Source organism: Indicator indicator, chromosome 20, assembly GCF_027791375.1.
Source record: "Indicator indicator isolate 239-I01 chromosome 20, UM_Iind_1.1, whole genome shotgun sequence".
NCBI classification, from domain to species: domain Eukaryota; kingdom Metazoa; phylum Chordata; class Aves; order Piciformes; family Indicatoridae; genus Indicator; species Indicator indicator.
Window position 1 is genome coordinate 16062662 of NC_072029.1, and position 59989 is coordinate 16122650.

Here is a 59989-nt window from a genome sequence, read left to right on the forward strand (position 1 = left end):
GAATGGAAGCAATCAATCATTCACCCACTTTGTGGGGTCAGTTCTCCAGTCACAGATCATTTCTCTCTTTTCTTGGCTTTTTGCTTTGCTCCATGCCTCAGTTTAGCTAGCAAATTCCACACTAAACCAGATACAATCTGGTAGCCTCAGCCTTTCCTAAATTCTCTTCCACCTTCTTCCTCCCATGCTTGGGGACTAACACATGGCTTGGTCTCATTCTGGTGGAGGTGTAACTCTGGGTGTAGCCTCCACTAGATACCACTGGTAGCAGGTCCCTAATACTCCAAGCCACACTCAAGAAAGTCAATGGGATCCTGGCATGTATCAAGAAAGGTGTCCAGCAGGTCTAGGGAAGTTCTTCTGCCTCTCTACTCTGCCCTGCTGAGACCACACCTGGAATACTGTGTCCAGTTTTGGACTCTCCAGTTCAAGAGAGACAGAGACCTGCTGGAGAGAATCCAACAGAGAGCCATGAGGATGATTAGGGGACTTGAGCATCTCCCCTGTGAAGAGAGACTGAGAGCCCTGGGGCTGTTTAGTCTGGAGAAGACTGAGAGGAGATCTGATCAATGTCTACAAATATCTGAGGGGTGGGTGTCAAGGGGAGGGGGCCAGGCTCTTTTGGGTGGTTCACAGTGATAAGACAAGGAACAATGGGTTCAAACCAGAACATAGAAGATTTCACCTCAACATGAGGAGAAAAACTTCTTTACAGTGAGGGTGACAGAGCACTGGAACAGGCTGCCCAGGGGAGTTGTGGAGTCTTCTTCTCTGGAGACTTTCAGAACCCACCTGGATGCATTCCTGTGCAGACTACTCTAAGTGATCCTGCTCTGGCAGGGGGGTTGGACCTGATGATCTCTTGAGGTCCCTTCCAACTTCTGATATACTATAATACTGATACTGTGAATATTCCAAGCTCCTAATTCTTTGGCCACAGCCTCTTTCTACATCCCCCAAGCCATCTCTATTGCTAAAAGTATTCTTAAAATGGGATTTCCACTTCACAAGACAACGCAGCCTCAGCCATCATGAGCATCTCCAACCCACAAAGATATCAATGTGCAACTTTCATTCTGGATAAGCTCACCAGTACCAATGTGGAAATTTCAATTTTCTCTTAGGTGCTGGGCCCAGCTGACTGTGGAGTGTTCATCACAGCATTGCTGAGTTTCCCTGGAAATGGAAGCAATAGGATGAGTGAATGATGAAAAGGTCCTGATGGCAGACTTCAGTGCAGTAGCCACTGTCCTCAGTTCAGGTCCTTGTCCATATTTTAGATCTTTCTGTTGCATCTTTCACATGCAGCACAGGATATTTAATATTCATGCGACCTCATGTGGTCCTCAGAATGTCTACCCAGCAAACCATATATTCCACTCTATTAGCAGTAACTTTGATTTAACATTGCTGTTGCCTCTTCCTAAATCAGTTTTGATGTCTCCAATTCCATACCTTCATATGTCTGTTTCAGCAAGTGATGCTATGATTCACAGCGAGCAATCTGGTTCATCAAATAACCTATTCCCTCACCTCAGTAATTATTTTTAATGGGTGATTTATGCTTCCATGAGTAAAGCAGATTAAAAGCACAGCAAAGCATATTTCAGTGTGTGGTACATATCTACTACTTTTAGGATGTGGCTGGGAGTTAATATGTCTGTCTCAATTCCAGGATTGACTGACACATCATAAAATGTCACTTCATTAGGAGACAAACAGAAATAATCCAACCAGAACAATTTTTATTGATAAAGTGGAGCAGAGAAACATCTGGGTCGGTTATCATTTTGTATGTGGGGAACAGGCAATGAAATCTTTATCAGAAAATTCTCTCTGACAGGAACACACTTAATCTTGTCAGAGATACCACTGCCACAGTAATAGATGGCTTGATATTTTTAATAGCTACAGGAGATAGCCCTGCCCAGACATGCTGCTTCAGCAGTTCCACAAGGCTTTAACTACTTTATGTCAAATGCCTTCAAAGATTTCTTTTCTCCCTTTTTTTTTTTTTTTGGCCAGGAAAATCCAGCATCCAAGCTTTTCTTGTGTGCCTATTGCAAACTCTCAGCTCAAATGGTGCGATGTGCTCTGGATCACACAGATTTTGTGAGGACTCTTACAGCTTCAGAGGCTGCTTCAAAATGGTGGATGGGATTTCTTTAACTGGCAAAAAGCTAGCAGAAATGCTCGTTCCACTTCTCCTTAAGGCTACTTTGCAAGTACCTTAAGCCTTTGAAAACCAAATGGCCTTTGTATTGCTCCAGAAAGACTTGTCTCTTCTGGCTGTCACACCAGTGACTCATCAGGAAAATGTAAGCATGATCAGTAACCTACACACGGGGACCATCCCAGTCTGAAGACATTCCCAATTCCAGAAGGAGGAACTGCCTCTGCAAGGAAAGCCATGATTTTAGTGTTTTATAAACTTTCAATTATGTGACAGTAGTAAAGTGACCTTATCTTTCAGTCACTGAACTTGAAGGAATCTAAACCAACCTTCTCTGATGGGTATTTTTCCATGCCTGTTGACAAATACCTCAAACATTGACAGCTCTACATCTTTCTCAGTAAATCTATTCAGTGTTTCATCACCAAGTTTTTTTGCGAATTCAATCTGAAATCCTTTTTGTTCCAACCAAAATTAATCTCTTCTCATCTTACCCTCCATGGATTTGGAAAACATGCTATTCTTGGCAGCAGTCCTGTCTGTGTTTTGAAGAAGCACTAACTCCTCTTCAGTCTTTTCATATTCAAACTGAACAACCATGTTGTTCTCCATCTCCCTAGGTTACATTTTCTATTAATTTACAGGATTTGGCTCCAGATGAATGAATCTATATGTGAATGAGTACCTATAGCTCTATATGTGGAACCCAGGTGTCTAAAATCCCAATGGACAATTAACAGAGTTCAGAGAATTAATCCATTCAGTGCAAAGCAGACATCTTCACTGGTTATTTTGGCTACACCTTCATCAGCTATGAGAGCTTAGACATCTGCTTCACTTCACAGATGTCACTGTAGCCACAAATTCTTTGGTATATAAACCAGTTATCAAGTGATCCCAACATAATTTCCATTGTTTTCCACTGAACCAGTGCAGTTAAGCCCTTGGGGCAGCTCCAAAACTTCCATCCTGCATCACTTGGTTTATATCTCTCTCACCAACTACATTCTAAAAATTTTCTCCAAAATTCGTTATTCACCCCATATACCTCTATAAGAAGTTATTTATATCACAGACAAACAATTCAGAAGACTCCTTTCCTGGCCTGAAAACATTAACCTGGCAGGGATTTGTCAACCAGGGACATTTTAATGGCAGATGTCCCAGGCCTTGGAAATGTAAAGAGATTAAATCTGGGACTGTAGAACAGTTTCAATGTTTCACCAGCCAGAAAGCAATTACAGCAGTACCACTGCCCTTTCCACACAGCCTGATGCATTGTGGTACAAGCAGCAGGAGCACACAGCTACATAGCTACATCCTTATCAGCTGATGTGGGAATACGCTTCAGCATCTGCAGCTGATCAAGGGGGACTGTAACTTTCTTAGCCTGTCCCCTGTAAGTCTCTGCTCATATGTACGATCCACAGACGCAGCTGTGGTGAATGCTGTAGAATCACAGAACATCTTGGGTTGGAAGGGACCTGAAAGATCACTTTGAAGGCAAAACAGACTTGACAGTAACAAAAAAAAAGAGTCTTTGCCAGGTCCAGGATGCTCAGCCTAGGACAAGATCCATAGAGGGAAAAGTGTTCTTCCATCTCCCCACTCTCTCCTTGCTTGATACACACATCACCTTGCAGACTTGGTGGCCAGTATACTCCCTGGGAGCAGCTCCAGCTCCTGGCAGCAGCATCCAAAATGAGGAGAAGTAGAAGCCAGAACATGTTAACTGGCAGCTAGACTGGAAGTGACTTTGGCAATAGCTGCCAACTGAAGCTGCTTTCACTGCAGGTAAGGAAGAAAACTTTGTTTTTATCTGTGCTCTCCTACAAGCCAAACTGATTGATTGCTGTTCTTAAAGGGCAAACAGAAAGCAGGTCCTGCAAAAGTCACCTGAAGGATAGGAAAGAGCAAACCACACCTTGCCTCTCCATGTTGTTCAAAAGAAATATTTCAAACTGTGATTTTGATTTTCACACCTGAGGTGCAGCATTCCCCCTTCAAGCTGGAGTTCCTCTGAAGACAGCAAGCAGAATGAAGCCTCTGTAATCCAAAGGGAAATGGTTAGCAACCTGCTACACCACTTAAACACAAGCCTACAGAGCCAGATAAGATCCAACTAATGGTACTGAGGGAGATGGCGGAAGCACTCACCGAGCCAGTTTCCATCATTTTTCAGCAGTCCTGGATAACCAGGGAGTTCTCAGTTGACTGGAGATTAGCAAATGTGACACCCACCTACAAGAAGGGTTAGAAGGAGGCTCCAGGGAACTACAGGTCTTTAAGCCAGACTCATTGCTGGGGAAGGCTACAGAACATACAGTCTTGAGTTCCATCACACGGCATGCACAGGACAACCAGACAGTAAGGCTCAGTCAGCACTATGTAATGCTGGGCTGAGGCCTGTAGATGGGCAAGCTCTTCCAGATAATTCCCTTCTTAGCAACAGCCATCCCTGTTTGAAGGACTAAAATTTTGCCTGAGTTTATCTAAAGCACTTTGAGGAGGAAAAATAAGGCACTTTGCAAGGGCTCCAAAGCATTTTATGCTGCTATTTTTTAATTATTTGATTTTTCATGTGCTTAAATATATTTTTCACCCTGAATATATTTGTTTTTGAATGGAAGCATGGAGAGTATGTTTTTTCCCACCCACAAGAAATTGTTCACTGAGAAAGAAGGCTCATGGCAATGGTGGAGTTATGCAGTCAGTTCTTCCTGACCCTCCACAAAATCAGGTACTTGACCTAATGCTTTGCCTATGAAAGTCTTCCCAGCATCATTGCTTCCTGCACTGACAGACCTGGCTGGGACATCACACGTGGCAGCTGGAGCTGAAAGTGTCATTGATTTCATCTGCACAGAAAATTTCCATGCTCCACTTGGTTTTAGTGCTTCTTTTGTGCAGGAGTCTTTTAGACTTGATACCCATTATCTACACACAAAAAAACATAATCTGCCCTGAATCACAAATGCCAACAGCCCTGCTTTTTTGGACCAAGTTACCAGCTTACTGTATAAGGTATACAGATGTGAATCCATCACACACATCTGAGACATCTCACTCTTGCTCCAATTCAACAAACTGGATTTTGAGCTATGGGGCAGTCAGGCATTTCGTTCTGTCTCTGGTACACTGAATTTCATGGAGATGCTGATATTCAGAAATAAAACAGCAAAAATTTTGACCAGAAAGGAAAATGGTTGCACATTTTGCTAGGGACACTTGTGCAAGCATCCAAAAGCCTGCAGGCACTGTAATCTAAGCCACACAGTAAAGGCAGGGAAATGGGAAGATGTAGGGGTGTAATGGCTTTTGTGTTTCTATGTACACTCTTGGCTCATGCTGTATCTCTATTCTTCCACCTGTAAACTGGGAACAGAAGCATTGCTGTCTCCTGTGATGTTGTAGGGTTTATTTCATTAATAATTTCAAGATTATCTGAACACAGAAAAGTACTCGTTCAAGGTTCAGGAAGCACCAAAACCTTTTTACCAAATCCAAATGTGAGAGGAGAAAGAAAACAGAAACAGAAAATTTAATGTAAGAAGCCATAAATCCAGCAGGAAATAGCTGGGGTCAAACTGTTGAAGTCAGTGAGTGTCATCCTACAGAGAGCAGAGCTTTGGGTCAGGCTGTTATAGGAGTATGAGAGCACATCAGCATGATGTGCTTCTCACTGGAAAACACTTACATATGGCTCTACCAGCTTCAGGTATTTAAAAGGAGAATATTTTAAAACAGATATTGAGTTATTTGCCTTCCTACTGTAGCAGGAACTCATAAAAAGAGAAGCTAAAATGTTCCCCTACCAGGGTGTCCAAACATTTTCTAGATATCAGATAGTCAAACAAGCTCAGCAAAACCTGGGTTCTCGTGCAGAAAAAACATCCCAAATCTTTAAATGTCATTTTAAAATGAGTTTGGGAAAACAACAGTTGTGACAGGCTGGTGATATTAAAATCCCTGTTGAATGATGAGAAGAAGCAAGGCTGAAATGGCATCTATCTTAGACCCAGAGCTCCCTCTAGCTAATCAAGTAGTGTTCACTAGCACAAAACTATTTCGTGCACCACAGAGCAACGCTGCACATCCATGGGTTGTATTTGACAGAATATATTGCATTATTGTTTATATGCAGCATGAAAGTCTACTTTTTGTCACCCCACAGGTTAGAGAACAGCAATAGTTATGAACAAATAAGCCATTTAGTTCAGCTTCCTGAGGTGTCACTTCCAAGGTTATTTGCTTAATGTTAAATCCAATCTCGTTTAGAGGATTTTTTTGTCACTTCTTGGAACTCTCTCAGCATCTTCCCAAAACAAACTCACAGCTCTTGGTATTGTTATGTTACTCTGGCTGATACAGCTGATGGTTTCCCTCCAGGTTCACCAGGTGGAGATGGCTAAGCCTAATCATTCAACTACCTCTCCAATGCAGCCATTTTAGGGGAACAGGGTAGGACCTCTTCAAATGCACCTGGTAGCACTGGTCTGGACCTCTATCAGAGATGGAGAGAACTGTGATAAAGACTGAAGAGGGCCTTGCATCAGGAGCAAACAGCCTCTTCCTTATTCTGCATTATGGAGCAGAGGCAACACCATGACAAGGGTTCTTGGGGGTCTGGAACACCTATACAGGACCAGGTACTTCAGTCTCTGCCAATTTTCACCAAATACTAACACCATCTATCAGAAGTCATCTTTGTTGTTCTTGATTTATGAGCCATAAAGAATTGATTAAAAAAAAAAAAAAAAAAGGAAAAAGAAAACTAAAAAAAAGTAAATGGAAATAGAGTTTAAAGTAAAACAATGCCTTGAGATAGATCTGTGTCTGCCTCCTCCCAGCCTCTCACCAGACTCAATTCAGTATTTCTTTTTGTTAGGGCAGCATTGAACCAAGTAATTAGAATCACCATAAATTTAGCTTTCAGCTTAATATACCTTTTCCTGAGAAATAAGGCCTGCCTAAAGAAAGCCAGGAAGAGAATAGTTAAGTCTATTCATCATCTCAGGCTGTATCAGGACACTTCTTTTTCGTTAAAGCCCATTCTTTCTATGTGCACAGTGCTCAGACTCAAGCTTGCACATTTCCTTGCCTCCAGACAAAATCCTGGTTAAATACCTACTTGTGGTCACAAAGAGCTTTATGTACTGAACAGCAGTTGGACTTCAGAGATTAACTGCAAAGAAGTTTCCTTCATCTGCACTTAATGTGCATCCTTATCAGGTTTGAGAAAATTGCTGAGAAATCACAAGCACTGTACAAAAAGTTTCTAGAAGTATAAAGGTCTAGGATTTCCCTCCTGGTACAAAAAAAGGTGAAAATTTGTGTTCCTATATACTCTCTAATCGTCTAATAAACTGCAACTAACTGACTTACTATGAAAGGCCAAAAGGCAAGGATTCAAATAGAAATGTCTTCTACCAGTATGTTCTGTGCAGAAAGTCATGTATGGATGCAATAAGAAAGTTAATTGGTTTCACGTTGCTTGGCGTGCACACGGAAGAAAATTCAAAGACCCCAATTGCTATCCCTAATTAGAATTTCTGAGGAACAACATTGTAGAGATGGACTGCCAGCTTCCTCAGCTCTCCTACTCATGCCAGCCAAATTTATGCACCCCCTTTCCAATTAGTACCACAATTCCCTTTTCATAACTAACAAAGTAGTGCTGGCTGTTAGTTCAATTCAGTTACAGCAATGCTAACACCAGCCCCTGACTGACTGGGTAAATGACTATGTGGCAGTGATGTCCAAACACTGCTACATGGTGCTTTCTGTTGTGAAATTAAACCTGTTATGGTCTCCCCAAGGAGGACAGGGTACTTCTGGCTACAGAAGAAAATAAATAGATAAAAGCAGAAATGTTTTGCAAATAATATGGCTGTTGTGAAACATTCAAATACCTCTGCTTTACTCTTAGGGTTGCTTGGCAGTTTGGGCTGGGCTTGGTTACCAAACAATCCTTTTACTGCATTAAATCCAAACAGGTGGCTGTCAAGTCATGCCCAGATGAAGCTGGGCAGAAGGGACATCTGAAGGATGGTGTAGGACGATGTGAAATCTCACCCCTTCCAAGCTGTACTTCACATATGCCTCCCTGCTTGTCTTCAGTCAGATCAAAAGCTAAAGTTTCTTCATTATTCCATGATAAGAAGCTTCAACTGTTAAATTTCCATCCAGCATCATTGCCAACTGTATCCTGGGCTGCATCAAGAGAAGTCATGGCTGCCAGGTCAAGAGAGGTGATTCTGCCATTCTACTCCACTCTGGTGAGACCTCACCTGCAGAGCTATGTCCAGCTCTGGAGTCTTTAGCACAAGGCATGAGCCTATTGGAGCAGGTCCAGAGAAGGGCCACAAAAATGACCAGAGGGCTGGAACACCTCTCCTGTACAGAAAGGTTGAGAGTGTTCAGACAGAAGATTCCTCAGCCTGGGCACCTGGATGTTACTGAGGTGTTAGGTGAGCGTGGTTTATGAGTTAACAAGTAGCACAGGATGAACATAGGGACACAACAACAGAGTGAGAGGCTGTTATACACAGTGGACAGCATGTTCTGTCTGTGGCACAGACTGACAGATTCCAAGGCAGGTGTGAATATGAGCTGTTGATCCTACAGAGGTAGCAGAGAACTGAGACTACTCTCTCCCAAATACTGAATATTGAATCCTTAAACCTGACCATGACAAAAATAAAAGATGAGGAACAAGTAGACTTCAGAGACTCAGTCTGACTCACTGCTGAACATTTTGATCTCTATATTCGATTTCCAATGGGACGGCAAGTACTAGATGGTGCTAGGTGGAATTATTACTGAGAGCAAGTAGATGAGGCTAAGACTGATCAGAGACATTTTGACTATATAAAGAGCACATTAAAATGGCAAAATCTGTCCATCACATTTCCTTATAGACATTGCCTCTTCCCTGCTGATTCCCACTCGCTTCTGAAATGGAGGAAGTAACCCAGGTCCAGGCTCTTGGGCTGCCTCCACAATTCCATCAAGTGCCCTGGTTAGATTTCAGCAAAGAACACTGAATGGCAGATATTTTTATTTTACCATCTTCAAAATCTTTGAACAAGCATCCCTATTAATATGTGGCCATTTCAGTGTGCTGAAAAGTGTAACTAAGGTATGCTTTCAAAAGACAGCTACAGAACACAAGGAGTTGTAATTCAGCTCAGAAAAAGCTGTAGTAGAATTAAGCAGTACGATGCATTAAATAGAAACGACCTTGCAAAAGAGAAGTTGGCAATATACCAGAAGTACTTTACCTACAGAAAACTCAAGAGTAATGAAGGAATTTGCTGCCCAATAGCTGTGACTTTGCACCTTGCAGGCTAACCACAGTGGTCCAATTTAGCTTTGCTTATACAAATGTTAGCTGAAGAGTAAAAGCTTTGCATCAGTTAAAACTTAGTGTAATGGACTGGCCAGAAGCTTGGATATTTTTTTCAATTATCAAGTGTAATCTTAACACTACAAGAACTATTTAAAATTGACTCAAAAGCAGAAACTGAAAGGAAGCTGTTGAAGATGGTGGATGGCAGTTGGGAATTTTTTCATACAAATTTTTTTCATCAAAATTGAGAAAATCAGGTGTTTTCAAATTCCTATTCAAGCCAAGCACAACAACAAATAGGCAAAAGGAAATCAGCTTTTTAAAAGTATTTGCACTTCTAGGAACTTCCCTAGAAAAAATTATAGAGCAATAAAAACACTTTCCCTACTGATCTCATGGGATAAATCAGTGCATCTTCTCCCCAGATCAGGGTCCTGCTTAGTACTATCAGAATTACTGTGGTAATCAGGAGAACAAAAATGTAATCCCACAGCAAACCCAGCAATCTCCAAAAGAAGATGGATACAGAGCAAACAGCATTGGGTGCCCATAGGCTTTAGAGGAAATGTCAGCAACTCTCCTCCCTGTCCCTCTGTGCCTCACAACTCTTTGTGTTCAAAAGTCAACACGACCCAGAGCAATGCAGCCACTTGAGTGAATTAACACTATCTTTGAGTCCCTGAGGAAGTTCTAACAGTTATGCCTGAAGCATTATAACAGTTTGACTGATAGAATTGCTCTGTTCTCCCAAGCGAGAGGATAAACTGGTGACACTATCCCCAGTACCAGTGAGTGACAGGAGATCCTGTTTGCTGCCACTGTTGTTGTGCTCATATTTTGAGCCTGGAAAAAAACAAGAATTGCTTGATCCTGGCTGCTACCTTCTCTCCAGTATATCCTTTCTATATGTGACTCCTTCCTAAGCACCCCAGAGCTCCACCTTGCTGCCAGAAACATCTATTGTCAAGATCCTTCTCAGCCAAAGGAGGTAAAACACAATTGATATATGCTTCCTGGTATCTCACAAACGTTCTTCTAAGGCTGCCAACAAATAACCAAATAAATTAACATTTTTCCAGAACATTCACCCATGAAATGCTGGTCTGCTACAGCCACTGACATCCCATAGCCATGGTTCATAAAACACTAGCACAGCACACAGGAAATCCATGTGACAGATTTCCAGGCATTCAGATGAAGAAAACAATGTTGTCCTGAAAAGCATCAATATAGACTACAGGGACCAACATTGGAGCTGCTTATGTCAGTCATTCAGAAAGAATGACCACAGACTGAGCTGCCCCACACTTCTTCTGGTGTATTCACAGGGAAAATTTTCCTGCAAAGAACCTAAAAGCCTCGCAATATGCTCCCCACTCCTGATCAATGCAGCTGAAATACCTCTCTTACTGTAACACCTTACACCCTCAGAAAATCCAGTTTTATTAAGACACAGTAAGGGCAGTCCAGCAAATCACTCATCTATAAACAACTTCGTCAGAAGCTTATCACCAGAGTAATGTCCGAGTGCAAGGGCAGCCCACAGCAAGAATAGTAACAGCCCTGTGTGTAAGCAAGGGAAATGCTCCATTCTGGGCTTGGAGAGGAGGCACTGGTATTTCAGCACAGCCACAGATCCTTTGTATACTCCACAGCATGTCTTTTACTGTCCTCTGCCTTGGTTCCTTCATCTGTGAAGAAGCCATAAAAATATTTAGCCATCTTGTGCAACTCTTGACTCGCAAAAAGGAAGCCCACATGTAAGTGAGGAGTGTTATTGCTGTGGCATAGAACATATTGTTCTCTGTTAGAAGCACGGTCTTCTTACCATCCAACTGACAGTATGGTTTGAAGAGCTGCTGTAACAGCACAAACAAGTGTAGGTAACAGCATTTGCATTTTGCTTCTTCGAAGCTATTCTTAAGGAATTAACTTCCCCATTTCAGTCATGTTGTGAGGAGGCACTTGGGATGTGCCTCAAACGCTCTGATGTCAACCACGATTGCTGATGTTCACTATAGAATGTAAGTGGATTAGACAGGTAATGACCTTACAAGAAGCAAACATGGCTTAAAAAACAGCACACTTGGCAGCAATTTTCAGTGCAGGACAAGTGGCTGGATATTGTGCAGCTTGAATGACAGATGGCCACTGTAAAATGACAAACATCACATGGCAGCTGAGAGCAGGGAATGGAAACACTGCATTCAGTTTTATACCAACAATGATAACATGACTGAGCTGTAGCTGTCCAGATGTTCTCAAAAGCAAGTGCTAAGCTAACCACAGGTGATGGATGCTGCAGATTGGTGAAAAGCGAGTTTGGAACTGCTGGTCAGTGAATACGGCCATGAATTTATCTAAAATTCACATGAAGGGAATACTTGGGACTCCCAAGACTTTCTTTACTTCTGCTCAAGCTGCCCCAACAGCTAAGATTGCACAGGAACCAGAGCACAGCTTTTTACCAAGACCTTCAGCACCGCATCGACTGCTTTGTGGAAGAACATGACAAGGACCAGTGAGCTTGGTAATGTCATTCAAAGCTCTGTCAATACTATTCACATTCTTCATCAATACCATAAGCAATCAGATATCCAAAAAGAGCAAACAGCTATTGAAAAGGCCACATGCAGCAAAGTCATGGCACGGCTGTCTCAGGTCTAATAACTCCCATTAAGATTAAAATAAAAACAAAAGATCAGGCTCAAGGTAACAGTGCCAGTTTGACCCTCTGGCACTTTCCATTTTAATATCCATTTAGCAAACCAATACAGACAAAACAGGCTCCACTGGAGAGCTGGCTGTCCTTCTTCCCTCCACGCTCAGGCTTTTAGTCCCCAGTTTTTCTCAGTATGCATGTCTTCAAACTCTAACACATTGCTCTTTTCCTCCTGTCTGATTTTTCTCAGAAGCTCTGGTTTTTGTTTTGGAAAAGGTTAAAGCAATCCCAAACGGTACAAAATGAGTTCATAAAGCTATTTAGGAGTTTGGGGGTTGCCTTCAGAGTAAACAGATACAGACCCAGGAATGGGAATTACAATCATTAATGAACTAACAACTCCCTTTAGGATAATAAGACAGAATCCTGGAATCTGAATTCCCTGTTATTGAACTACGAAGCCATAATAAATGCCTTAGTTGACATCCCTAGCACTTGATAAATCACAATATAGTTAGTCATTGCAGCATTGCTCATTAGAAAGAAGAGATGTTGATAGCTCAGGGAAGGTAAGAAGAAAAATAACTTTAAAAGCAGATTCGTGAAACACAAACCAGGAAGGACCCACAAACAGCTACAGAGCAGGAGTAAGATGATTTCAGAGACATGAAAAGATCTTCAGGCATAAGCAGTACTGTCACAAACAGCAGCAACATGAAATGAACCTTCTCAGCTCTGACACTGCATATCAACCCAGAGCCTTTTAAAACATGTAATATTCAGACTCACACAAATTACACCAGGCAGTTAGAATACACCGTCACAAAGTACAATTGAATGATGCAGAAAGGATGCACAGAAAGAATAAACACTCACAGTTTATGTGATCGAGACCCTTACACTCAATTTAGTGCTACTATCAGCTGGTAATTGCTAAATGGATGTTCTGAATTGACTGAAATCCAGGTCAACATGAAAACATTACTAGAAATTTCATTAAGAAATGCAGGACCCTTCCCTGCATCTGGGAATAATTACATTTTCTCAGCCTTTCAGAGGTTTTAGTCCTAACCTGATGCTTGCAGACTCAGAAAAAGTCCAGTGTTTCTGAAGAAGAGTTAGCAAATGTTTGTCCTTGTCAGAGACTAAGTACACCACCAGAAATTTTGAGCACAAGCTTGTGACACAGATTTGAGTTTCTGTGAAGAAAACTCTTCTCACCTAAGTTCAGCTGCATATCTTGATCAGACAGATCCAGAGTCACTCATCTGACCTATTTTAGACCTGTGTGAATTGCACTCACCTGCACTTACTTCTCTCCTTGGATTACAAAGGGAGACAAAACTGATGAGCTCAGATTTAGGTATCTTTGAGAATCATAAAGTGGAACAGATTAATTCTGTCCTAAAAAATAACACCTCATCTCAGGATTACAACCTCATTTTCTCAGCATGCAGCAGTGAGTTACTTGACCATCCACTAAAGAATCACGAATATCAAATGTGAGGACTATTTTTTTTCACATGAAAGCTGAAGGCATGGTTGTGAGGTAACAAGTTTTTCATAATACATCTCCTTCCAGGTGGGTTTGCTTGCATCTATCTTCATTCTGCTGCCCTTCACAGAGCTGCCCAGAATGCTCAAAAACCATGACAGCATGGTTGATAAGACACACACAAAAAAGATCTAGAGCAAGAGATGCTAGTGATGACCAGGCACATGTGGCTGCTGTGTGTTTGTCCTCCTAGTCACCACTCACCATTCCCATGATAATACCAGAGATTACCTACATAGAAGAAAATTTTTATCTGCTGCTAACTATTGCTGTGAAATTCCAGCAGCATGCAGAATGCATTTCTGACAGTAGGTAAAATTGGTCAAAATATTGAGTTTTGCCCACAAAACCAAAAAGCACTTCAGCCAAACACTTTTGAGAAGATTTCTCAAATGCAATTAAAACTCATACTATTAAAAAATAACAAGTATTAAGAAACAAGGCAAGAAACAAGGCAGCACTTGCCTCCAGTTCCAAAGAAAGGTAAACCTCAACCAGGGCCAATCTGGAGTGAAAGTGCAGTTTAGCAGTGGTGCCCGGTTTAGAATAGTAAGTATTAGTGCCATTTGGAAAAGAACAGGTTTAGTTTGAGGGTTAAAATACTTTATTTTTCACACACAAAAGACTCTTTTCATTAAAAAGTGCTTAATCAAAAATGCTTTTTTTGGACTAAACTGATTTGTCTAAGAAAATACCAAGCAACCTATCATGAATCCCTTTAAGGTTTCTTCACTAAACCAGTTCCACCAGGCAGCCAAAGCTAAAGGGGGTCAGCTCAAGGACCAGTGATCTCATTCATCCCAGTTCTGCTGATCCAGAAATCATCCTCATAGCTGCTGTTGCTTGAACAGGTTATTGGAAATTTCAGCAAAGCTCAGAACAGGATGAAGGAGGAACATTGATTATGCTACTTTATTTTAAACTTGCCTCATTTATAGAAAGGTGAGGCTTACTTTGATGTTCACACTGCACAGTGTGCCCTTGCCTGTTCTGGTCAATCCTGAAAAAGGAACCCTGCGAGCACTAACCCACAGGACATGTTCAGAAGCTACCTGAATGATCAGTGGGCTGCTGAACTGCTTGGTGATTTCTGGTGATGGCTGGAACAGAGAAAAAGTAGCTGCAAAGAGGCAGATCTACTTCCACGGAATTTATAATTCAGGTGTAAAAGTTTAATGTACCTATTTTAACAATTAAAACATGCTCTCTGGAGCGTAACTGTCTTTTTCCTTCTGATGACACAAAGGCTCATGAATCAGCAAGTGCTATGGGCAGGACCCCAACATGCACTGTAGCACAAGTTGCTTGTTTCTCTGCACGCACCCAGGAGGAAGAAATCACTTTAATAATAGACACCATTAAAGAAAGATTTTAAGAAAATTAGGAACCTCACACACACAACTCCCTGGGCTTCTGGGAGAAATTTGCTCACAGCTGGAAGCTTAATGTGTTTAAGGGTGGCTGATCCTGCTCTAATACAATTTTTATAAGATTTCTGCAGTCCTGCTCTAAAAGCCTGTGGCACAAATTATGATTGGAACAAGCAGACCTTCCCTCGGGACAGAACAGTCCGCTTTGCTGCAATTTACTTCGTGCAATTTTTTGCCTATTTATATCTGTGCAGTCTAACTAATGATAGCACTGATCTGTTGTCTGATTACATTGAGCCCTAGAAGAGAAAAGGGGAATTAATTTCAGTGTTACCTTCAGTTATTAAGATTTTGGATTATTCATGACCCAGTGTCTCTAACTCTCAGGATAGATTTAAATTACTGTTCTGTGAAAGATTTCCTTTCTTTGGGTTTCATGATGAATGTACAGTCTAGAGTATGGAAAAGAAAGCAATGCTTGGCTTTGAAAAAAAAAAAGACAACACTAAATTAGTCATCTGCTGATATTTATTTTTCAGAGCCTATTCTGATGCTATGCAAACTACAATGGCAACTGTATCTAGCAGTGCATTTCATTCTGCTTTACGATTTGATTAACTTTGACCCATCTGGGAACACATAGGTTCAGAAGACTCCATCTTGCCAAACACTGGCAACTGATTCCTTGTTCTGAAAAACTGCTGTGCAAAGAAATTATTTCTAGTACAGTTGTCCAAAAAGTTGTCCCCTTTCACTGAAAAGGGCCATTTTGTCACACTTAATCTTTTTTGTTAATCGTTTTATCGAAATAGCCAGGCAAGCTTCTTAGGTCCAAGACTGAAGAAAACTGGGGTAAAGGGGAAAATGCCATACAGACATGATAGGAGAAAGAATGATTTCCAATCTCAAAACAGCTTCTGCTTGAAGAGAAAGACATAGGAGCTTTAATGTTCATGCAATGCACGCAGCAGGCTAGTTCCAGCTGCCAGACCTTATTTGTGGCGATACTCCAGAACAAATTGTTCGATTTATAGTTCTGTAAAGCCATCCAGTGAAACGTAAAAGTCAAGCTGGGTTCTTTTTCCTTCTTACATATTCCCATCAGGAGGAAAGATTCTCAAAAGACAAATCAGATGCTAGATAGATCTCTGTAATGAGAGTCTTATTGAGGTTACATGATGGTAACTTATGCAAAATTGTGAAAAGACAAAGGAAAAAACTTGTTAAGCATAAAAAACTGCAAACCCCACCACTCCATATGACAGGATTTTAAGCGTACAATCTGACCTGTACTCTTGCATACCTACAAGTTATACATTTAAACATTACTCTGACATGAAGAACTTTAAAAATATGATTGTTTTTTCCCCCAACACAAACTGGAGTCTTTATTTGTCATTGTTATCTGACAGCCCAATACTAGAGGCATTCTAAAACATAAATCAGATTCATGTGAAAAACAGCAAGACAAAGATATGGAGCATTAAGAAAATAAAATAGCCTGTTATTTGAAATATTTGGCATCACTCTGCCACTGAAAATACACCAGTTCAATTTATGCTGGTAAATAAAACAGTGCCAAGGAACATCCCCAGGCACTGGACTACCATCAACTATACTGTTAAAATTTAAGTGTGATCCGTAGCACCGTTTTTCGCCATGGCAAATTGTCACTGAGCCAACTGTGACAACATCCAGAGACCAGCTCATAAAGCAGTCCACGTGTGGCTACTTTATTGGCAAAGACAGGAGAGTTTAGTAAGAATTGGCTGTTTCATGCAAGTGGAGCTCCAAAAGTTTAGTTCATGAGCATTGCTATAACCACTCACAAATGACATGTGAAGCAGGATATGGCACTTCAAAGTTAATCAAACATTTTATACTATCCTTAAAGAGAGTTATCCTTAAAGGGAGTTACCCGAGCTCAGAGAAAATTAAACAGCATTTAGTTTACTTGTAATTTGGCAGAAAGAATCCTGTTTCCCATATGGGGATTCAACTAACAGTTCAGCACTATTTTGCTACTTCCAAGATGATCCTTACTTACATTCTCATCCACTTTAAATGGCATCAACAGTTGTTTATCTTCATCACAACTAAACAACTGCAGTTCTTTAGAGAAGCATTGATTGCACAGGTTCTTAGTAAATCATTTTCAAATATACAGAAATAAAATGTTTAAATCCTACTACTTGTGTAATATGTAGCAATATATCATGTGGAGGCTGCCATCCCTATTCCATGGAGATAGAGAATCCAAAGCATCTAGCTGACTCTGGTGTGAAGGAAGAGCACAAAGGAGAAGCAAGTTTAATGGTGTAAGGCTGTCTGCTGAAGCTTGTCTGTTTTCACTTCCATAATACTCCAATTTAAGGGTTGTCTGCTCAAGATGTGAGCTACTGTGACTAGTCACTGCATGATAAAGTCAGGGCGAGAGAGGGAAACAAACATAATACAACAAAAAATTCCACTGGACAGTATGCTTTAATAACATTTCCCATGAGAAGTCACTAGTTCCTTAAAGCCAGTGAATTGTAAACTGCATTTCCATGAACTGCATGTTACAGGAGAACAGTTTGTAATCCCCCTATTAATCCTTGGCATCGGGGCACACACAGTCTAATTATTGACTGCAGCAGAATAATTAAAAAACTTTATTCTGCACGGCCATAATTATATCCTAGCTGTAATCCTTTAATTGCCAATATCATCTAATGCATTATAGACATACCATACGACTAGATGAACAAATGGACCACAACACTCTGCAAGCAAGCCTGAAAAAATGATAGCATGCCCAGAGATGCAGGCTATTAAACAGGAACCACCATTAATAAGCATCAGAATACACAGCCTAGGAAACACCAGAGTTCCTACTCTCAATTTGCATATTTATTGCACCAATAGTTGGCTTTCTAGAGTAACCTACTGGATGCACAAGTTAAAACCACTGAAAGAAATCTGTCATAAATTGCCACTAAGTCAATCAGCTGTCGAGCAAAGGGCAGAAATAGATTCTTTGGCAAGGACTTAAAAAGCAGCAGATGCTAACATGCCCTGCCATGCTAGCAAACTCTGAAGAGAGCAATGCAACACTCCATTCACCTTCACCACCCAAAACGCATCCTGTTTCTGGATCCAAAGTATTCATGAAGCATTTTGATGCTCCAGAGGAAGGACAAAAACTAGGACACAGTCGTGCCTTGTATTTCCTAGGGGCCGATACCCTAAGCCACTAGTCCAGCTCAGGGCACCTTTATGCCCTGGCTGCCAGTTCTGTACTTCTGTATGAGCCACGTAGGTGTCTGTTACCTCAGCAACATACCTTCTATTTTGTTTTGACTACATCCGTATTGGAAATGACCCCCAACGCATCCTTCCCCTGCACCAAACTACAGATTACCAGTAGCACTAGAACTACAAGCAATATAGGTTTGCACTTAAAATATCTTTCATATACAGCATCTACCTGTCAAAGGCAATGAACAATTTTCCCTTTGTAGAAGGGTTCTAGAAACTGTTGGAAAATGTCATCAGATGAAATGCTGCCTCCCAATCAAACTAAGTGCTCTTTTCTTACTGGTGCACAACAGACATAACAGGGCAGCACTTCTTGAAGTGCAGATGCACGTGATTGCATAGGCACCACAACCACAACATGCACACGATGGCAAACTCAGGATGCATGGTGGCCATCATCTTTATAAATACCCTCTGCTTTTTCCTTGTTTCCCAGGCAAAGAGTTAAACACCTCCCTTTACTGGTGCTCAGTCAATTCCTTGCTCTAATTGCAGAGGAAGATTACTGAAAGTGGGGAAATAATCCTTCACGATTTTCCATATAATAACTTATAACACAAGATGCAACGTTTGTTGGAAAATCATCAGTTTCAGAACAGCTGATGTAACCAGGAAGATGTGACAGGCTCCTGAGGCCAAAAAGCAAAGCTGCACCAAACTTCAAACTAGACATAGGTAAGAAGCAATGACTAATAATAGAACCTAGTTATGTTCATCAGCTGAACTCAAAAGAACTTAAAGGGAAAAGGCATAAGAGAAGCAGGAGAGATAGCAGGTAGTCTGTTTAATTATTTACAGGTACTTATGAACCCCATGCCTCTCCCCATGTAATGTATTAGTAAAAATATTGCAATGTATTAGTAAAAGAAATGAAAGTCTCAATTAATTGCCTAAGGAATTATGAAGTGCTCCCTCTTCTTCCCAATTATAGGGAAAGTTGAAAAATAATCCAAATGCCCTGATTTAGCTTGACCTCTACTTCAACAATAGCTGAAGGCTGCAGACATTCTGAGCCCAGCTCCAGAGACTTTCATCTGCCTGGCAGGAGATGCTGCAAGACACGAATGCCACTGAAACTGCACTGCATATAGAGCGGACAAAATTTCCTTCTTGAACAATGTGACAAGATGTGGTGCACAGGAGAAAGCCACCACCTCATAGCTCTCTGCTGAACACTGAGATCACAGCATGGCAGCTGCTTAGACACTCAGTGTTTCCTGAAGCACATCAAAACTGCTGTGCTGGCAAACCCTTACCTCGCATGTGAATAAGCTACAGTTCATAGGACTTCCTCACAAATCAGTCACAAAAACAGGTAGAAAGTATTAACTAACACACAACAGCTTGGCAATGCTAGCATAAAGCTGTGAACACAGAAGCAGGACCATAGACATTGTTCATTTAAATAACATTAGGGTAAAAAAATTCTGAAATGGTTTGGAAGCTAAAGCAGCTGTTAACACTTCTCAGGGGTGGAGTGCAGTAAACAGCATCAGCCCTTCTCAGTGAGTCTGCTCCCTCAACCACACCCTTTGATGTGTACCATTGGTAGTGCCCAGACATTAAAATCACAGCTAGACTTCTTGTCCTCTAAGCCTTTCAGAATTAGATGCAATATCTGTGCTAGACATCATAGATTTTTACACTTAACTGAATGGTGAAAACACTGCCCAAGGATGCATATCCTAGGGTGAGATGACTTGCCCTCAGGATATAATGTTGCCCACATCAGACATCTGCACCTGAGGAGTTGACATTTATGTCAGAGCAGACATATGCTAAGGTATTGTCAAAGAGGCGGTCCCTAGGAAAAGATCCAGAAAAAGGATACAGAAATGAAGTGACTTGCCCAAACTGACGCAGCATGCTCAGGACTGACACGGTAGGAGGCAGCAAGAAATGGAATCTAGAACATTACAGGATCAATAAGGCCAAAGAGAAGTCTTTTCCACTGCCTTTTCTGCAAGGTAAATGCATGTGATAGAAGAAAGAGGCAGAACAGTATGTGTGCACATCTTGCATCTGTGGCTGCTTTTGTCCTTGCTGTTTCACATCTGAGGATTTCTTCTATCACATGCATTTACCTTGCAGAAAAGAAACCCAAGAAATGGAAAGATGGCCACTCCCCTTCACTACTTTGTGTTTTTCTTTACCTTTTGCAAAAATGCTGTTGCTAAAGACCAGTGTATGAAAATGAGGTCACTGGCTATTCCTTTACCATATTTTTACCCGAGCTTTCATTCACTGGAACTATCTGCTAGCCAGCACCCAGCACTTGGATATTATGCAATGCAGTTTAAATTAAACAGGAGGGTGTGTATCACTGCTCAGGATCCCTGGTGGTTTTAAATAAGCTTTTCACTTGTTCCATCTCCAACACTTGTTTGGCACAATAGTTATTTTTCCAGTTGAGAGAGAACCCAGTGATCATAAAGAATTAATTAGTTATAGAAAAATCAGTACTCCAGTTCACATCAAGACATCACTAATTGTAGGTAATTGAAAGTACCACTTTGAACATATGCACAATGCTCTTCAGGTTCATAAAAGCCCTAAGTGCTTTTAAATGCCACTGAAAAATGGAAGAGGCTCAGATGATCAGTAGCAGGAAACACTTTCTGCTTTTAGAGCATTGACTCAAATGAAGCCAAAGTTAATCAAGGCTAAAACACATCAGTTGCCAATTAGTTGATGGGGACAGGTAATCCCCTTCTCTAATAGGTAAATGGTATCATAAGTCCTCAGTCAGCAACCCCAGTAATAACTATGGAGATCAGACTGAACTTCTTGTGCAGTTTAGCTTACCTATGCTGTCTACATGCAGTCCCACTACTGAGGCAATGCTGTTGACCTAGAACTTTTCAGTGCTTTTCAATTAATTTCAACACATTTTACACACCCCAGAAAAAGCCCAGGCAGAACAAACCAGGGGAGCTGACTCCACAAGACTCATTAAGCAACTAGCAGCAAAGCTCAAGACTACCTTAGGTCCAGGTTCATTGGTCTATGCAGTAAATTTGCAGTTTCATCAAACACCATGACCTAATAGGAGTAGGGGCAAGTTTACTGCAAGGTTAGCATGCCAAATCATCTCACAGAAGTGCCCTGCAATTACTAGAGCCTGCTCCAGGGACAAAGCAGGACCATAACCCCTTCAACAACAGCTATTAAACCACCACTTACCTGCACCAGGCTCCAAAAACATTCTCTGATGCATTAGGTTTAGAGAGAACACTCCTTAAGACATCATAGAAGTATACTAGTAGCTACTGATGTGTCTGGGGGTAGACTGGATACCTGCTGCTGGCCCTTCTGGCTTGAACTCATGGATTCAATTCCTTCCCCTGTCCCAGAGGATTCAAACCCAATGCACATGCTCCTTCTCAGGTCAGCAAATTAAGAAATGAATTTTCAACTTTCTGTTCAAAGAACCTTGTGGCTACTCATTAACTACTTGCAAGGTGTCCATAAAAATGCAACTGGGAAGGCAAGCTTCCTTGTCAACAAGCAACAGGACTCAGCAAGACAGAAGGGGATAACAACACATTTGCTTTTGTCCTCTGACACATCTCATCTTGAACTTTTTTTTTTTGCTCAATGACTGTTTTAAACTCACGTGATCTGTGGTGTGGTAGGTAGGTCAGCCTTACAAAAAGCTGAAGTACAGGGACACAGCTTCAGGACATTTGAACATCCTGTATTAGTGCTCTTGCTGTCGATGTGGGGTTTTTATAAAGAGTGAACACAAGTCCATTTCCCCATTTGTTTTCAACACAAGTCTTACTCTTTGAGAGATTTTTTTTCCCAAAAAAAAAAGTGAGTGTCCATGTCTTGTTAGAAGTGTTTAGCAAAAATACCACCTCTTGCTAACCCTAAGATATCTCAGTGCTTGACTAAAGCTGATTGCAGACCACATGTAACTATGCCACATCCCCAGGATTCCCTACTTTGCAGCACCAAGTGAGATTGCCAGTGCTTCAGCCCACACTTGCTCAGTGTACTAAATGTTCAGGGTTCTGCCATACAGTCAAAAACCTAAGCAGCCAGCAGTGCAGTGACAACCTTGAAACATAAAGGGAGACAAGCTGAAATAACACAGAAACAAGCTCAAAGAGTACATTTCACATTAGTTTACCCATTTCTTTCTTAGTGAGAGGACTAAGAGTACAATTCAGTTCTGAGAGTTGAGTTTTAAATTCAAAAGCATTCAGAATGCCAGGCTTGAGTCCTAGAGTCCCGTCCTGTTTAATTTCTAGTTTTTGTTGAACAAGTAATTGCTTGGTCTCAGTACCTCTATGCAAGCTAAAACCAAATTGATATGCCTCACAAAATACTTAATGGGTTACACTGTTACAAAGATCAGATAAAGATCAGCACAGACAGGACAAGTAGGATTTCCTACTCTATGTAAACAAACACTGTGTCCATAACACAAGAATACGTACACATAACAGGGTAGTTGAGCCCTGGAACAGGTTGTCCAGATGTTCAGGAACTTCCATTCAAAGAAACTTGAAACTTGACCAAGCCTGAGCAACCACACTTGACTTGGACTTGAGCTCTACACTGAGGAATTCTGGACCAGAAACCTCCAGAGGTCCCTTCAACTGCAGTGTTACTGTGATTCCATGTACCTTGACATATAAATGGGAAGCTAACCTTGTGACAAAGTGGGAGAAGCACATAAATCAGGACTACCACAAACATTCATAAAGATGTTAACAGCTTTTATTTCACTGGTGCAAGGCCCATGTGTCATCCACCACTCACCAACATCAAAACAAAACATCATCTTTTATAAAACAGTTTCAGAAAACTCCAAACAAAGTAACAGTGGCTATAATAAACTTCATACAATACTGTAAATCACTTAGTTTGTGTCATCCAAACAAGGACAAATCAGCTTCTAGAATACATGGCTTTTTTTTTCCCCAAAAAAAATACCAGCACAACTCCAATACATGCCTCACACCTGGAAATGTGTAACATCACTCCATGACATTGATAGCTGTTCGTGCTTAGAACTAGTCATCAACTCACCCTATCAATATCTTAAAATACAAAATGATGTGAAAAAAATCTACATTTACAAAGTACAGTCCCAATCCTGCAATCGAATCCCTTCGGGCAGGTACCTGCATCCATCCCAGCTCCCCTGAAGGCAATGTGGTATTTAGTGCTCCATTGCTAAAGATTTGATTGCAGAATCAGGGCACAAGTGGGAAAGGTTTAAATCTTTCCTCAAGCAGTAAATCGCTGCCTTATTCTTCTACATTCAGTTTCAGTAGTATTTGCACAACCTCCTAAACCGAGACTTACCTATTTTCAATTACCTCACATTTAGGAAGAAAGAAGGATAGGCTTTAAAGTAGTCAGCAGAGAAATGGCTTTTACTGAAATGACTTGGGGCTGTAAGTTGTGCCTCAGTGCACACTGGTGATCCAAATGCTTCCAAGAGACAACCACATCTTGCTTCAGTATTTACATATCTGCTGCCTTCCTCTGCTTTACATGAGTTTCTTCACCAGCAAGATATCAGAGATCTTGTTTCCATTAGACAAGCATTATGACATGACTCCAAAAACTGGATTATGACGACAAATACTAGGGCCATACTCTTCATAGTCTTTCTTGGTGTGACATACTTGGAAAAACTCTGGCTACGAAAATATAAAACAAATCCCCTCAAAAACATAAGAATATAGCAAGCAGAAAAAAAAATACAACTAATGCCTTAATGTTTGTAGATTGCAGCTTTATGAAGTGGTATTACATTTCTGCAATAGAATAAGACTAGAAATACTAGGATACAAATACAGTTAATCAAGGAAAGTTTGCCTGGACAGAACATTGCTTTTAACCACAGCAACAAGAAATCCCACTCTGGAAACAGGAATTGCTTCTCTCTTGGATTTAACATCATTGATTTGGATCTGATATTCCTGAAGTTCTAACTGCAGGAATAAAGGTACTACATTGCAACTATCATATAAAAGCTACTTCAGAATCATGGCAAATCATGATATCCTTACTCAAGTAAAATTCCCACTTGCCCTGTACAAATTTAACTGAGATAAAAGTTGGGTAAGGATTCTAGAATGTGACATAGTTTAGGATGCCACAATGAAAAGGTTTGAAACTTTGTACTCAGGATCAAATATAGGCAGAAACAATATGGGGGGGGGGGAAGGAAGATCAGAACAATTTTGATCAAGACTTACTGTTGAAGCCAGCATGGAACCACCAAACCAAACTGCATAACGCTGCATGTGATGTGTTATCACTTGAACTTCAACTGGTTTGGGCTAAGGAAAAACAAAAAAAAGCTTATATTTAGTTGATTTACATTTTCTGGCAAGATCCCTAAAAAATGAAAATGCTCAGACCCAGCTATCTTCACATCTCCATTCACATCACTGTCTCACACTTACTACTCAGTCTGCCATGTTCCCTAGGAGATCAGGTCATAAACTCTTCATTATTAGTATGCTGAAGGACACAACAGTTAAATCCCCTTACCTACTGCTAAAATCACATAGCTCTAGAAGGGAAACTGCCCTCAGTGACTGCTCACAGCAGCTCTAAGATTCCTGTCATACATTGCAAGGCTACCAATATGGTTAGTAACACATATATATATAGTATGCATTTCGCCACACTGCATTTCCATCAGTGAGGTGAGAACTCTGAAATTTTCACTACTCATGTAACTAATGCTCTTGAAATTCTCACTTACTTTTATCCGACCACCACTGAGCTCCTCACTAAGTCGCAATCTCGCATCCACTACTCTTTTCAAATCCCTTTGCAGTCGTCGTCCAAAGTCCCTGAACATTGTGGATCCTCCCGACAGGACCACATTCTGTGCAGAAAATAAAAACATATTCTTTAAATCCATCTTCAGCAAGGTCCCCAAAATCCAACATTGCAGAGGCGACTGTTTGGATCTTAACATTGTTAGAAAGCAGACAAGCTACACAGAACACCATAAAAGCATTGCTTAGTTTCCATAGGAGGTCTTTGGTCCCTTACTTTTCTTTTTCAAGTTACTAACAAGGAAAACCTTGTTTGTAACTTGTAAAGTGAGAAGAAAGCTGTCTGTTTGTTCATGAAAAAAAGAATCTCCACACATAAAAGCCATTACAGGAGGAAAAACTCACTTCTTCACAGCTTCAAATTACCTACAGTATAAAAGAGTACATAACAAAGCAGGTGGACTTACAAGAAAAGCACACATCCCCACAACATTACTGAAAGATCTCCCAGAAAAAGAGGACAGAGAGGAAGAAAGGAGCCATACTTAAAGCAGGAGCCAGAAATCACAGATGGTCTTAAAATTAAAGCAGGAGAGAGATTGCCCGTTTGCCTCATACACAAGAGCATTTCTTCCCCTGCCTCAAAGTGACCATGTTGTCTACATGCAAAAACAAAATTGCTAAAGGGGAGGGGAAAAAAAAAAAAAAGAAAGAAGACAACAACCAAAGTGATGAAACAGCAATTAAAAAGATGCCATCAGAAAATATTACCTGGAGGTAATGAAGCAAAGACAGTGAAAGCAGTAATTCCATTCAAAGCAAATTAAAACTTCAAGTATACTCCATACAGTGGACAACACTACCACTAAAAATAGGTTTCAGAATACACCTGAGAATAATTATTTAAATACATCCAAAGCCAACTTTGGGAGCATCTCTTCTTATTCCAGTGTTAGAAGTTAAGACATTACACCTTCCTCGGGTTATGATTATTCGAGTACCTCTACCCTGAAAGAAGCTTAACACTAATACTGGTCAAAGATAACAGAAGCAGTAAGGTGTCCTTGTTGAAAAGATGAGTCATCTCATTACCACATATGTGGACAAGCCAGGTCAAGCAAAATTTTGTCTATAAGTAACCAAGTGACATCAATAACCATTATCAGAGAGCTAACTATACATGTAACGTGGTGTAAGTGCACTCTCAGCTGGACACTTCAGACTTTCCAGCACCAAACAGAAAAAAGCATCCTCTGCTTTCCAACAACACACCCCAATTTCCCTTCCTTCCAAATTAAGAATTGTTTAACATGACACAGCCACACCAGAGACATGTAATGAAAGCAATATATGCCTGTTAATAAAAATTATTGAGTAAAAATTAGAAGGTTCACAAGCTGCAGCCAAGCACTTTCTGAAAAAGTGAATCAATTAAGCTGCAAGTCTGTTAATTTAAACAGGGCAGTATTTGCCAGCATTGTATGAAAAGCATAAGAAATTCTACACATATCAAAGTACAAATGTATTACAAAGAAGTTAAATATATTGTGAGAAACACTGGGTTTTAATGATGAATGAACAAATTTTGTTTCTTTAAAATCATGATTTTCAACATTCATTTAACTATTTGAGTAACAGCAAAAGATCTCAGCAACATTTACATTCATGCTGTTGCACGGAGAACTGCACTCTGACACAAAAGTAACCACAAAACACTGCAGAAGTACTGAGCTACTGTGAAACCAGCCAGCCCAGGTAACGCTGTAAGTTTAATTACAGCTGTGATAGGAATAAAACAGGCTGCTCCTCAGTACCCCTGCACTACACTGATAGTGTTAATCACTCCAGACAGCTGGAACACTTTTCCTTTCCCACACTTTATTATCAGTGCCAATATGATACAGATCTAATGGCCTGAGTCTCTCCAGCCTTACCTCACTCACAAAGCCTCCCTGCTCTGCACTTTGTAATTAATAGCTAAGGTTGTCATTTTGCTGAGGCACAGATAAGAATCCTTTCCAGTCTTTTGCTAAGGACACCTATCATTTCAGAGAGGAAGGGCAGGAATAGGGTGGGTACAGTGAATAAGCTGGGCACCGTCACCAGCAGTATTCCTCCCTGCCGCACACCTGCCCAGCCAGGCACTGCACAGCAGCCTGACGCCACAGAGCAGTCTGCCAGCGCCACCTACACACCACACAGTGCATCGGAAGCTCTTCTCGGAGTATTCACCAGCAATTCAAGCTGGAACTCACCTTGGGGGAATGCTTACCACCCCGTTAGCCTCCTGCACCTCAAATCTCCCAGGCTTTCAGGATGGCTCATTACAAGCTGGGCAGTCAACAGTTTAACCTTTCAAGAGAATTCCGAGTCCAAATCTTACCGGCATCAGCAAGGTCAAGTTCACTATCACCCACAACAGCTGCACACCCAGCTAAAAAGTCATCTTCTCTAAGGAGAAAAGCCAGTATCATCAAAAGGCCATCTCCACACACCTGCACTTCCACTGAAAACCTGGATGATTTATCTACAATAAAGCACCCTGCTTGTCAGTACACTACAGTGCCCACCTGATACAAGGTTTTCAGCACGAGAGGCTAGCTTAAAAGTTTGAGGTCAATGATGTCACATCTTGATCTGTCAGGATTTGAGTCATCAGTATGCAAACACGCCTCGCTAGCATCTTTTAAAGATATCTGACAAAATCTGGTTTCAGGTATCGCTTTTCTTAAATTCTTTCATCCGTGTATTTGTGCAAACACATCACAGAAAAGTTGAAAGAAATCACTTGGAAAGCCAGTGACCCTGCACTTACAGCCTTTCTACTGGGAGAGGGCAGAGACCTCAGAGCTGTCAAAATACTGTTCTCATCTCCTGTTATCACCTAAACTCTGGAAGTATCTGGGGAGAGACTCTGGACGGGGAAAAGTTAAGCAGAGTGTGGAATAAGAGTGACACTTTCTGAACCAACAAAAGATACCATTTCTTCAAATATCAAGCAGTGTTTTAAACTTATGAAAGCCTTTTGACCACCTTTAAAGTTATTATAACTATATTCACTAGGGAACTGCTAAATTCAGCTACTTTTTTTTTTCCATACTAAATGCTAAAATTCATGCCCTGACTGACAAATGTTGGGTCAAATTTCAGAGCATTTTCAGGTTGAAAAGAAGTATTTAAATAGCAACTACTCTTGAAAGCATCCAACACTAGCATCTGTTGTGGCTGTTCCACAGAGATGATGTTTCCCACTGATACAAGCAGAGTATGCATTACTTACATGTTTAGTAGAACCTGAAAGCTGGGAGAAGGGACCCTGTTTTTCTGCACATCATAAATCCTATTATGCTACTGCTGTCTCTAATTTCTCTGCATTTCCATGCTATTAGTTACACTATATATTTACATAAATGTGAGATCAGTGTAAGGACAGGTTGTGGAACAATATTTAAGAATTAAAAGGAAGCTAAGGAATTAGCCAAATAAACAAAATTACACGAACTATACAACATTCTTCCCAAAGAATGCTAGGGTTGATACAAGTCAAGACTATGAAAAAATATAAACGTATTTGAAACTATTGCTTAACAAAGCGTGGGCCAGAGGAGAGTGAGAGGGATGAAACCATCACATAACCCTTAAATTGTGCAAAACAAAGACCTTCATGCACAAGAATTCACATTACAAGTGTCAGATGCAAATAATATCCTTCTGCCTCATCAGTTCTCAGGGATAACACTTATTTGTGCATCAAGTCGCTGTCACAGAAAACCTTCCTTTCAAAAAGGAAGGGCAGAAACAGCACTTTGTTTAACCTGAACTTTTTATCTATTCAAAATTCACATTTCTCATAGTGGGGAAAGTGAAAGCTACATACATGCTACATGATGATGTTGTTGATGTTTAGCCTTTGAATAAATTAAGTTAGTCTTGCCAGAAAGACCATACCTTGTATAATGGACGCCGGACATCAATGGGACAGTTCTGTATAACTTCATCAACTACATCCGAAATGGATTCCATAAAATCAGGATTAGCAAACTAAAATGAAATAGAAGAAATATTAGAATTTGGTTTGAAGAATGGTAGAAGTGAGACTGTGGAGAGATTTTGTAATAGGACTTTTCAAGGGAGCAGGTAGGAAACAGAGGCAGTATTACTCCTACTCACTGGTTATTCTACATTATAACTAACCAACTTCTGTACAAGAGAAATGAGAATTCCTTTTTCTGCTGAGAAATTCAGATTCTCTTCCTTGGTCATAAATTCACTGTTTATAGACTATAGACCTACTATTGAGCTATGGACCTACTATTTTGTATGACATGAGTTTGATGACTTCTGCTAAACAAAACATACTGTTACTTTGCAACACGGTCCTGTCTTTTCCTTTAAGTGAAATCACAAATACCTATGTGCAAATCAGAATGTTCCCCTGTAAAAAGACTTCAAGCCTACTAAAATACTTATGTTAAATTCGCACCAAAAAGTATTTTTTTTCCAAGTGCACAAAATCTCTAACATTCAAAAAGTGCTAATATTCAAAAAGGTTAAATCTCTAATTGAGTCTGGAATGGAAGTTCCCATCAGTAGAAACACCAATACAGCACTGAAGTAAATTTCTGCATTTATAAATACTAGAGAGTCAGAGATGCTAGTTCTAGAAACCTTTAGACCAGTAGTAATTTTCCACTTAAATTTTAACATGAGCTGCAAAAAAGAAGAAAGAACAGGTTTTGCCCTAGGTTTTGCCGTTTCAGAGATTGAATTTTGAGAAATTAAATTAAATACATTATTATAGATACATTATCGTATAACTTTAAAACTTTCCCAAAGGTGTAGAAACTATTTGGGATTTACATCCTAAACAAGATGAAGCATTTAACCAAGTGAATTAAACAGTCAAAACACAACAGCAAAAGAAATTGGCCTGGAGATGAGGAGCCATAAGCTAATTTCCATAGTAAGAGTTAATCATGCAAGAAGCTAAAACATGAAGCCGCATAAAGAGAAGAAGGAAGCAGCACTGCTTCATGTGGACAGTTCTCATCTAAATGAGCTATGGCCTGAAAAATTCTCCCAACTCTCCATAAAGGTATTTATAAAACAGCAAGGCAAAAGGAGCAAATAAAAACGAGAGCTATGGCATCCAAAGCAGAGTATAACATGCTCCCAGAAGAGGGACAAGAGAATTGACAGGTGAAATTGCAGTCTGCTAGCAAATACTGTCTGGTTGGAAAATAGCAAATAAAATACCTCCTTTAAAAAGTGGAGAAATAAACTGGATAACTGCAAACCCCAAAGCCTAACCTTCAAGAGCATTAAAAGACTTCAGAAGAAATTTTGTAAACTGAAACCAGAAAAAGATTACAAGACAGCTTTATCAAAGGCAGCTTTTACCTAGCTAACTTGTACCCTCTGAAGTGAGGAGTTACTGAAGTCCAGCGAGAAATTCTCTTTGGATGCAGTGCATATCATTTAGTTTGTTTTTCTTGTCTAGAAAGTCAGTTCAGGGCTTTTTAATTTTTTTTTCCTCAATACAGAGCCAAGAAACTATCAAGAAATGAAGAAAATGGAAATTAGTCCTTTATCCTGTTCCTAACAGTCTTTGAAGGGACTATGGAAAGAGGAACTATTAAACCAGTGCCTGACATGTGATTCAATGCCTCTGTAAGATCACATGGGTAAACAGCAGGGAGGACACTATTTAGCCTAGATGTTTAACGTTGGCACAAGATCAGGTAACTACAAATTGGCCATAAAGAGATTACAGATGGAATTTAGACAAAAGTGAAAGAATTAAGGTGGGGTTTTTTTAATATAATTCCCACAGAGAAAGGGCAGACAAAAGAAAATTTCAGAGTGAATGTGGATCTTGGTTACATTTTAAAATATTATAGGATTTGGGTGCCTGCAATGAACTCAGTGGAGCTTTCAGGAATGGAGAGGACCTTCTCTGCTATGCTGTGATATATTAAAAACTGAGTCTTTCTTCTTGATATCACAATATCCTGAAGCTCACTTGAACCAAACTATCAAAAACAGACAGACTAGGTATTGCAATGCTTCACAGAATTGTACATGTTACTCATGACCACACCAACGGAGCTTTCAACAGATTTCCCTCAAGGACAAATTTAGCTTCCACGCTTTATAAATTAACTTGGTATCAAAGTCATTGTCCAAGAGTTAAAATACCATCAATGCAATGCAACCATGCAGCTACCAAAAGGATGGCAAACAATCAAACACTCAATATAAAATTGTATCGCTTTAAACCAATGCTGAAAAAAAAGGAAAACCTTTTTTTCTCCATTTCAGATTGTCTTTAAAGAAACATAATAAGACAGCTTACAGGTTACACAGGACATTAGAGAATAAGTATCTGCTGTGCTGACATTGCTCTGTGCTGAAGATACTCGAGATTGGACATTGCTTGCAGTCTGGAGACTTGCTGCAATGGTACCTCCACATGATGGCGCACCAGCACCAAAAATGACAGTGTCTCCCCTCCCCCCACTTTTCACTCACACAGAAAAAGTTAGTCTAAATTATGTATTACTAGTCCCTATTCTTACCTCAGGATGAAAGAAAATTTCAGGTCCAAGGAACCTTTCATAACCCACATCTATAACAAACTTGGTTTTGTTAATTGCATTGATGCCAGTGTACTGCTTGATCCACTTCCGAGGATCTCCATCATACTTGGCAAATTCTTTCACTATGTCAGGGCAAATGTAACAGTATTTCTCCTGGTAAGAAATACCATGCATTAAAAACTGCAAAAAATATTTATTCAATCATTGAACTAAAATATAACACAATCAGGAAACAAAAATATGTGAACTTTCTTCCAGATGGGGCTGCTTAAGAGATATTCTCACAAAAACGACTACTGAAGACTTGCAGGACAATGTGCATGGTCCACTTGTTTCAATAAGATTGCATGCTGTCTCATCTGGATTAGCTTCTCTCAAAATCAAAACATCACAAAACCATTAGGTCTCTGGTAATAAAGAAGTTCAATGGCAAGTTTTCACTACCAGATCAGACACAATCACCCTACTGACACTACACTACATGCATTTATTTTTCATTAAATTAAAAAACAAATTTTAAACAAATCTAAAGCTTGAAATGTTGATTTAATCTGCAGAACACTCCAAACAGTCTAGCATGAAGATTTTCTTCCTTTCTCCTTCCCCCGCACTTGGTATGATAAACCACCAGAAGCTTGAGTAATTACAATTTATTGTCTGTATTTGCATTTTTAAGACAGCCACTGGCAACTTGCTAAAGCCAAAAAATTAGCTTGAAGAGTTTTATTTATTTATTAAGAGATAAAGAAGGTGTACCTTTATGGCTTTTGCTGTCTCCAGAGATTGTTCAGGAGGAATTCCCACCTCCCTTTCCCTTAGGAGCTGTTGAATAAAGTAAGTAATATCTCTACCTGCAATAGGAATATGTTTGATGCAACTTCCAATTACATAGCCTTCTGCCTGTGTAGGAATAGAGTTAAAAAGAATAAATTGGGGGGGAGGAAATCTACTGAGCATTAATTAACAGCAAAACTAATATTCCTTCTTATTATACTTTGTTTTGATTTTAAAAGTAAAATCTTAAAAGTGCTATTAAAATGTGCAACTCACTCCAGTGTGAACATTATGTTTATTTAAAATACCTTGATTACCACATATAAACAGATATCAATTACCTAATAGATACACAAGTGAAAGGCAAAAAGACTTGCACACATTAGAAGACAGTCTGATCACATAGCTCCTTTTAGGCATGATCTGAAAAGCAAACTTAATACAGAATCATAAAATGGTTTTGGTTGGAAGGTAACCAAGCCAATCATATCTTGTCTGAGAATGAAGAAAGTAGTAGGAGAAAGCACACAATTGACTAAAATTCTGAAGAAAAAAAAAAAACAACATTAAGTAGCATCAATAATAAGCACAATAAAAACAAAGAAGTCTATTAGCTGAATTATTTTCAAGATGCATGTACTGAAAAACTGGTTAATGCCAAAATGTAAAATGAATTTAAAGGGAAACCAATTTTCATTCCTAAAATAATTGATCAATTCAATTGATCAATCCAGTTCAAGCATACTGGGTGCTTCAGGAATACTGGAAGTGACATAAACAGATGTCAGTATGCACATATGATTCTGTATTTTTAACATCCTAACATAGTTAAGATGTACGAGATCGACTATGTATACGAACACCCATTTATACAAACTTATAGTTGTTCACACACAAGCAGAGTTCACTAACTCTGTACAATAAAGTACAACAAATGGAGTACACTAAAATCATACAGAAAGCACACATTATCAAGCTATATTAGAAAAATCAAAATGCAGGACATCAAAAAAATTAGGACATTTCTTGTCAGATGTTAGTGGCATGCAGGACACCAAAAACTTTGGCAAGCACTAATACTAGACAGAACTGAGACATCACAGTAATGGAAGACAAGGCTTTACACAGGAACAGCCTTTAATAGATAGCCTAACAAATCCTCACTGTGACCTTCCTATAGTCTGCAAGCTAAATTGATTGTATAAGTTCACATAATAAAAGACATACTCTTCAAAACAATCATAAGAGAAGAAAAAAAATCCCAATCAAGCAACACTACAACAAATTTTAAAATTAAGCTTCTTTTGACGTTTCTTATTTAAAGTCGTAATTAAACAAACCCTGTATTTATCCAAACCACAGATAATTTCAAGTTGCACCCTGCTACATACCACAGGAATTACATGGGTCACTCCATCACCACTATCAATGACAATTCCAGTCAAGGTACGTTCCCCAACCTGCCGTGACGTCCAAGAGGCAGCTAAGGCTAATACCGCCTACATGAGAAAGAGATTATATTTAGAAGCAGGCAGAGTGTGCTCATTTACAATCTCAGAAAAATCTGTTTCAAACATATCAGATGCGTGCACACAGAAAACTGTACATACTATAGCTATACTGTACTTTAGAAATATGTTCACCTGAACAGCAATGTAAAGTCCTGGTATGTTAAAGGACTCAAACATGATTTCTGCAAGATACTCTCTGTTCTCTGGTGTGTTCAATGGAGGCTCTGTCTGAAAAAAAAAGAATAAAGTATTTTTGAAAAAGCAGCTCAGTAGAGTCCTAACAGTTCATGCACTGATTGTTTGGTACAGCAATCATTTAAAATTCTTACTGCACTCAAAACAGAAAATTTCAAATACAATTTAAACAAAGTGATTGAAGCTTTTCAAAACTAAAATCCTTTCTACAGTAGCCTGCATTGCAAAATGAAGAGAATTTAGTTAGAATGCAGCTTTCCAAATTACTTTCCTCCTCCTGCTCCTCCCACCTCAGCTGCTGAAAAAATAAAAGATACATAGAAACAAAAAACCTCCAATGGTGCTACTCCCGATTAAAACATTATTTAGTTCTCTTATAAAATATTATAAAAACATTTTTCTCCTTAACTCACCATTAAAAAATAGTGATCTTCAGGTTCAGCTCGCAGGTATTTAAAAATGACCTGCTCCATGAATCTCTCCATGAGGTCCCAGTCTTCAACAATACCATGTCGTATAGGCCACTGAAACAAGAAAATTTGTCAATGCTCTAGAGTAAAAAATTATGAACAAACCCAGAAATAGGAACAAGCCTAAGTCCTCAACCTCTTACATCTTCTGCAAGAATGAAAATGCTTCATCACATGGTTATCTTACTAAACCCACTATCCTAATTTTAATTTAGAAGCACTATTTCCAGTTATTTCCCACTCCCAAATACTTCAAATTGTGATCCTGCCTTTTAGGATTAGAAGGCAGAAACCAGACTCTATTCCTAAAAGTACTACTGCTCTGTTGCAGCACTGTGTTTTAATCTCTCTTTGTATAAATTGTATCATTTATAAAGCTGAGAATCATACTTGGCTTCAACATGGCTTTCAATCTAGAAAAAGAAATAAAGACCCTACAGGCTACTCATTTTTCAAGGAAAATTCTGGCAGGGATGTGTTTACATTTTGTTCAATGTTAAGAGCACAGCTGACATTTAAGTAACACAGTAGGATGTATAAAAATGCTTTTTTCCACATAATTCATAAGCTGGTAACATTCTGCAAGTACAAGAAGTCCTCTACTAGGGTATGGAAAATATGATTCACAAAAACGCAGTGTCAAAGACAGCCCTCCACAAAACAATTGTGACATTCCCTGTAGCAAAAGTATCTAAGACATTCCCCAGTTCATAATGTTAAGAGGATACACTTTTAGCAAGAATTTAAATATTCAGTGCTTATGACAATTTTACTAGCTAATAATTTGAAAAACTGAGCAGCTGGACTGTATCAATGGATATTTAGGTAAGGGTTTAAGCACAAATCACACAGGACAACACTAGCAAAACAGACACTTAAGGTAAAGCCATGAACAAAACCATGAAGTTTCTTAAAGGTAACAAAAATACCTCACAAAGAGTCAATGTGGTTTTTTAATTACTACTAAAAAGTCCCAGAACAGTATATAATAAAAATGTGAAACTTTAGAAAGTTTCCCATATATTTCATGCTTACCTTTGTAGCATAGGTAGGTTTATCTATGGCTTCATCTCCTATGAAAAAATCCAGATCATCAACACCTTTCATCACCCTCCTCTGAGCCTGGTCACCTACTTTGGCTGATTCTCGGATGGCAATACCTTAATATAAAGACCAGAGATATCAAAACAAAATTCAAACAGCTAAATACCAAGTAATTAATATTTATTTGTTTAAGGATTCTACAGCAGTCACTAAACCTGTGCAAGTGCAGCATTCCGTTGGAGATCCTCTTTAAAGCCAGTAAGCAACGTGATTTTCTGAGTTTCAACTCCAGAATTCAGAGAAAGAGCACAGGCAAAAGAAATCAACTATGTATTTCAGAAGAAAGTATTGGAGTCATTATCCCAGTTGGTGAGAAGGAGGAAGGACAGAAATCAATTTGCAGTGCTACAGAGAAATCTTAGAACTTAAGCTTCCCATTAGCAGACTGCAACTACCACTAAAATTACTAAATGATGGCTGCTACAGGCAAGAAGATGAGACAGCAAGAAAAAACAAATTTAGGGCAAGCTATAAATAAAAATGGAATAAAAGTACTCTTAAAATGTAACCTTACTTATATACAGTTTTCTTTTAATAGGTCATAATCAGGATCTGAATAACACAGTAGAAAACACAGAGCAGACAGCCATCACCCATAAATGCACCAATATTACCAGCACCAAAAATTACTGACAAGCAAACAATTATTTTGGAAACAATCTAAGCCCCAACAAGTTTATGGTTTTATGAACCAGGATTTATAAGAAATTCACAGGAAACTCGTTCTATCCCACTTCAACAGAACACAAACCTTTACCAATGCCATTACAGGCATAAATATGCAGTCAGTGCTACTATTTTTTTAGTTAGATAGATATAGCATTTGAGAGAGTCTTAAGACAACAATTACAACAGGAACACCAGAAAGGTGTAACATTTTAAACAAGTTTTTGCACACACAAACGAAAGAGTAAATCTGCTCAATAAAAGCCTGTTGAATAGGCAAAAGCATTTTAATTGGTAAACACACACCCAAAAAGAACATTTTCTATTAGGAACAACTTTTTGAATATTAAACTGTCTACAGTCCCAGACAATGTAAATAAGGCAGACACCATCTGCACCTTAGTTAGTACTTAATTTGATTGGAAGCCCTCCCCAGATTATCCAGGTAGTAACCATGGTGTCAGGTAGACAGGAGGTAAATTGCACTCTGCCTACTCAAGAGTCCTGGCGTAAAAATAATGGAGATAAAAAGCAAATTGAACTGGAGCTCTCTTCATCTTTGTCATGGCAACCAAAAGCTGATTTAATGAGCAACAGTCCTAGCTAACTGCAAACAAGGAGTTCTGTTTAGCTACACTCTAGACAAAGATGATAATGCAATGAATACCACTTCCCAGATGGACAAGAGACTATGAAGTCTGAGCCGAAAGTTTGGAAGCACATCATTTACTCAGGGAAACACTCAGTGATAGCAGTGCATATTAGAAGTTGGAGGGACAAAAAATTACTCACATGATGGGATAATGAACTGAGGTTCTGTATTTCCTGCATAGCCAAGTTTTGTATACCTAGAAAAAAGACAAAAAACACTTTCAATTTTAAAGTGGAAACCAAACAATCACATACCACATCTACATTTTTGGGTTATGCTTTCAGGTGCCAACCTGCTGAGAAGAAAACTCAGAAGCAGTAAATATTTTAGGTGTTAATTATTTTCTAGACACATTCAGCTTACAAATTTTGTTTGTGGGGTATTTTGGTTTGGTATGTTTGTTTGGGTTTGGTGGTGGTTTGGGGGGGTTTGTTGTTGTTTGTTTTGTTTTGTTTTTCAAAGTATCAAATCTGAAAACTCAGCTCTTACTTTCTGTTCTTGGTCTTTGCAAATATTAGCCTGTTCTCAATATTTGCAAACAATATTATCCCATCACTAAAGAAGTGGGTTGCTTCCTCATTAACAGCTTAAACACTAAGTCCCCCCTTTATGGACTACTTGGCATAAAAAAAAAAACAACATTAAAAGTCAGTTTGCTTAGATAAAGGCATTAAATCAAAACTGAATTAGCAGTGACCTTGGAATTTAAATGTTATATTTTCAGTATCTCTTCAAAGCCATAGCTTCAATAGGTTTCAAATAATAGTTAAAAAAACCTCTTTTCCCCAAGGCTAAAAGACAAAGACTATGGTTGGGGTGCCAGAGTTTATTGTATTTTTAATCATCATTAGATGGGCATATGTTTTCAGTCCAATCCAAAATGCTTACGGCAAACTTCCTGTGGCTCTCAAAAAATATAATCAAGACATTAGACTCATTTGTAAAGAATGGAATTACTAGAAAGAATTCTTTTTATGATGATTATTTTATAGCTTCTTCACATTTTCGAATAAGACCTACCTAGGGAACATTGTTGAAGTGTAACAAGCTGTAACACTGCGATTTAAGACACATTACAGGGTATTTCCTCTTTGTTTCTTTCTCTGAAATGAGTTTTGGTCAAATGCACAGTGAGGACCAAGGGAAATGTTCTTGGATTCAAAACACCAAATTGTAAGACTTAGAAATGGCAACCCAGCAGAAACCCCAGGAAAACAGCCCTCCAAGCCTCAGTAACAAAACTCAGAGTGAATACAATACTAAGCATGTAGATCTGTATATGTATTTTCTATACAATATTTGTGTGTGTGTGCATATATAAAAATTAGGGTTCCTGCAGTATAACCAAAGCTCATTTCTTAAACTAAACTCCAGATGAGAGGTGAGTTTTTCCTGCCCTGCATGCATGCTAAACTTACACCCACTCACTGTACTAAAGCCCTTCCAAAAGTCACCTTGGGCTATCAACTTTACCTTCCTTTTCAGATGCCCCTACCAGAATAGCTTATAGAGTTACCAAAAGCCAGGCTCAATACTCTACCATTTTTTTTTCACTAGCTTAATTAACCCCACTCAAAACTATGCAATAAGCTTATTTCTCAGCATAAGTGAAAAAGATTTCTCTTCAAAGATCACACCTCACAGAAAATTTTGTTTGCATGCTATTAATCCATGAAGGAGGAATACCATAACTACAAGAATAAATTCACTACTCAACATTGACGTAAAGAAGTGGGGAAAAAATACTCTTAACAAAATATAAGTCTATTGAGGATCAAAAAAGAGACAGACTTGAGTAAGTGGCTGCATCTCAGGTATTTTGACAAAACCAAATGGAAGACATCAAACTACTCTCAAAGCCATTGAGAAAGAGAAGGAACAGAGATGATGCAGTTGTGCTGGCCTTTCTTACCCAGTGGTCTATTCACTCACATGACAGACTTGGTCCCAGATTTTTCTTCTGCCCAGCAGGACCTGAACACATTCCACCTTCCAGAGCCATACTCAAGAGTACATTAAAGTGTTTGGGTGACCCACTTCCAGAACCTCCGACAGAGATTGCTCCCTTTTATACAAGGTATTTAAATATTTATTGACCTGAAAGGCTCTGAACTTAAAACAGTTAGAGAGGTTACCTGGTCTTCAGTCCCTTCTTCAATGAATATTTAAGCATCTAAAACATGCTTTGCTTTCTCCTGGGTTACAGCCTAGCAGACTAATGGTAATGCAACGCCTTGTGATCTGTAAATTACAGAGATGGCTGTAGGGAATGTGTAGATCACCAGTATTCCAACTTAATTTCATTAAAAATAGCAGATTTGTTGCCAGTGAGACAGGAATGTACTGGAAACTTTCCAAAATATAAAATACTGGAGGCTGCATTAAAGATTAGTAGAAGACTCATCCAATAGACTAAAGCTATTGTTGTGTGCAAGGTGATTTGGAGGGACTACTCGTTTTTTAAAAAGCATTGGAAATTATATATTGTTGAAACAAGTGGTCTCCTACACACTCTTTTTCACAGGTGATTAGTTAGTGCATTAATCAGTTTCACTATCTTGTGCATGAGGAATGGTCCTCCTAACCTTGATCCCCTCTGATGTCATACAGAAAAACTTGTATAGAAAAATGACTGGAAGATGCAAACGGACCAAGCTGGGGAGCAGATGCTGTCTCTTCAGCCACTTTAAAAAGCAGAGATGTATTTTGGAAAACTCTTACCAAAGCATCAGAGCAACATAATTTAGGCATGTAAAATCACAAACTCAGGCAGTTGCTTTGCCCATCTGAAAAAACAAGCCATCAGTTTTTAGTCTGGACAAAAGACCAAAGCTCATTTGTGAAGACTGTAGCATTTCCCCGCTCTCTATCAGTTTTTGGTCCAGATCGTTAAAATGACGTGTTACATCCAAGAGAAAAAATAAAAATAAAAATATTTTTAAAGCTCTAAAAAGATATGAAGTGACTGAAAAGAGTAAAATACTTTGTTAAAGTCTTGTACAAAAGAAAAAAAAAAAACTCTGTCAAGAGAACACTGACAGCTGAGACACTCAATAACTAGCAGTCATTACTGCCAGAACACCTGTGATGCTCTGCTGCCATAAACAGACTCTACCATCATTATTACAAATATGCCTGAGAAACTCTCCACACAAGGTCTTCATAAAGACATGGAAAGGCATTTTTTAAATGAAGGAGGATGTGATGAACAAATGGGAATAAAGAAAGACGGGATGAAGGAGGAAGTATCAAACAGAAAAACAAAAAAACTATAATGCCTGCACAACTCACCCAAAAGCACCAACAGCCACTATAGGAATAAAACAAATATTGGACCCATTACTTTTATGAGTCTAGCACTTTACAGGACTGAAGCCTGTGATTATAAACAACAATTAATTAATCCAGGATCTTTAGACCCAGAAGAGCAATTACAGTAATGTCTCCTAGGAAGTCTCACATGTACAAAGCAGAGGTAATACTTGGCTAAAGCAACTCATTTTGCATCAGAAATACAGTAAGAGGAAGGGAATTTAACATGTTCTGAGGTTCCAGTTCAGCAACAATAGCTCTGAAAGAATAAACACCACCCTAAGCTTCAAGCTTTAAGGTAAGTCCATCTCACTTCTCCCAAAAATCAAGTACACCTCTAAGCTCATCAGTAAGACTTCGAACTAACTTTTCTTTACTAAAAGAAATTTTAGAGAAAAATGTCTTTCTTATTGAAATTTTATTTTACTAAAAGAAAAATTATTTCAATAAAATGCACCCAAAATAGAAGTACTCAGCACCTGCAAATATACACACTAAAAGAGAAGTATTTTAAGACACCTTTGTTTCACACACCCACCCACTAGCATTCTGATGTCCCACGGCTAAATGTCCATTAATAGAACTAGTTATGAACTTTAAAGCTACATAAAACAGCGACACCAAAAAGACCCTGTAGCCCTAAGAAACTAAAAATAGCATGCCCTTCTCCACAAAAAGACTCAGAGCAATGTGTAAACTGATCACTTGGAAAATCTCACGCACAGAAAATGAAGATGTAGTGCATAAAAACTAAAGTAGGGTACAAGGAACAAAATGGAAGTAATTATGGCTTTCTGCAGAATCTGCAAATTTGTTTATGATAAAGTTCAAGCCATCTATCCAACAGAAAAAGGCAACATTATCCTGTCCTATGACTATATGCTCCTCCCTCGAAGGTCTGTACTTATTTTCTATACACCTGTTGTTGCTTTTTTTTGAGATATTCCAGCATTTCACAGGACTGATGTCTACAGCTGCAAACAAAAGTAAACTAAACCAGGCTCCTTACACACAACAACAGGCTTTTCACAAACTTCTTAAATCTCCTTACACAAAAAGAAGAGGGATTAGTGCCTGGATAAAGCACTTCATTCAGTACCAGAAATGTAAGCAGAAAAGCGTATTTTATATACATAATGCTGCACAGTGCACGCCTGCATATACCTTTTCCTTTCTGCTATGCTCTTCCAAGTTTTTCATCTGAAAGCCGTTGAATGAATAATTTGAATTAATTGTTTGAAGTTTGTAATCCAAAGTAGTTTCATCCTAACAATAAGAAGGTTTTCAGCCCACGCAGTGGAAAATTCCAGAGACTGCATATCAATGAGTCAAGCTACTTCTGGCTGCTTCGGTTCAAACTTATTTCTTCTGGACTTCTGCAAGGTAACTTATATTGTATTCAGTAATCTCATGGTTGAAAAGTTCCCACATTTGAGTGCCTGGCAGTGAAGTAAAAGAAGTCTCATCAGCAGAGGTAACATGTTGTCTTATATGAACCACAATCATTTGGAGGTATGGAAATGCAAATTCACATCTTTCAAGATAATTTGAACTCTTCCTGAAATGAATTGATATACGCACACACACCCCGCCCCTCAACTCCGTCAGTTTGACCCATGTAAGAACTAGACTTGAAAATTCTACTTTGGTCATTATTTCTCTGAAAGGACACAATAAGCCTGCCTTTGTTTTTATTTATTGTGTACAATTGTTGGTCAGGAAGTCCTACTGCTAGTGCAATATTAGAATCACTCCACAAACTAAGAGCAAAGGAGGTCTCCTGCAAAAGACGGACATCGCATTTAAGGCATTTTCTAGATTTCATAATTTATACCTTAGCCTTTTAAAAGGATCCACCTAGACCTGCCATTTCTCTCCTTGAAAAACTCTTCTATATCGCTGTAACACCAACAATTCTGTGGAGAACAGATATTTAAAATATCTTCAAGCAAATACATAGAAGGAACCTGGGAAACTACCAAGGAGTATCTAATGCACAAGAAGAATCACACACACAAGATGGAACTCAAGTCTCTATTCCAGTCCCAAAGTTTCAAGCTGTGGATTCAAGTATTCCCCACCCAGGGGACAGAGCTGATTTCTGGTAATACAAGGTATAAACACAAACAACATAAGGGATTTCTGAAAGTTTTGTGAGTTTAATACAGATGTATTTCAAAATATGAAACACTTTTTCAGACCACCAGTGTAACACCACATCATTGGAAAGGGCTTCCTCTAGTTATACAGGGGGTTGCGTTTCTTGGTTGATAGGTTTGATTTGGTTTTGCTTGGTTTTTTTAAGATGGCTCACTTTGGGAAGTTTTGAAGGTAACTTCTCAAGCATTAAAGTAACTCAACTATTGCTGCACATTCCTCGCAGAGGAAACCTCTATCATTGCAATAGATTTGTGCAATCACTGACACTAAAGCAGAGCCTGACAAGAAGTTACTAGCTGAATAGTTTACTCAAGGACCAGTGTCTCCTCTCCTCTGAGCTGTCCGTAACTACTGGGCCAAAGGCAAGATATTAGCAAACGCACAGCACATACTCAGCATCACCTTCATTACAGCTCCTTCTGACGCTTCCTACTCCTGAGGCACAGCAGAATTGGTCTACAGGATGATGAATGTCCCTTCTCTAGCCAGGTTCTCTTAGGTTCCTAAAATGCCTTCTGAGCATAGTCTCTGCAATTTAGATTCATTTTAGTCTGCAAAGATTTGAGTTCCAAAACGTGTGGTTTGGCTAAACATAGGACAAGCCCCACAAAGGTGAAGAATGGATAATCTAATAAGTAAGAAATGCCAATAGTGTGAGTCAGTTAGCTCCTACCCCATTACTGGCTGAAGGTGATACCTGGAAAACTTCAAGATGCACATGCTGTCCAGAGTCACAGCCAAAGTGCAATCCAGCAATGCCTCTGTGCATGCAAGGGGACACCAGCAAGCACACCTCACCTGCTTCTGGACTACTATCATAGCCCGTTTGTAGCTGCCAGCAACAGCACATGTGGCGTCTCTCTCCTGCCAGTCATTTAAAATAAGTCATCCCCAATTCTAGAATTTTAATCACGCAATAGTTTTAACCCGAAGACCACGAGAAAAAACGGACCCAAGAAGAGAAAAGTATACACAAAAATAACATCCCCAGGGGCACACGACCTGCCCGGGGCACACGGCCGGGACGCAGCAGGACTGTCCAACTTCGAGCTCCCAGCGGGGAGCAAGAGCAAGAGGAGACTGAGGAGAGTACCCTGCAGAGGGCAGTGGGCTGCAGCAGCCGCCTCAGTGACAGAGAGCCCTAAAGGGTCGAAAGAGAGACTCTCCGTCCCAGGGGTGACAGGCCGAGAGGGGACCGAGCCACACGCCAGGGGCAGAGACCAGTGACAGGAGAAAGAACTCCCCCCGTTGGCCCCTTGCCAGCGGCGAGGAGCAGCTGTGGGGCGCCAGCACGGCGGAGACAACCCCTCGGCTCCCGAGAATGAGGACTGGCAGCACTGGTCCCTCTCCTCCCCGCACTCACCCGGTGCCTCCGTCTATCACGCAGGGGGGCAGGTAGCTCGCCATGCTGGGGAGCCGGCAATGCAGGCCCTACGCCAGCATCCAGGCCGCCGCCGGCTCCCCCGGCCCGGCCCGGCCCGGCGCGGCCTCAGTGCATCGGCGGCGGAGCGGCGGCCGGCACCATGCAGCCGCCTGTCAGCGCCGCCCATAGGGCGCACGCGCCGCACGCCGCCGCCACGTGACGCGACCTCTGCCGCTGCCCGCCCCCGGCGGGCGCCATCTTGGGTCAGATAGTAGGTTGCAGTGGAGAGAAGTGGAGAAGTTTGTGAGAAGTGACGCATATCAGTGGGGTGGTTCCCTTGTGGTGGGCTTGGTGGTGTATTCGCCTTGCTTCTGAGGGCAGGTCTTTAATCCAGGCCAGGAGCCAGCCTGTCATCCAGGGCCAGTGAGGACACACTGGCCCAGATGCATTTCATCAGCTTAAAAGTTTCTTTCAAGGACTGTGTGACCACAAAGGATACAGAGTGCCTGCGAGGGGGTTCATCACACCCTTAGCAAACACTGCAGATTGTGCTGCCCATCAGAGCAAGCCTTGCCTCATAGTTCACGTTTCAGTGAAGGTGGGGTTTACCCCAGGAAAATACACCCAATAGTGAATCAGTCAGTTGTGAAAAACACAGAGCTGTGTTTCTCTGGGTGCAGGTGGCCATGCTACAGCCCACAAATACTCTCTGCTGGCCATACACAGGCCGAGAATGCAACTTAGCATAATTAAGGCATTTGAAAAATAAAAATTGGTTTGCAACACGCTTCACCTGCAAAGATGTTGGTTTACCTAATTTACACCCATGCTAATGGTGTCTTGTATGTGACTCAGCTCTGCTCATACCGCGAGTGTGTGGCTCTGCCACAAACAGACCCTTCAGATGCCTGTGCGCAAGCATGAGCCACAAGACCAAATGTGTTTCCTGTGAGGATGTAGCTGTAGGCCGAGGGCCTGTATAAGCAAAGCAGTGAGCTGTATCTTCTGGTCCTCATGCCCAGCATCGGTCAGTGTTGGTCTGATGCCTGTGGTCTGTGCATGTGCCCTGGGGGGGGTTGTTCAGCCATTTACCACAAACTGAGCACACTCACTCAACATATTTGCTCACTCTGTTCCCCCTTGGAGATTTTGGAAGATACAGAACGTGGTGGAAGGCAGCCCAATTTGTTTGCTGGAAGCATTTCCTTATCGGTGAGTTGAAACTGCTAACGCTCAGACTCCAGTAAATAGGCTCCAGAAGTGGGGATTAAAGCTTGGTAAAAATTGTCTGCCCCCTACTTCAGGCCAGTCAAATCAAAACAACACATGAAAGGCACTGCTTTAGCATCCAACAGATAAAAGAAAGAATATGCTTGGACTTTCCTGGCCAAAATTTCCATTCTCCCATGCTGTTGCACAATATGCTGTGCTGGACTCAGAGAGTATCTGCTCATATGCTACACAGGCACATCACTGTAAACTTTCTTATAATTCTCAACTTTCCCTTATTTTTTTTTCTCTTTTGTTTGTTTGTGGTTTGGGTTGGGTTGGGTTTTTTCTTTTTTCTTTTTTTTGAGAAACCTATAGCTGTTAGAGCTGAGAACGCCTCATCTGTAACCAGAGGTATTGTTCGCTTGTAGCCTACAGGCTCTATGCAGAGATACAATTTGCAAACAGCTGCAGAGATTTGAAACCTTTGTGCCCTGCCCTTCACTTCTCAAACTGTTTATCAGGGTCCCTCGGGCATTGATTACTACCCGGGTAGCTCTCCCAGTTTTTTGTGTGAATGCTCTCTAACCCACTTCAATCAGAATCAGCTGAGAGAGTTCAAACAGTTTAAATAGGAGTTCTGCACTAACTCAGTTGATTGTTGCTGAAGTGGGTTAGGGAGCATTCAAACAAGTTGCTTTGTTAGCAGAAGTGAGGCAAGGGTAAAGCACAGTGACATCTTAAGCTGCTCCAGCTAGATCCAGAAGACTATGGACATCTATCCATAGTCCTAAGTAACAGACACAAGTCTCTGGAGAACCTGGAACAAAAATTGTGCCATGGACCTAGGATAACATACATCTGCTGATGGTCTTACAGCAATGAGAAATATGAAAACATTCATCCTGATGATACAATAGAAATCAAATATTGAATATTTCAATGACCATAATGATAACTAGTTCCTCAAGTAGAAAAGGAAGGGGGAGACACCTGATCTATGCAGCTTAGCAAATGATAGATTTTTCTGAAACTATCGTCCTGTGGCATTTGGAGGATATCATGACCATTCCTTCACAACACACCCGTTGTTTTTGTTCTGTGCTTTAAGCCCACAGGAAACATTATGTCCTTCCATCCCCTGCACCATATAGGTCACAACATTTAGCTGAGTTTAAGCTATACTTAGAGGGAAATTGACACCCACGATGTGAACGTGGTCCCAGTTTGACTGTGTGTAGAGCCTGCCATGAGTTAGACAACTGAAGCTACACTGGTTTTTGTTGGTTTGTTTACACCCCTTTTTACCACAGCATCCAAATGCCTTCCAGGAATGTGTTAAGTGATGTGGCTAATACCTCTCATTCTTTCATTTCGGTCTCAAAGGGAGAACTGCGTGGGCAGGAGATTAGATTTTTACTTTTTATTTTAGGGGGTTTATCTTAAACTGTTGATGCTACTGTATGTTTACAATAAAAAAGCCAATCCAAAGAAGTAGAAGGTGGTGTAGTTTTGATAACTCTTTACTTTTATGAGCATATATTCAACAGTAACTGAGCAGCTGGAAACTTTGAAAAAGTGAGCTTCTGATGCATTTATGCTAGCTGTGTTATTATGAACTGTGTGTGGTGTCCTAGATCATGCATCTTCAAATCTAATAGTGTTATACCCAGATGTATCATGTTGCTATTTCAGAGAAAGGGTAATGGAAGCCCAGCTCTGGTTACATATGTAATCTGCCAGGAGACAGGGAATCCTGAACAAAGTGTACGCACAAGCTTAGTGACAGCTCAGAGTCCAGCAACATTGCCAAATTAATTAGCAAGTAAACCGATTGTATTTGCCTACCCTTAAAGAAATGAGACTGCGATAAAAGTTTTCTTTGTTTACATAACCTCTCCCCTGCTTGAGATCAGCTACAGTCAGCTCTTCTTCATTGCTGAGCTGATCTGTTAGAGAACTAAGTGACCTTAGTGCTACTGATAAGACCTAAGATCTGTTGAAGGACTGTGCTGCTGGCAGGTAGATTCTTATTACCCAAACTACTTACCTGCAGGCCACATGTTCACAGTGAACTCTAGTTAAAGGGATAGTTGTAAGGGTACGTTCTTCCATCACTCCTCATTTAGTGGACACTATCATAGTGCCTCAAGAACATTCTCTTGCATCTTTGCCTCCTCACAGAAAGGCCATTAGAACCTTGAGTAATGTAAGGATGAGGGAGCACTATCACAAATCCCCTGAAATTTCTGTTCTTTTCAGCTATCATGCTCCATCCAAAATAATTTCAGCTATTATTTTAAAAATTACAAAAGACAGGTCTTTAATCCCTTGATCATCTCAAACATAAGAATGATTTAAGGGCAGCTGTTAACACAGTTGTCATCATACAATCATTAGGAAAGGTCACCAAGTACTGGTGTTCACACACTAACAATCACAGAGTATTACTCAATCACTGGAAAGTAAATTGCTGGAGAAGCTAAGCTTTCCCCTTGGCTGCAGACAAAACAAAGCCAAAAAAACCACACAGTGTAAACTATTCGTACAAAGACATATCTGCAAAGGACACATTAACCTCTTGTATATTCTTTATGTCTACATGGACCTGTACACTGCTTTTTCTGAGGCCATTCTTCAGCAGAGTACTTCAGTCTACCTGCAATTTAAAGCACATTAATAGTCAGAAAACAACAGAATTATTCCATGTTCCTGAAGTTATCTGTCCTTTAAGTCTGCAAATTAGGGTCTGTACAAGCTTTAATTCCTCCTGAATAGTTTGTCTTAATATACTGTGGCAGAAAGCTACAAGCTGCTTACGCAAACAGACTAAAAAGTACTTGCTGTCTTTAGATTATATCGGGGTCCTATGTTACAAATTAAAGAGGGTTTGGTTGATGGGGGACAGAGATGTATATCTTTTGCAGAATAGGTGACTTACTTCTGAGCATCTTTCCTATGTATCCCACTGTCGTGGCATCTTTGATTTGCTTCATAAATATACAGGGGAATGTTGCCGTTTCTGGCACCTGCTTGTTCAAAAGAGGCTTTTATCTCCCAGGTAAAAATCCTTCTGTGCTTCTCAAGTAAAACATCTCCCATGTCTGTTTTTCAGTGCAAGAGCTGAACAGAATCAGAATCTGATACCCCTGTTGATACTGTATTGACAGCCATGATGTTACCAACTGCTTCCTACCTTCCTGTTCTATAAACCACTCCAGATTTGCTATTAGTGTGAATTTTCTTAAATTTTGCACAGTGGCTTCCTACCTCTTTTTCCTGAATGGACACTGTTAATTTAGTTCTAAGCAGAAACATTTTGGATTCTGTCTATTCTGTTTTCTATTTATACTACATTCATCACCATGGTAGCTAAATGCTTTACAAAGTCTCTATGGTGGAGAGCTCTGAGGTGGAGGCTCTGCGAAGCTTATTTTAAGGCACTCTGATTCTTTGTCTTTAAAATTGAATTCTAACAACTTCATCTTCCCCCAGATGAGAAATTACCCTTTTGCACTTTGCAAATAACAGTCTGAAATTTGAAGCCAGTCCAGCATGACTTGGGACCCAGTTTTACCTAAGAATATCAACTACAGTAACTCTACACTTTTATTTTGATAGTCCTCTTACTCTAAGAGAAATGTTATGCTATAGAATGTTCATAATTAATGAAAACAGCAGTTCCTCAGACTCAAGAAAAGCCAGCAGACTGGCAGTAAACTCACTTTCCCCTATGTTAACATGCTTGTCCTCCTTGCAGTCTGGTTATTCTTAACTGTACTATTATTAAACCTCTATATGTGTACTTATATGTGCAATTAGATAAATGCATTACATGGTTTTGAAACTAAACACAACATTTTGTTCCATATTCTCAGTTCTGTGTACTTTGTGATGCTGCACTGTGGAATTTGCCAACCATTAGACCTCTCATTTTAAAAATAAATCATCAGAAGCTATGCTTTTCTATCAGAAGATTTTTACCCCTGCACTTCTAAGAAATCTGGAAAACAACAGAAGGTCTAACTAGTACCTAGGGAAGGTCTGAACTACTCCATTCATCCCAGTCATCAAAAACAATATTAGTGATACTGCTATGACTTATAGATTTATGGGAAAAAAATATTGCCCATACTGAACATGGGAATAGCATGAAAACAGCAGTGTTTGTTGAGTTTTTATATTAATTTTATTAATTGCTTTCAAATTCCATATTTGGGGGTTGAGTTTGGCATTCTTAGGATAAAAGCTTGTATTATCTGACAGTTATTTCCCTCCCTCCAAACTGAACTCATTGGGCAACTTCAACAAAGATTGAGTCAAGGGTAGAAGCCCAAAAGATGCAAATGTTTCCAGTAGTTATGTAAAGAAAATATCTGGAAAGCTTACAAAGAAAGGCAAATATCATCCTCAGAGACTGCAGCATTAGCACAGCTATATTGTAAGGCAACAACAAATTAATATGGCAGAGGCAACTTCCCAGGTGCCACTATCTAAAGGACTATTTGCTTAATTTGCCCAACATGGCTACAAAAAGTGAGCAGAACAGCACAGGATGCAGCAACACAGTGATTAATTGGTCATCATTGGAGCACATATGGTCACTCAAATTGTTATCCAGAAACAGATGTATTACAACCAGTTCCCAAAAATGGCATTTCAAGATGTTTAGACACCCCAAAAATGAGAGAGGTTTAAGTTCCTCCAAGGGTACTCCAGGATGCAAACAGTAACCCAGCTCCACACTACACAGTACCGCTCCTGCTGTGAGAAGTGTGTCATTCAAAAGCAACCGTACACAGAGGTATGGCCTGCAGATTGAACTAAACACTCTGTTAGTCTAGCTTGGACACTGCACGTTTTGCCTCCTGTGGACTGAATGGAATACTTTCTCCTACTACTGTCCAAATCATTAAAATACCATTTGAATAACTTTTTTTTTTGCAGTTTTTATCGATATCAAACATGCCCAGGTTTCACAGTTGGTAACATAACATTCATAAACCATAGATCTGTGTGTCAGAACGATGCCATATGAAAACTCATCTGAGGCCCAGGGGAGATGATGGTAATATAGAACTGATTTCTTCCCACAGACCATGAAGCAAACAAGAGATCACAATAATCTGATGAGAGATGATCGTGACATCCTCTAGCACAGCCTACCTCAACAAGTATGTGAGCTAGACTAGTTTGGACAGGCAAATCAGTTTGTTTGTTTTCTTTTAAAAGACATCAAATGAGTCAACACATTAACAAAGCAGCAACATATTTTTCAAGTTACTAAATGCAGTTGTTAATCAGCCAAACCAGAGACATCAAAAAACCTCTTTGTGCAGATGAAGTCCTTGGTTCTTCGACTCACCACAAGCACTGTCACACACAACACAAACATCATTTTTATCTAATCAGGCTTTAAGAAAACATTTATTTTAGCTGAATACAGCTGCCCAAAATCATGGACATCCGAACTGCACGTGACAGGATCAACCCCAGAGGCACATGAAGGGATCTGACCAAGCCTTGCTGCAGGAATAGGGCACTAGCAGATCTGAAGCACCATGCTATTTATCTCCTAATTCTCTGCTATTTATAGCAAATAGCTTTCCAAGACTGTGTTTGACTTTCTTAAGCAGCAGAACTGCTTCTTAAAAAGGCTTTTGAGGAAAATCTTGTGAACTTTTCAGGTTGCAGCAAGTCACACACCAGTAGAGTTCTAATCTGGGTACTGGAACACAGTACTTGGAGATGGAAACCCAGCCTCCTTCCACAGAGGCCAGGGGCTAATTCTTTTCAGTAAGGGGGAAATCCTGGCACGTTTTTTCTGCCAACATTGGAATGGGCAGAATTGGAATGGGTGTCCTTCTCCAAGGCTATCCCACAAAACCCGGAGCTACACCTTACTTCAGAATTTGTAAAAACTTTCAAGTCTGTGGACACCTATTGTCACACAGTACCTTCACACACACCACAAAGCAACAGGTCTGTTCTGCAACTGGGAAAAAACAAAAAACAAAACAAAAAAAACCCAATTGCAGGACCAGTAAACATCTGCCAACAGTTCCTAATCTGTATATCTCAGCTATGGGTAGCAGTGAAAACGCTACCGCATGGAGTGGGCTGTAGACACTTAACCAAGTGGGTGGTTCTTCCATTGATCTCCTCACCCTGTTTGTTGCCCAAGCAAAGCAGGTGAAAGATAAATCAAATGTATTTACCCACACTACAAGCAGACCCCCAGCTAAGGCAGACATGCATGGCCACTGCATTCTCCACTATTTGCATACCAAATTTCTTCTTGCCTATACTCCCACTCTGAGACATATTAAGGTTTGTGGCAACTCTTTAGAGCAGCTAAGGAAAAAGTACTTCTGTGGTACTTGTGTGGGTGCCATGCCTTTCCTCAGCTGGTTTTGTTTTGTTGTTTGTGGGGGCTTTTTTGCATAAAGTCAGCTCTCATTACAGTAGCTGAGACTATCACATCATGAGGTTGAAAGTAAGAAAGACTATCTGTGGATGCAAGCAATGGGTGAAGATTCAGTACGGATAATCTCAAAGCCTGACAGCAAGAAAGTGGATATCACACAGTGACAAAATAAGCAGATGCAATCAAGCAGCTGCATGCTTTACAACACAGTGAGTTTTTCATCTTATCTATTTATTGCAGATCCACTATTACTTTTCCACTTAACCAGGCACCCCTGCTCCCTCAGGGAAGGTATGGAATTGGCATGAAAAAATGGGAAAGAAAACTGTTTCTTACTGTTTGAAAAATGTATCTGGTTCACAGCTTTATGGATGAAATACGTGATTCTAATGTAATTCAGGAGCTCAGAGTTACATAGAGTGAGGCAACAGTTTAAAGATTATCCTGCAGTCACAATCTGCCTGGCACAGTGCAGGAACATGCCACTCCATCAGCACTTTGTAAACCCATACTTACTTTCTACTGACAAAGTCATAGTTCATTTCTGTGCACCAAAGCCCTGCCCTCAGCCCTACTTGCTGGAATGAGAAGAAAGTGAAAATGAAGGGGCTTGTTCTGAGTTGTACTTCTCTAACAGAGATCTGTTAAAAACAAAACAAAACAAAACAAAAAACAACCAAGCCTGTCTGATTTAATAGCCAGAAGGAAGGGTGAATCCACCTACATCACCAGCAAATTGGCCAGTCTGGGGGAACTCACTTTTGGATAGTGATTCTGACCACTTATGCTGTACCAAAGAGCTCCCAGAGGAACTAAATGTATACATACATGTCTGTTTGTATATATATATATATATATATATATCAACTGTTGTCATCATTTTGGAATACAGACTTACCTGAGGTCTGAAAAAGAAGAAACATGCTGAGCCCCTAAAGGCTGCCTCAAAATTGCTGTGAATCTTTTGAGTTTCCTCCAATACTCTCTGGGGGGGAAAAAAAATCTTAGTATATCCAAGTCAGCCTTACACAGAAGTTTACTGCAAAACACAGATGGAGATGGTGGCGTTTTGCATCACAAGTCAGTGTGTGCAGCACACTCCTAAGATGTTAAAGACCCAACCTCCTCTTTCCAACAGCTTCCACTTCTATAGCAAGATCTTCCAGCCATCAGAATACAACCATGCATCTCCTAGTGCAGCTGGTGCATTCAGCTGTGAAAAAGACAACACTCAACAGGCCAGTGAGAAAGGAACCATGAATCTGACTCCTTACTGTCTTAACATCTCAAGAAGGAAGGAATCTGGTTCTCACTCAAGGAGTGCTTGTATTTTTCCATTTAAGGGTCCACCTATGATTACCTACCTTCCTAGAGCTCAGCATTCTTGATCCATAAGGGACAAAGACACAAAGGCACCCTCTAGGCAGTCCCAAGTCAACACCTGGTCCCAGACACATCTTCATCCATCATTTCTCATCAGGTAGCCCAAGGGCTTCTTCCTCAGCCCACAGGCTTCATCATTCCATAGGTTCATTACACACAGAAGGGGAAGTATTGCTTGAGGCATGCTGACATGCCCTATGAGCTTTCTGTCTTCACTTACTACATGGAAACCCACAGAAACTGAGTCAACTATGTAGGTTCACTCTTGGATGGCCAGAATATAATTTTGAAGCATTACTTTGCTTGAACCCAGTGCTCAAAGCTACACATGGCTCATATTTTCTAAAGCACTTATGTGACCTCAGGTCCCCTGAGTAACTTTTAAACAGACTCATTGAAAAGACTATCTACCACCTTCAATTAGCTCTTCAGGCCAAGAGGTAAGTAAGATTGAAACATTAGAAGGAAGGAGATATATATGTATATATGCACATAAACATGATGATATTTAACAGCAAGTAAAAAAAAGCATAGATATTTTACAAGTTACGTAAACAATTTTGTTTCTGAGTACAAATGAGATATTCCTTGATATAAACCAAGAAGACATTTCCTTTATGGTAAATGCTTCTCTATTGGTCCATTCGTTTCTCTTATCAGTGCTTTGAACTACATGGCAGTTCCTCTATTTGGAGGTTTAAACCATAAAGAGCTTCATTAGTTAAAAACTGTTATTTCAAACTGAACTATATGCCAAACAAGAATATAAAAGATCTTGACAGTTTCTTCTGCATTCCCCTTCATTGCATAGTTTGGAGTCCAGCACTTATGAGCAGGTTGTTTCCTCCCCATCTTTACCCAGCAAACTGTAAGAGGGCTTTCTTGTCTCTTTGCAGGTGGCAGGAGGAAGTCCTCACAAAAAAACATATTTTGTCAGCCCAGTGAGCATTATTTTCAGCAGCACTGTTTGCTTCAAGTGTCCCTCCTCTGACATCATTCCTCTTTGTACCTCCTAGGTTGCTGCAAATAAATCAGAACAGGCAGCTGGGCTGCTTAACCCCCGACCCATTCCTGTTCCGCCAGGACTTTTTCAGCTAGATTAGCTCTCCCTTTGCACTTCACCACATGCCCCAGTGCTTGTGCCAGCAAAGCAGAAGGAGTAGTAAGGGAGTGTGAAGGTTGGAAGTAGGAGGAGGTGAGGCAGCAGAAAGGACTGCTTCACCAGGTCTAAGGTCCCACAGCCTAATAACTGCCTCTCTGGAGTCAGCCTCTCCTAAGGTGCCCTGTGAGGATGGATGAGGTCTCCCTCAGAAATGCTTCACCTGATGAGCTGTTTTGTGTTAGTGAGTTGTCCAAGCAGACGTCTACCACTGAATTATTTTCCAGCAAGGACATCGACCACTAACAGAAAGAGTTTCAGGCAAATGCTGTCAACATCTCCTTCAGTGTGTTAGCCTTTGGGCCTTTCTGTGTCTCTAACTTTGTCTTAGGGCACTAAATAGATTCTCACCTAAAGCAGCACTGTGAGCAGGCGTATTGTTGCCTGCAGATTTCACACAGCCTACAGTGCAATCACAAAACCTGCAAGTGGTTTGGCTATATTTAGAATCCCACATTGTCATTACTTTCATCCTGCAAAAGTGGGGGGTGGGGGATAAAGAATAGAGGAAGATAATACATGCACAGCTGGAGACTGTCAGTAGGCATCTCAGCACTGGTGAGGCCTAGTTCACCTCTTGTTTAACTGAAAGGCAGTGGATGACCCTGAGAGAAAGAAAATCAACATTTATTTCTCTTGCCATGGTCAACACCTGGCTGCCCCTCTGAAGACAGTGTTATGACAATCATCCAACCTTTGTTTTCTGTGCCAAGTCACTGCTGCCACTGAGGGCTGAGCATCCTGGTGGGAAAGGACACAAGCTAAGGAACTGCATGTGAAGAGAGGAGCACATGGCTGCTACCTGGCTTGAGATATCCCACAGGCAAAGCACAGCAGAACAACATGCCAGAGTGATGAAAGACACTGATCATAAAAGGTGAGAAAATTATACAAGAAATCAGAACTAGTAGTACAAGATGATGTTCCCAAGACACGTGTGCTGGTTTGAGGCCAGACAGATCCTCTCTTGCCCCGAGAGGGACAAAAGAATGACACTCGCACAAACGGATTGGAGAGTGATGGAAAGTTTAAATGGAAAAGCGATTGGTGAAAGTACAAAAGACTACAAAGCACAGTGACAAGAACATCCCAAAGCATACAGAGCCCCTCACATAATCCCAAAAGCTTCCCAATCCTTCCCTTCTCCCACCTGAGTGTATACCCAAAACCCCCAGGGCTCTTTCTTCCCCCCCTACTGCTAGGCTGGTCTCAGGCTGGCCAGGTCTGAGACTGCTACCCCCCTTCTCTTCCTGGCATTAGTCATAGACAGACCTAAGAGGTCTTGAGATACTCTCCCACTGTTACCTGATAGGGAGCATCTCCCAGGGAGCAGAGAGGGAAGAAAGAGGCAGGGAATGACTTGGCAGATGGATTGATAGGGTGCAGGATTTATGGGTAGAAATACACTGCTTCCTGTGTCCACCTTATTGGGTGGACACTCGGAACACCAGAGGTGTAACGTATGTGGCAGTAACAGGAGGCACCCAGCCTGAACTGCCACAACATGACAGGGCTATTTTGTGCCACCCTACCCCTGTGTAATGTTAGATAGCTATTTGCTTTAACAAACAGTAGGAAGAGATTTTCTTCAAACCTCATGGTCCAGGCAGTTTTCAGCTGATCTAGTTCATCCAAAGCTATACTTCCTAGGAGTCCAGGCCAGAATGCTATTGTGTCAAAAACATTACTCCTCTCACCTTTTTAGCTAGTCATTTCACCATGAAAAGCAACCAGCTTGGTTGAGCATGATTTACCATTGGTAAATAAATCCAGTCACTGCAGAAAAACATACCCCAGTTCCTTCTATGAGATTTATTTCACAGACTAAGAAATTGTAGATATCTTCAGGGTGAGTGTGCTGTTGAGTCCCAGTTTCAAGACAACAGTCAAACCCAGAGCATTCCCTGAATAAGGCCTGGAGTGTCATTACTGAGGTGAAAGTCTGGTCTAGCTTGAACAGAAGTTTAGAGCCTTCTATAAAAACATACCTTCTTCTATTACTACTGGTAGCAGATCTGACAGCTGTTATCTCTCTACTTATATTTTATGCTTCCTAATTCTAACATAAGATGGCACTTCACTTCCCAATATCCAATTGACATTCTTTTGATGTATCTTTTGGGCTAATGCCTAAGCACATTTGCAGATAGTTTAGTGCTCAATTTAAGGCTGAATATATTCCCAGAATTCCTTTGGCAATCAATTATTTATTACTTACAAGTGTTAAGATCAAAAAGAAAAGCAATAGATGTATATTCCACACTGACAGGAGGTCCATGGGGATTACAGAAAACAGAAACTTTAATGCTAAATTTGTGTAAAAAGGGTAAAATGGGGATTCCCTAGTCAGTTAAAAAAAAAAAAAAAGGCCTGGATTATGCAGTTATTCTTCTTGGACTTTATCTCATGGTTTAGAAATGCACACTTGAACTGTACTTTAAATTCTGTGTACCACAGGGGCAAACTGTGGTTTGATTTCACCAAGGAATACCAGTCAGCTCAAACTCAGTGCCAACTACCTGGATGCATCTTTTATCAATGTACCCAGAGTGGCATACAGAGCTGATTAATTAAAATACCGATTCATTCCTATTGACAGGCTTAGGGTTTGTGTTAATTTTTCAGCAAGGTCATGCTGTCTGCATGGCTTCTTTGTAAAACCTGGGGCTTGTAATGGCATCAACATTCAAACAAAGGGGAGCTTGCAAGAGTAAAATTCAGAAAGATCATTCATACTTCATTGAATAGCTCTGTAGAAGGTGGAGAACATTTTCACAAGCACGACTGACTGGGGGAAATTTTGCATTATTCCTGTCAGTGGGATATGAGGTTCATGAAGTCAAACACAAGACCTCTCCCTACACAGGCTGCAGGTGAGAGCTCCAGTACTCAAACAAAACTTCATCTGTAGTCACTGTTGGCTCTGAAGGTGTGCACAAATCATGTGCTCTTCTTTCTAAGCCTTTATTTATTTATTGCTAACCTTAAACTGTGCCCCAAAGAAAAGAAAGAAAATACCCCCAGCCAGGTCAACAATACAAAACCAGTCCTTATCTGTGTGATTAACATCTGAGTAAGGAATATCTGGCACCTTCACAATCAGCCAGTGCAGAATTATTCAGACAGGATGGAAGCAAGAGAAGAAAAAGAACAACCTGGTACAAACAAGCAAGCAGTAATTCCAACTCGGGAATACAAACTGAGAAAAGACAACCCTCAGAAATAAGAAGGTTAGGCATAAATACAGGTGAATGGCTACACAGGGCAAATTTATTCCTGATGTAAATCTGCAAACTGAAATGTAAAGCAAAATATCCAGGAGCCAGATATGAAACTCTGTCACAGATGCCAGAATTTAATAATTTTCATGGCTAGCAGTCCATCTACCAAGAGATTAAATTCCTCTGTCTTTGTGGTTTATTCCAGGTTATGCAGCAAATCTTTTCTGTGGTCAGTGAAATTATAACACCTTTGTAATACAGATTACTTACTTCTCAAGTAAACAGATAAATTTGACTGCCATAAGAACCAAAATGTATCTAAGGAAAGTGGCAACTCTCCAGGTAAAAAGAATCAGCCATCTGCTCTAAAAAAATGTAATAAACCCCAGTGACAGATCACTTCAGTCACTGAGAGAAACTTGGAACAGTGGGGCCAAAATCAGCAATGTGAAAATGGAGGAGTCACACAGCAGAAAGGATGCAAATAATCCAACAGGCACTTCATCATTTGATTTGCCACATGCAGATTCAACATCTACCTTAAGTCTTGATTTTCCTCCTCCTATTATTATTATTGTTATTATTGTTATTATTATTGTTATTAATCAATGTTGAAGCCTACTTACAACTTTGGGATGGTCTTTAGCTGGTAAACCTTTTGTGTTGTGAGCATTACTGCACAAAAGAGTAGATAATGCAAAGCTGGAAAATGAAACCCTTCTATTTTATTTCTTGGGGTGTTTCTTCTGTTTAATGACTTTTCCAGTAGTTGACTTGTCATGTTTTGAGCAAAGGTATTTAGGAGTCTAGCGGTTAATTAGAAAAACAACAGCTGACTTTACTAAAAGAGTTTATTTCAACTATACGAGCAGAGATAAACTGTTTTCAACCTAGAAGATCTGCTTGAAGCTGGTTTGTGCTGGAATGTCACCCACACAAATCTTGAGAGGGAACATTAAGTGACAATATGCTCAAAATGATGAAGCTTCTGTTAGAGCAGAATCTCTATGGCTGAAAAAAGCTGCTTAAAGAAGGAAACATTTACATTCCACTTCTAATTTAGCTATTAGTTAATTAAATGTAAAAATCTGATGTATTTTTTTGCAAACACCTTCACACAATCTAGATTTCTTGTCACTACATTGGTTTTCTTCACGCTTTTCCCTTTTGTTTAAGCTCTTACCTCAGGCCTTGTTCCAGGATAGGTTGTTAATTCTTCAGGCTAGCTCTGCATTGTAGACCAACTGGCAACTTAAAGCTAGGACTTTGTTTCTTGAAAGAAATTAAATATTTCTTTAAAGAGTAGACTCAGTTCTCTACAGCCCCATGACATGTGGGCTAGACCTTCCTTCTCCAGAACCCAGCCCAGTTTAATTCTGTGGAATGTGAAATTAGCAATGATGAACATATGAATGAGCAAATACACACACCCACTCCAAAAATAATTTTGCTCAGAGCTGCAACTCCACTTAAAATACCTTCCCCTCCTGCACGGTCATTTTCTTTCCCTCGATGAAGGCCTTAAACACGTGCAGTGGAAAACACTGCATGCTCAAAATCCAGACCGGGAAAGAGGGATTTTCTCCACAATACACATTTCACAAAGAGAGAGATGCACACCCCTGGAGTCTGATCTTCATGACAGTAGAGAAGTCATTGCTCTTGCTGCTGAATTGCTACGTAAACAGTGTCTGTTGCTCAAGGGGCACCCTCAGGCCCCCCACATGCCAAACAAAGGAAGACTAATTTTCAGCCTGTAGGAACAGGAGGGCTGGGGCAAACAGTCCCTGGATACTATGAGCTACTTATAGTTGTAAGGCATTCAGGAGGATTCTGCATTAAGGAGGTTTCTGCTATTTAGGAAGGAAAGAGTAAGGATTGGGTAGGATCCTGTACTCCTGGGATTATAAACTATCACTCAGAAATGCTGCAGAGAAATATGAAAGAGTGTGATACTGATGGAGGAAGTGTAGAGGGCAGGGGATTTGACAAAGATCTAGGTAAGGCTGGTTTGGGGTTAAAGTTTGAAGTGTACATTGTTGCCAAAATTCAACTTTTGATCTGCAAAGAAGAGAAATTACAGTGCTGACAAATAAATGAAAAAAGTACAATGTGAGTCTTTATTAAGGCCGAGTGGTGTCAAAGGATGTATCAATTTTATCACTTTATAATGGCAACCACACTGTATGAAGCAAATGAATGCAAAGGTAACATATGTGAGGTGGTCACAGATCTGCTGGTCAAGGCAGCCAGCGTGTTGGATTTACATATTTGTGGTACCTACTAAATATGTCAAGCAATTAAATATCCATTTCTTTTACTGCTCAGGTGAATTCAGTGTGTTCACCCTCTCTCTCTCTTGGATCTTTGTTGCTTGATCTACACTGATTCTTCATCTTCTATAGATTGCAATACCAAAAATTAGTTCACCCATGGAGTAGAAGAGCTCCCATAGGATCCTACTGGGATACAGGCAGTAGTAAACTGATGAGGTAGGAATGGGTTTCAGTCAACTGGCATTTATGTGTGCTGTACATTTTAGGTCTCCAAATTCAAGTAGCAATCACTTTTTAAAAATCAGTGCAATGACTTTAATTAGAGGAAAGCAGTGACAAAGA

General features: G+C 40.2%; 1 protein-coding gene across 4 annotated transcripts; it reads right to left on the bottom strand.

Annotated features, from left to right (window-relative positions):
- Positions 1 to 23134: 23134 nt before the first annotated feature.
- ACTR3B (actin related protein 3B) lies at positions 23135 to 44032 on the bottom strand. Of its 4 annotated transcripts, none has more exons than XM_054389990.1 (12): positions 43973 to 44032; positions 37278 to 37333; positions 35751 to 35875; positions 34659 to 34769; positions 34183 to 34278; positions 33931 to 34038; positions 32522 to 32665; positions 31745 to 31918; positions 29115 to 29207; positions 25148 to 25273; positions 24633 to 24716; positions 23135 to 24067 (listed from the first exon to the last, which is right to left on the bottom strand). In XM_054389990.1, exons 1-12 carry the CDS (start codon positions 44014 to 44016, stop codon positions 23933 to 23935), a joined length of 1296 nt encoding a protein of 431 aa, XP_054245965.1. In that variant the 5' UTR covers positions 44017 to 44032; the 3' UTR covers positions 23135 to 23932. The 4 variants fall into 4 exon arrangements, with proteins under 4 accessions (XP_054245965.1, XP_054245966.1, XP_054245967.1 ...); XM_054389991.1 differs by having other exon boundaries at positions 23940 to 24071; XM_054389992.1 differs by lacking the exon at positions 25148 to 25273 and having other exon boundaries at positions 23940 to 24071.
- Between the last annotated feature and the right edge of the window lie 15957 nt (positions 44033 to 59989).

What these genes read in the sequence shown, in the direction of transcription:
- ACTR3B (XM_054389990.1), bottom strand. Translation starts at nt 44,016, where the DNA reads ATGGCGAGCTACCTGCCCCCCTGCGTGATAGACGGAGGCACCGG. An exon ending in TGACCCATGTAATTCCTGTG is followed by an intron (nt 32,666 to 33,930) that starts GTATGTAGCAGG and finishes ATTCCTACACAG; the next exon opens with GCAGAAGGCTATGTAATTGG. An exon ending in TCCGGCGTCCATTATACAAG is followed by an intron (nt 25,274 to 29,114) that starts GTATGGTCTTTC and finishes TTTTCTGCACAG; the next exon opens with AATGTGGTCCTGTCGGGAGG.